This window comes from Cajanus cajan, chromosome 1 (genome assembly GCF_000230855.2).
Source record: "Cajanus cajan strain Asha chromosome 1, NIPB_CcT2T_4, whole genome shotgun sequence".
Classification (NCBI taxonomy): Eukaryota; Viridiplantae; Streptophyta; class Magnoliopsida; order Fabales; family Fabaceae; genus Cajanus; species Cajanus cajan.
This window is the reverse complement of record NC_138517.1, coordinates 1,741,697-1,813,785: the sequence shown is the minus strand read 5'-3', so window position 1 is coordinate 1,813,785 and position 72,089 is coordinate 1,741,697. Positions and strand designations below refer to the sequence as shown.

Sequence of the window (72,089 nt, the reverse complement as noted above, 5' to 3'; positions counted from 1 at the left end):
CCCAAAGATGACTTTCCATTGCCACATATAGATGTTCTAGTGGATAACACTGCCCGACATGCTTTCTTTTCGTTCATGGATGGATTTTCAGGATATAATCAAATAAGGCTGGCTCCTGAAGATATGGAGAAAACTACATTCATTACATCATGGGGAACATTTTGTTATAAAGTGATGCCCTTTGGATTGAAGAATGCTGGAGCAACCTATCAACGAGCTATGGTGACTTTGTTTCATGATATGATGCATAAAGAGATTGAAGTTTATGTCGATGATATGATTGCTAAGTCCAGGACGGAGGTAGAACATATCACAAATCTACAAAAGCTATTTGTGCGGCTAAGGAAGTATAAGCTCCGACTTAACCCTGCCAAATGTACTTTTGGTGTGAAGTCAGGAAAATTGTTGGGATTCGTGGTTAATGAAAATGGTATAGAGGTGGATCCTGACAAAGTGAGAGCAATTTTAGAAATGCCAGCTCCAAGTACTGAAAAAGAAGTTCGTGGTTTCTTGGGGAGGTTGAACTATATTGCCAGGTTCATATCTCAATTAACTGCAACCTGCAATCCGATTTTCAAGTTACTGCGCAAGAGTCAACCAGTGATATGGAATGAAGATTGTCAAAAAGCTTTTGAGAAGATGAAGCAGTATTTACAAAACCCTCCAGTTTTGGTACCTCCCACCTCGGGGAGACCTCTCATTTTGTATATCTCGGTACTTGAGGAATCTATGGGTTGTGCACTGGGGCAACATGATGCATCTGGAAGAAAAGAACAAGCAATCTATTACTTGAGCAAAAAGTTTACAGATTGTGAAAGAAGGTACTCTCTGGTAGAGCGAACCTGTTGTGCTTTGGCTTGGGTTACTCGACGTTTAAGACAATACATGTTAAGTCACACTACTTGGTTAGTGTCCAAGATGGATCCGATCAAGTATATATTTGAAAAGCCTGCTTTAACGGGTCGAATCGCTCGCTGGCAAATGTTATTATCAGAGTATGATATTGTGTATGTAACCCAAAAGGCTGTTAAAGGCAGTGCGTTGGCTGAGTATTTGGCTCATCAACCCATAGACGATTATCAATCAATACAATATGATTTTCCAGATGAAGATATCATGGCTTTGTTTGAGGAGGGAGAGTCCATAAATAGAAAGAAGTGGATGTTGTTATTTGATGGAGCTTCTAATGCACTGGGGCATGGAATTGGGGCAGTGTTGATCACTCCAGAGGACCGATTAATCCCTTTCACTGCAAGGTTGGGTTTTGATTGTACTAACAATGTGGCAGAGTATGAAGCATGTGCAATGGGGGTTCTAGCAGCTTTGGAGTTCAAGGCTAGAGTGTTAGAAGTTTATGGAGACTCAGCATTGGTTGTCCATCAACTCAGAGATGAGTGGGAAACTCGGGATTCTAAATTAATCCCATACCACTCATACATCAAAAATTTAATGGAACAATTTGAGGAAATAACTTTCCATCACATCCCTCGCGAGGAAAATCAACTGGCTGATGCCTTGGCTACATTATCTTCGATGTTCAAGATTAGTCAAGGAAAAGAGGTTCCACTGATAAGAATACATAATCAAGGTCAACCAGCATATTGTCAAGCAATAGAAGAAGAACCAGATGGAAAACCATGGTTTTATGACATCAAACGCTATCTAAAAGACAGAGAATACCCTCCTAGAGCTTCAGAAAATGACAAGAAAACTTTAAGGAGGTTGGCAATGAGTTTCTTCTTAAATGGAGAAGTACTTTATAAAAGAAATCATGACATGGTATTGCTTAGATGCGTTGATGCTAAAGAAGCTATGGAAATCATGGAAGAAATCCATGAAGGTTCATTTGGAACACATGCAAATGGACATGTAATGGCAAGAAAGATCCTAAGATCTGGCTATTATTGGTTGACCATGGAGGCTGATTGCTGTAGTCATGTGAGGAAGTGTCACAAGTGCCAAATTTATGCAGATAATATTCATGTTCCCCCAACATCTTTGAATGTATTGGCCGCTCCATGGCCCTTTTCAATGTGGGGAATAGACGTGATTGGTCCAATAGAACCAAAAGCATCCAATGGGCATCGATTCATTCTTGTTGCTATCGACTATTTCACTAAATGGGTTGAAGCAGCTTCTTATGCCAGTGTGACCAGAAATGTGGTGGTCAAATTCATCAAGAGAGATTTAATTTGTAGATACGGGTTGCCAAGTCGGATCATTACTGACAATGGGACCAATTTGAACAACAAAATGATGAAAGAGTTGTGTGAAAGTTTCAAGATTCAACATCACAATTCTTCACCATATCGCCCTAAGATGAATGGGGCAGTGGAAGCAGCAAACAAGAATATTAAAAAGATTATTCAAAAGATGGTGGTCACCTACAGGGATTGGCACGAAATGCTTTTTTTTGCCCTACATGGATATCGCACTTTCGTTCGCACCTCTACTGGGGCAACTCCATATTCGCTGGTTTATGGTATGGAAGCAGTACTTCCCATTGAGGTTGAGATACCTTCTCTAAGAGTATTGGCTGAAACCAAACTTGAGGAAGCGGAATGGGTTCAGGCTCGCTATGATCAGTTGAACCTCATTGAAGAGAAAAGATTGAATGCCTTATGTCATGGTCAATTATATCAAAAAAGGATCAAGAGAGCTTTTGACAAAAAGGTTCATCCGCGAGAGTTTCAAGAAGGAGATTTGGTATTAAAAAAGATATTGCCACCCCAAAGAGATCATAGAGGGAAATGGACCCCGAATTATGAAGGGCCCTATATGGTAAAAAAGGCTTTTTCAGGAGGAGCTTTGATTCTCACAAATATGGATGGAGAAGATCTGTTGAATCCGATAAACTCTGATGCAGTCAAGAAATACTATGCATAAAGGAGAGCACAAAATAATAACAAAAAGAAAAGGCTCGCTAGGCTGAAAACCTGAAAAGGCAGCTTAGGCAAAATTTAGAGTGACCTGATAGGCTGAAAACTCGAAAAGAGCGGCCTATGCAAAAGTTAAGGTCTAAAAAAAAAAAAAAAAAGAAATACCCATTAGACTGAAGGGGCAACTTTAACAAATGCAACTTTTCTAAAGAAAGGCGGAGAAGGAGGAAGTAGATATGACAACCAAAGTGCGAAGCCGGGGCAAACTGGAAGGCCAAGGCAATATTAAGATGCTCAACAAGCATTTCACACCTTTAGAGGCCAATTAATGGGGTTCTCAAAATTGTTGATGTGGGGAATTAGTGTTGCTTTCCCCAAAAATATGATATGTTACTCTCCCATTGTTTTGTTTATCTCCACTCTCATATACTTGTGCTTTCTTCCTTGAAGCAATAAAAGCCCATATTCCCCACCATTCGTCATTTTTGTGTGTTTATTTCATTATTATATGCTAAAAGTGCAACATGCGATGCAAGAAAAACCAATAAATAAAGTCAAAAATAGGCTAAAATATCTCAATTACGATGATTGATTCTAAGAGTCACAAAGAAATGAAAGATCCCTAGCTAACTTTATTGAGAAGATTACAAATGTTGACAATTTTGAATTGTACTATCAGACAAGATAGCTTATCTAGCGACGCAATAATTTGACAAAAGGTCAGTCTGAACACTCATGCTCGTGAGGGGGTCAAAGGTTGGAAAAATGATGCAAAAATAATAATAATAATAATAATAATAATAATAATAATAACGGGATGAAAGGTCAAAACTCATCTTGTTATTATTTTTCCATTAAAACCATTTCATTGCATGTCATGCATACATCATGAACCGATTGAATGTTTATTACAATTTCTAAATTTGAATTTTCCTATACTTACTTGGTTGTTGTCCCGATTCTTAATGTTTCGAGCTCCCGTGCTCACTCTTTAATTTTCAAGCTTCTATCAATCGTCTGAGTCCCCGTGCTCACTTTTTTTACTTTTCAAGCCTCTATGTCCACGCTTTTAATGTTTCAAGCTTCTATCAATCGTCTGAGTCCCCGTGCTCACTCTTTTACTTTTCAAGCCTCTATGTTCACTCTTTTAAAGTTCCAAGCCTCTATCAATATTTCGAGTCCCTGCACTCACTCTCAATCTTTCGAGCCCTTGTGCTCATTTTATCAATGCTTGGGCCCCCGTGTTCACTCTATCTTAAGTCCCTGTGCTCACTCTATCATTCTTTTGAGTATCTGTGCTCATTCTTTTAATTTTCAAGCCTCTACCAATCTTTTGAGTCTCTGTGCTCACTCTTTTAATCTTCAAGCCTCTATGCTCACTCTATCAATCTTTCGAGCCCCCGCGCTCACTCTTTTAATTTTCAAGCCTCTATCCATCTTTCGAGCCCCGTGCTCATTCTTTTAATTTTCAAGCCTCTATCAATCTTTTGAGCCCCCGTGCTCACTCTTTTAATTTTCAAGCTTCTATCAATCTTTCAAGCCCCTATGCTCACTCTTTTAATTTTCAAGCCTCTATGCTCACTCTATCAATCTTTTAAGCCTCGGTGGTCATTCTTTTAATGTTTCGAGCTCTGCGCTCACCTTCTTTTGTGATTCGAGCCCCCGTGATCTTAACTCCCAACAGTTTGGAACCATGAGTCTACTATTTTTGTTGCTTTTAGATCTTATATTCTCCAGTTCATGCTACAATATCGTGATTATCTTTTCTTTAATACATGCAACTTTTGTTTTAGACAAAATTGGAGTTTAAGTCTTTACTTATCTTTTACTACTATGATATGAAAACTCGTGTTACTCATATCATTTGGTAAAAGTTAAGTAAAGAGGGGCAACTGTAAACACCAATTTTTTTTATTTTTAAATAAAAAAACTCAGAAAATGCCAAATAGATGAAGCCAAAGTCTTGGTACTAGTAAGAAAGTCTTGGTTTTGGGACCCCATGCGGTAAAACAATTCTTAGAATTTCAAACTTAGCAAGCTGGTAGCAAAAAAAAAAAGGAGACAGATCAAAGGGAGCAGTTGGAGACTTCACGGAAGCTTTGAAAAAATTTTCGGTGCTTATAAACAATTGATAAAAGAGAGGAAAAAAATGAAAAAAAACAAAAGGGCAGTTGCCAAAAGCGAAAGGGGAAGAGCCATAAAAGGAGAAGGAAATGTCTAAACAAGGGGGAGACCGTCAATGAGGTGCAGCCTGGGAAACACCTTTGAGAAAATCATCTCTTGCACAGTGCACCTTCTTACAGGCAGGATTCACATCAAATCTGTAAGCAAGCAGCTATTTTAAAAACTTTGTGAGTATGATGTGATACATTTCAATGGTTTTGCAACCCCTGGTACTACGTTCACATTGTATAAAGATGTGTTATTGGCTTTTGTTTTTTTCCTACCATTATCAACTTTTCTTACAGCATGATTTGACATACTTTAGTGTGCTTTCACTATTTATTTCCTACACTACATTCACCATGTATATGTGTCATGAATTTTCGTTTTTTTCTTTTTAACATCAATAGCTTTAAACACGCAGTTTGCTATTTTATGTGACCCCTTATATCTTAGCTCTATTGCATTACGTAAAGGTTTAACCCCCTGAGGATGAACTTGCGTGAAATCACCGTTTGAGCTTGCATATATGAAATCTATATAAATGAAGTTTGTTAAAATAAGCGCATTGTTTATATTTTATTCTTCCTATTATTATAACAATATTAATTATATATTATTATAGGATGAACTATTAAAATTTAAATATCTTTAGTGATTAATAATAGAATGGTTAATATTCGAAATTTCAAATATGATTAATTTGACATAATATCTTTTTGATCTTAAATTCTTAGAACACAAGCCGTTACAGTTTGAAAGTTCTAAATCTTTTAGAATAAAACACTTGGTGAAAATGAAAGCTAACATTTGTAATTTAATCAATGTATAATAAACATATTTTAAAAGAAATTATTTGAATGTGACATTCTCTTGATTCTAAAGCTTAAAGGTGCAAGTTGTGACAATTTGTCACCTTAAAGCTCTTCTTATTTAAATTTTTAAAATATAATTTATATCAAAAAAATATTACCACAACATTCAATATAAAATATTCGAAGTATTTGTATCAAAAATTTTATCGGAGGAATGGTTAATTAGATGTGACATCTTTTTAACCTTAGAATTTAAAGTACAAGTTGTGACAGCTTATCTTTAAATTTTTTCTCCAAAAACAAAAATGTTCAACCAAGAAATTTTTTAACATCATAACATCTCTAGCAATAATTATAATTATAATTTTATTGAATTGACTTTGGTGTACACCTTGGTCAATTTTATTTTTTTAAGATGAATGAGCTGAGACAGTTCAAGAATCTTATATTTAACAAAAATAAAATTTAATTAAAAAATATCAACACACAAATATTTTCTACAAAGAACTACGTAACTCTGATTCTTCATTGCACATGAAGATACGTAGGAGCAAGAATTAAATCTTGTCGAGCCCAAAAAAAAATAAAATATATTTGATTATTTTAGTGAGATAAATATTTTTATAAATTATAAATAATTAGTTTAATTAATTAAAGGTAATCGTCTTAGGACGAACGTTGTGAGGTGCTAATACCTTCCTCACACGTAATTGACTCCCGAACTCAAAATTTGGTTTTCGTAGACTGTTTTTTATTTTATGGTTTTTCCAATGTTTTTCCGTAAAAAATAACATTGGTGGCGACTCCTCTTTTTCAATTTATTTTTCGCCGTCCCGTCGCGACCGAGGTTGCTACATCATTAAAAAATGATTAATTTTTGGCTTTTATAATATTAAATTTATATATTATTATTTTATTAATAAGACCAAAATTTTTACTAATTTTTTATTTAAGAAAGTCATTTTTTCATTTTTTTTTTTGTGATGTTAATTTTGACAATTTTCATTCAAAAAATAATTCATTATATAGATGGTATTGTAACATACTTCTTGTTAACATTAGTCATACATATATCAATTATATACTTTGATTAGTGACAGATGAAACGCTATAAAAGAAAATAGAAACGGCTTGGTTTTCAATTAATACTTAGATAAATTATAAAAAAAATAAAAATAAAAAAAAAGAATTTCTTAACTTTAAAAGTCCAGGCTTATATGAAATATATAAGAAGAAAAAATCTTAGGAATGACAATCAAAAGTAGAATCGATTGGTTTCCCCTTCCCATCTTTTATGTGCATTCCTTGTTCATTGTGAAAGCATATGTTTAATTTGCTCTCATATATGTGTGAAATATGTTTATGTCTTATAGAATAGAATCATATTCGATGCCTGGAATTATAAGCAAGTTCCGAAGGACAGTCGTGTCATTACCAAAATTCTCAACAATAGGGTGACTATGTAGTATGTATTCTTAATTTGTGCTATAAATCAAAACCTTGCATTAAAGACAAGTGAAAAGAGACGCAAGATTATGTGTTTACCGAACTAATTTATTTACATTAATTATCATATGTATCATCTGAAGTATATTTTTTAATGTCGCCAGAACATGATGACGAACAAGAATATATACGTGGCATAGTTCTATTAGCAGTTTGACAAATCGCATTATTTTAATTTTCATATGCTAAAAAGGAAAGGGCCAAGTTAGAGGGGACGAATTTGGTTTACGAGAAAGAATTATATAATTGAATCACCTGTTTCATGATTTGATTGAATTAATACGTTTTCCGTTAATAAATCATAGCTGAGTAGACTGCGTTTATCTTAATGCTTAGTGTCACGCGCAATAGAATAATTATCCCAGTGGAAAGTACTTTTATGGTGCAAACACAGTTCAAACTGGCCAAAAATTACTTTTGACTAACAATTGAAGGGTTATTGTTGAAAAGTTACTTATGAATTAAAAAAAAAAAAGTTACATTGATTTTTTAAATTAAAATCCTTTGATAAATTAACAGTTAAATTAATTAATTAATACATACCAACTGTGAATCAACAACTCAGACAATGTTGCTCGGGATTTCGGTGTAACTAAAGGTACGGAATTAAAGTCTTAGATGGACAGTTGAGTTAAATACTTGGGTTGTCACCGGTTGTGTACAAATTTAAACTTCTTAAATGACGTTTCAAATTACTTAAGTTATATATTAAAACGACACAACAAATTAACAATTACATTTTTCATATTCATGCATCAACATAAAATCACCTATTACAAATTTGTCTTTTAACTTCAATATTACAACTCAACATATTTATGCATCAACATAAAATCACTTAGTACGACTTAATCTTTTAACTTGAACATTATAATTCAACATAATAATAGTTTTCATAAGTACTGTTAATAATATATGTACCGTGGGGAGTCTTTTGTGGGCCGACCTAAGGATCGTGGACAAAATGCCAATCTGATATACTTTTTGTATTTTAGTACTTCGATCATTGAAAGCTATGTACCCTGATAGGACGTGATTTATTGGATGATAAAGAGGAACGTAGAATTCATGTTTATAACGCTACACCATTATATATAACAATAATTAGGTTTAGAAAGACAAGTTACTCTCATCGAATATTCTAAGTCAAGACTACTGCCAAGTTCTTTTAGCACGGTACCGTTAGAGATTCTTTAACAGCGATCTCCAATCGAAACAATATCCTTCATCAACAACACAAAATACTAATAGTCATTTATTTATAAAATAAACACTAGCATATTATTTTAAAAAAATAAAATAAAAATTGACCTATCTTGACATGTTGGTATGTTGTCGGATTGGCGTGACTGGCTAATAGATTGACGGGCTAATAAGTTGATTATCGAGCTAGTCTATTGATATCAACTTTTTTTTTACTTTTATATATAAGTGATTTTAGGTAAATTTGTCTTAAATAAGATTGTATTATATATGAAAGATATATGGTTATTTAAGAAAAATTGAGAAATAAATATAAAAGTAAAATAATTTGATTATATATATATATATATATATATATATATATATATATATATATATGAGTACTTATAATTAAAAATAGGGAATTATATTTAAGTAATTATAATATAATATTTATTAAAGTGAATATAGATGAATAATTTATTAAAATTAAACATTATTTGTGTAACGACTCGATAGACCCCTATATTTTACATCTCAATGTATAGACAACGAAAAACATAAATCTAATTATCTAGGATTAGCATGTAAAGAGTTCTTGAATATACATGCAATAATCAACTATAAACATAAAAGTCCCTTAGTGGAATCACATCAACATCTTGTACATAATATATATGTGTATATATATATATATATATATATATATACATATATATATACACACACACACACCCTAAACCTAAACACAATCATCCAAAACTATAAACATAAATATTAAGTTGTCAGCCAAACAATTATTAAATAAAGGTTGTCTCAAAATAGTCAACATAAACATCGTCATCTCTAGCATGACCCTCAAAATTTGGTATGCCCTCCAACCTAATTGTACCCTATTCTCATAATAAAATAATCATCACAATCCAATAACAATGAAATTGCAAAGATAAGCTTGAAATCAAAACATCAGTATATAACATAGAAGTAAAAATGTAACTATTTCAACAATATCATCATCTCAACACAACTACAGCTTAACGCCCAACTAAGCAACTCATATCAGCACATAACATAACTTAACAACATTTCAACTTAGATAACATTACAAACAACAACTCCATAACATGGAAACTTTTCAACTTACAACAAAGTTTATCAACTCATCAACTAACAACTAAACAACACAATATAACATGCATCATCATGTATTTTAACTAATAGATCTTTTACAACATACGGGGAATAGCCTAAGTGGCTTGACACTACCAAACTAAACTTTAATAGCCTAAACTTTTTGATTTGTTAGGTCAACAATAAATTTGGATATAAATCCACAACATAGCGTGATTTTTCAGATTTTGCCACTTAAATTAAGAAAGTCTAATACCCGTCATCAAGAATAGTATAACAGGTATAGATCTACAATGACACTGGAATGTATTAACTAAGTTGTTGTGTGTATAGTCTACTAACTATCCTCACGATACCATGCACTTTTCCGATAATCAATCAAGGATTTTACTCCTCAACTTTATTTTTTACTCAAAATAATAAGTAAGGACCTATATAAGAGATTCAACACTTCGTTCCAAGAGATAACACTACTTAAAGGGAGTTTTTTTAAGAACTAAACTCTTGAAGCACCACAACACATATCCACACAATGAGATATTTCAACTTTTTAAACAACACATCTCTACTAGTCCTAAGTTAACACAACACCCTGCATAATTCATTCTCAAAACAATTCTACACAACACATGCCTTTAACATATAATATAACATCTTACAACTTCACATCACAAGATATTTTCAACTTTAATGCAACTAAATTCTTCATCATACATCATCATAGATCAACATACTATAAACTAATTTCAATCATCATAAATATTCATTTAATCACCCACATAACAAGATAATTAAGACTTAGAAGATCACAAGATTTCAAAAGCATCAGACACTACAAGTTGGGAATAGAGTGCTCTGAGTGAGTGAAATTCGCTCCATGCACCTTCACTACTCGCTTTGAACGAACTCAAACACAAAGCACCCTAAAGAAGTTTTCAACTTGCTTAAGTGAGTGATATCTCACTCTAAGCCACCAAATTCACTCTAAGCGATCAAAAGTCGCTCTAAGTGATCAAAATTCGCTTTGAGCAAACCAAGTTAAAGAGTACCTCTGAAATGGTCACACCAACTTGCTTTGAGCAAGTGGGTTCTTACTTTATGCCATCGAAATTTGCTCTAAGCGATCAAAATTCACTCTAAGCAAGTCAAGTTAGAAAGTACCTCTAAAATGGCATCATTTTCCCACTTAAATGACCCTATGGGCGTCCTGAGTGAGTAAACCCATAAAACAACATGCATGATCAAGAGCAACTCATCAACTTGAGAAAACACTCAATCAATTCAAAATCCATACTTCTAGCATCATATATACAACATGAAACTCAAGTTTTAACACATATACAACATAAATATTCCATAATCATCACAAGAGACAACATGCCACCACTCAAGATAGTAAGATCATCAATTTCTTTTCATTTTATCAAGAATAACGAAAAACCAAGAACACCAATCTTTACTTCTTCATAATTCAGTCGTCAAAGCCACCATTAGGCAAATTAATGAAATAAATCAACACATGCAACAGAAGAGTAATCTTCAAGCTTCTCTTTGAGCTATTCTACATGACAACTCCTATACTTTGATTATCAATTCTACAAGATTTGAATCTCAACTCAGTTACACAATCTACACACTAGAGAAGGATCTAAAAGGTTCCTGTGGAGTCAAAAAGAGCAAAGGATCTTTCTAGCTACACAATGTATCTCTTTAACTTTCTTAATAAAATGATCTTATGAAGTTCAAATCTTAAGAAAATTTTATATATCTCCTCCTAAACCTGATCAACTTTGACATCAACTAAAAACAACTAAACTCATAATAAATATTTTTTAATCCTTAGAGTTTTACAACAATAAAACAATCAATCGCATAATCATTTGATTAATAAAATAATTAAACAATCCTAAAATTTAGTGTTACAATAAATAAATAAATAAATATATATATATATATATATATATATATATATATAATATTGATACACTATACCTTTTAGGATTTGAAAGGTATAAAAGGTTTTTGCATATTTTAAGTTAAAGTGAATTTACATAAGAGAATAAATTTTTAATATTTTTAATTAGTAAGACTTGAAATCAATGAATTATTTAAAGATAATTAAATTTATTATTATTTTTTATAAATAAAACATTATTAAGAAACAAAATACAAGGAGTATCAAACTTAATTAAATACAAGAGTCTTATGTGGTCATTTCCAAGGATAAATAATTACAAATTTTACAAGATCAACACGCTATTTAAAGCATCAAGTTATCTCTATCTTAGCGTTAATCCATGTTAATGATTTAATTTTAATGAAGTCTAAATATAATTTTAGTAAAAAAGAAATATTCTAAAATTAAAGGTGGCAAAGAATCGAACCAACTTAAAAATAGTTTGACATTCAATTTAATAATTAACTCGTTAAAATTGGTTCACGAACTAAATGAGTTGAACTTGAACTAAAAGTTGAGCTCGATAAATAAATGAGTCAAACTTGAATTACATGTAGTTCGATTTGTTTAATTTATGAATCGGCTTGACATATAAATATATAATTTATATAATCCTATTTTTTCTTAATTTTAACTTATTAAAATTTGAAAGAACTTTCAAAACTTAATTAGGTATAAGTCAATAATAAAAAAATAAGTTTACACCTTATTAGGATTTCAAGATTATGGATTGAGTTTTCTATTATTTTGTGTAAGGTAGAATAGTTTTTATTTAAGTAGATTTTGATTGTAATTATGTTTCTTTGGAATCATACCTTATAATATTTTAAAGCTAATAGAATAAATCATGTTTTGAATTTTTTTTAATAAATTAAAATTTTAAAATGTATAAGATTAAAAAAATGATTTTGGTTCATGTGATTTAAACTAACAAGTTGAACCTATAACACTATGAATTTCTATTAAGGTTTATTTAATTTTATTAAGTTAATGATTTGTGTGAACTGTTGTTTTACTACTTTAAAACTCTAAGAATTAATGAATTCTTATGAGTTTATTTGTTTAAGAATTGTTTTGAATTGAAGTCAAAGTTGACTAAGTTTAGGAGAATGTTTATAAAGTTTTCTTAAGATTTTAACTCCATAAGTTCATTTCTTAAGAAACTTAGAGGGAAGTTAGAGAAATAGACTCTAAAACCAAAGAAAACCGTTTTCCCTTCGAACTTCACGGAATCACTCTAATTCTTCCCCGAAGCTCAATTGTAGGAGTTGAGTGGAGATTCAAAGCTGGAAAGCTAACGTCACCGCGCGAGTTTGAGAGTTTCCAAGGTAATCATGCCTAATGCTTTTCAACCCACACTTGGTGTGACTAAGTCAAAGAGCTCTTATCTGACTCACATCCAAGGCTACCTATCCCACATGACATTAGTAAGGCAACCGACGATAACTTAAGGTTTATATTGTATATAGGCACACGCACATGCATAATACAAACACACATACACACACACACATATATATATATATATATATATATATATACACACACACACATGTTGTGTGTAAAATACACTTAAGACAACCGTATCTCATCATAGTAATAACAATGGACAGGGTCAAGATATTGAACTCAAAGGGTTAGGTTCAAACAATTACCAACTTAATTGTGGTTTCTAGCAGTTTAAATAGAAATTTGATTTGAAAGAAGATGAAAATTAAAGCAAAAAATAAAAATATTGAAATTCAAAGATTAAAAACTTTAGGACTGTGACTTATTGTCCTTAATTTTCTCTAAAGATAAAATAAGTAATATCGTCAATTATACTTTTGAAATTTTTGACAACCTTATGTTTCTAACAAGCCAACAATCTTTATTTGACGAAAAACCTAGTTGATTGTATGATTTATTCAAAAAATGAAGCATAAACACATAGAAGAAAACTAATAAATTAATTCAATTGGAAATTAAAAAATAACTTGACCATGCCAATTTTCAAATAATTCAATTATTTTAAGGTTTTGTTAATTGAAAGAGTTTGATCATGCAACTTTCAATTATTTAAGATAAGAATTAGTAATATTAAAATAATACGACAATTTAAAAGAAACAATTCATGAATTCAACATTGAAAATTCACGAGAAACAATTACATCACAATCCTAGAAAATGACAGAGAGAAAATGTAAAACTAATCCTAAAATATGAATAAAAATTGGATGATTACAATGTGTTCTATACACTCTTATATTTATAGGCAAAAATTAGGACGAACTCTTGAAGCATGACCATGCATATCAAAGAGCACGGTCGTGCTTAATATCTTGGGATTGGGTTTGTTTCAAGGAGCACACTTGGTGTTCTAAAGGAAGCGCACGATCATACATATTGGTAAGCACGGTCGTGCATAAGTCAAGTACGATCGTACATATCTTCAACTTTCATATTTTCTCCTTTTGATTCCTTAATTGCCCTTATTTCATTATGTTTTGAATTTTTCCTATTTATTGCACATTTAATAAAAAAAGTTAAATATTTTCAAAGATTTAACATTAATTAATTTTAGGCAAAACAACAATGAATATCAAGTTATTACGCAACATTTTGAGGGTTTAACAACATACACACACACATATATATGTGTGTGTGTATGTGTGTATGATCGTGTTGTAGTCCCACTAAGAGACATTTATGTTTTCAGTTGATTATTTTCTATACAAAGATGTTGTTACATATACATCTAGGTTTACATGGTAATCCTACGTAATTGGATTTATGTTTTTCGTTACTTAGTTGTTAAATTGTAAAGTGTAAACACTTGTAAGATTGTTACAGAGCCATGTTGTTAGCAAACTTGAACATGGTTGAGTTCAAGCAAAAATAAAAAAGTTCATGTCGAACGTAAATCAAATTTCAAGCTAAATTAAATATCATCAAGTCGACCCAAGCTGAACAAACTCAACTCATCTTAGCTTATTTTCAGCCTTATTTAAAACACATTTTGAATTGCACCAATTGGAAAGGGAAACATGTTGAGTAAATAACCAACATTTTTCCTTTCCAATTTAAGCCTCAATTTTTTTTTTTGGAGATTTTTAAATAAACAAAAGCTCATATCGGAAAACTTTCTTTTAGGGCGTGTAAGCCGATAAAAACTAACAAGATTTCTCTATTCCCTTAATTGGGAAGGAGAAAGTGTTACAGTAAAAAAAAAACCAACACTTTTCCCATCTCATTTAAGCCTCAAATCTTCTCATCTTTGAATATATGTATTTGCATACGCTAACTATTTTAGAATTAACCCTTTTGAAAGTGAAAGTTGTGTGGGTAAACAACGTAGTCATGGTTGAAGTAAAAGTTAGATGATACAAATGCTTAACTTTAAACTTTAGAATGTTAGATCGTTGACCAACACTAAAGTCAATTTAGCATTAACTTTTGCACTTTAGTGTTGTTTTTTGGTCAATGATAAATACAAAATTCTTGTAGTGACTTCTGTTTTAATTACACAAATTAACTTAAATTGAAGTCTATCCAAAATGACGCGCCAAGATAATAGCATGACTTTGAGATAGGGGTGTTGAAAATCAATAGCGACGACGAAGCTCCTGCAACAACAAGAGCAAGGGCAACGCTAGAGCTCCTACTGTCAATCTGTTTCTTTAATGATCATTCTAGGTTTTAGTTTCCGATTGAAGTTTCACTTGTTTCTTTTGACTTGTCTAGATCTCTTTCTTTAACCTTTGGGAGATCTTGATTTGCAAATCTAATTGATCTGCTATTCAAAGTGTATTCGTAGATCTGGAGAACTTGAAAAAATAAAAAAGAAAATAAGTGGAGTGAAAAAGAAAAATGTAGGTAAAATGTTGTCGAAAAAACAAAATCTGATACCAGAAATGGCTTTTCGGGAAGGGTATAATAAAGGGGCAAACCAAGAAAGAATATTAAAAAGATTAAAGAAAAAAAAAATTAACCATTAGACTAAAAATAAGATAATCTAACAACTTAAAAATCTCTTCCTATACAATAGACAACATGTCAAGTCTTTCACCTTTGAATCGTTTTATGTTTCATCTACAAAATTTGAAGAGAGTGATTTTTGATATATTATGAGATAATTAACATCTTTAAAGATGTAGATATAAGAAGTTAAATCATGTTTAAACTTTGTGTAATTCTCCAACTCTTTATAATGATATTTTAAAAGTATTTTCTCGTCATTGTTATGTGTACAAAGAAAAGAATTTTTTTCCAACATTAACTAATTGAATTAATAATGAATTAAGAAAACTGAGATAATTATATCGAACGATTTTTTTCATCAAAATAGGTTTAGTCCGACCCGCGCATTATATCCTCGTCATTATAATTTCTATAAATTAAAATAATCTAATCCGTGAACGCATTTACGTTATATAATTACAGGAATTTCCCTTAAAGACGAGCAGTTAACTAGCAACATACAACGATAAATACAAAAAGTTATGATGGAATTTTAAAATATGAAAATGAAAAAAAGTTTTAATGAAAGAAAAAAAAACTTTATTCATTTTGTCAGGACCATTTATTCAAACTTAATTAATATCATTATGTATAGACCCAAAAAAACAAAATTAATACCATTCTTTTAACGGTCAGTGTTTTATTTTTAAAACGTGACAAAACATTTATATATTGACGTGATTTGTATCCGGAACCGAAACTGTAGCTGCTAAACTTTGACTAAACATGAAGAGGAAAAAAAAAAAAAAAACTTGCGTTTGTTGACTTTTGCTGCCTTTTCAATTTTGTATTGAAAGCTATATATTAATTTTCTTTCGTCAAATTGTTTACGCAATTCAATGGCACAGTATATCCAATAGGGTTTGATCCATGTAATTTAATCACTTTTGTTGCCAAAACTGATATTTTTAGCCACAAATTTTAAGTTGAAAGTATCTTCCAGTCTTCTTTTTTAATGGCATATTAATTATGAATTAACATTAACGACAAAAAATATATATCATGAAATTTTCTTTTAACAAAAGATCTTTTAATCAGTTACTATAATTAGGCTACAATAGAAAGAAATGTGGGTAATTTAACTAGATGAAATATAATTTCCACTATTATACTTAAAAAAAATATTTGAACGTGAATGTAAAGAGAAAATACAATATTAACTGAGCTGAGGCCCCTGGTCCTAAATAAATAGGTTAGTTCAAACCAATTAATTGTCTTTTAAGTCACTAGTTATTAATACTAAGTGGATGCATCAATGAATGATAAAAACTAAAATAAATAAGCAGTGCCTTTTAGGTCAGCAATTCCATCAGCCCCCAAGAAGATTAGAAGAAGATGAAGAGTGAAAAGGTAAAGAAAGTAAAGAGAAAAGAAAGAGAATTGGAAGCAGATCCCCAAATAACGTAAAGCAACAAAATCCTATTTTCTCTTTAACTACAACACTTTGTAAATGTTTATAAATCTGTCATCCTCTTAAGCAACAAATCACATACTTTTGGTGGGGTTAGTGGGGTTTCTTGTAATTTGCATGGGTTCACATGTCTGGCTAACAAATTGGAGGATATTCCAACTTTCCACCACACAAACAACTCATTAAATATGACCCACAAACCATGCGTGAAACAGTTCAGTTAGATCATTTAGTACCTCTAACAATTAATTATAACCCCATTATTATTATAATCATATATTTGGTATCTCATGTTGTATACTAATTATTTTTTTATTGTTCGAGCTATCTCAATCTTTGTGTCTCCCTTCTTATTGATTAATATTATACCAACTGTATTAAATACTTTTAGATTTAGATCAAGATAAAATAAATTTGTGGATTCTAATTATTAACTCGATCAGGAAATTTATTATTTTTTAAAAGTGCAAAAATGAAAAGATCTTCGGGATTTGCAATCCATACATGATATGGTCTCAAATTATTGTTATTTTTGTTTTTAAATCATTCATTACTAAATTTGATTTATTACTTTCCCTTCCTAATAAGTTAGTTATATGGAATTTTACAGCTGGTGCTTTTCCTTTAGGGTACTATTAGCTGAGACAAATTGACCGAGAACTAGGAAACCACATGCAGAGTGGAACCTACTTAAGGCTTTGTTATCTTTTTATATTTTTTTTTCTTGGTACACAAAGCATTGTAATCTACTTTGATCAGTGTAATCAAAATAATCTTATATAAAAGTACCCTAAAAATACCCATCATGTAGAGAAGAATCAAAGAGAATTAAATTAATCACCTACATGCCACTTTAGAAGGCTATATATGCTGATTGTTGAGAGACTGAGAAGTGCCAACCTCATCATCATCCAAGGCATATATAGCGTAGCTCACACTAATCAATTTTATAATGGAAAGAAAGTTTGAGCAAACATCTAAAAAACAATACAAATTATATTCAATGAGAACTATATTATATGGACAATGAATTCAAAAAAAAATTGCAGCCAACCTTGTGGCGCGTGGCTACATAGTCTTCCAATACAGCTTATTTAACATTTTAAAAGAGAGACAATCGCTTTCAGAGATAGTCTCCAAAGTCCGTATAAAAAATGGGCAAAAAATAATAAAAAATGTAATCATTATTGTCTAAAAAAAATGAAGTTAAAGGGTAGAGAAAGGAGAGATAAGGAGCATAGAATCTAGGCGTATATATATAACTTAACATTGAAATCTATACACAATCTGATCCAGCGATGCAATTATTCCTGGTTTGCTAGAAGCTTAAAAGAGAGTATAGGAGATCTCTGATTTCCCAGCCAGAAATTAAGTGGAAGCAGTTCTTCCGGGATTTGCCAAAAAGCCACCACAACACCAAAATAGTTATCTCTCTCTTCACTTGACATCACAAAACAAGAGAAGAGAAAGAGGTATGGATAGTTATTTTGGAGAGCCAAACATGGGAAATGAAAGAGTAAGTGGTTCTTCTTCAAGAAAAGGGAAGAAGAACAATCAAGACAAGCCAAAGCAACCCCAAAGAGGATTAGGTGTTGCTCAATTGGAGAAAATCAGATTACATGGTCAAATGGCTTGTAGTGGCTATCATCCTCCTCTGCACTCTCCTTACCCATCTAACTTCAACAATGTAAGACCCTCTTTTTTCTCTCAAAAACTAGCAATATTCATGTCTTGGATTTTGGATTTCATATTGGGGGTTTGTTAATTCCTGATCAACATGCAGGAAGATCCAAGGGTGCAAACACCCTATTCATCAGTACCATCATCATCATCATCATCTTTTTCTTACTCATCTTCATCTACATCATATTCAGCCTCATATGGCTTCCAACCCAACATTGTGGTATGTGTAGTTTTGGCTTTTCTTCCACCGATCCCAATTGATTTTACACTTCTACAGGCATACAATAATTTTGTTTGTATCATGTGTTTAACTTATTCGTTTTCATTTTTTTGTGATGAGTCAACATGTTCCACAAATATATTTTCACAGTTGTCAGTAACTATGACTGAAAACAATATAAACAAGGGGGCTGAACTTGTCCCCAAAGCAATTCAAAGGGGTTTATTTTTCTATCCCTTTTTTATGGGAAATGATTGACATGATATTTATCTTGTTATATATTGGAAAGTTTATACATATAGCATAACCCTAGAAATCTCTTTGAATATGAATTGATTTTCTCCTATATATGTGTTTGGCTGAATTTGGAAGTGCAAGTAGTGCTAATTAACCCTAGGAGAAAAGGGATGGATGGGGTGTTCTGCTAATTGAAAAGTATGAGTTATCAAAAGTGATTAAAAGAGCCAATAATGTCATCCAAATCATCTTTGTCGTTACAGTTTTGCTAATTGATTCTCACATCTAATGTTGCAAAAACGTTCAAGTGATAATTCTTCTGTTTCATAACATGTCCATGCGAGTGTAGTAATATATATATGGCAAGATATTGAATTTGGATCGTGGATCGATCTTGAAATTGGACAACACTGTTTGCTTGTGCAGATGTCCCTACCCGAATATGAAAGAACAAACATTAGATATGGAGATTCTCAGCCAACTAATACTGCAAGGTACTTAAATCTTCCAGCCCTATTAGATCCTTTCTCAATAATATGAGCAAAGAGCAATGTGTTTAAACATGTTGGATTTTTGTTCTTCTCATTTTGTTCTATAGTTATTTGCCATGACGAATTTCTGGGCTTATATTTCTGTTTAATTCTTTGTTGCAAACCAGATGGGAACATGCCAATTCCACTGCTCATACTAGACCTTTACTTAACCTATATGTAAGGAATCTTTTTCAACTTGCATACTTCTCATTTGATATTCTACACATAAAACATATATTTAGACCCAATAATTAATACATCTGAAAATTCAAAATGACCTTCATTATGTTGGTTATAGGACTCACAACACATAGATACCAAGATGCATAGAAGTGGTTCAGCGGGCGCAAGCAGTCAGAACTCTGAATCAAGTGACACTCAAGAACCAGATTTGGAGCTAAGATTATCTCTTTGATCTGCCACTAGAAAGAGTGGCAATTCTAGTAATTGTAATGCTTTTATTTACAATTATGAATTGCAAAAGCACATGAACAAGCCAATGTGTTTGTTTTAAAGTTTCTTCAGCAGATCATACTCTTGTATCATGGAAGATAGATTGACTCCTCTTTGCATAAAAGCAATGTGCAAGCTTCTCTTTTATTAACGTAAATCATCAAAGAAGCTAAAGAGATGTTATTGATATATATGATCTCTAACTCTTATAAACATTTTTGAAGACTTTTCTACTTTAAAAAAAAAGTTCAAAAAAGTCTTCTAAACTTATATTCAAATATGTCTTTAATTTTATTAGGTTTCTATTAGTTAATATATATGCAGAATCTTTCATGAATTCAATAATCTTCTTCTTTGATATGCTAAGAGGCAAAGTTCCATTTATGTGACAAATGGTACCGAAAGCTGGGAAGGGGTTGATCATGAATATACGGAACTGAGATAATATATATATATATATATATATATATATATATATATATATGAGTGTGTACTTCATTTTTATTTATTCGGCCTATATTAAAAAGAATGCATGTTAGGAAGGTCATCCAAAATCATTTTTGTTTCATTTTTTGTGTTTGAACCTCGTACTGTAGCTTTAAACCAAAATTAACCACTTAAGATGATAAGATTCTTTCACAAGCATTTTGTTTTGTCACACAGACAAACACATGTGAGTTTTCCTGTAACTGAAATTAACTTTCACTACGAAATCTAAGGTTGTATCTCCCTACAAAAATGTTCTCCTGCAGACACAAACTCTTGTTAACACTTGGGCACAGCTCCTTCTGAGTGAGTTACATAAGGTGTAATGAACATAAGACCTTTGCCAAGAGTAACCATCTTAGGAAATTACTGTACAACTAACTCAACGGGGATTTCAGGCATTTTTCTTTCATTTTTTTTTTTTTAAATTACAGGCATATATAACGCATACTCAGTCATTAATTAAGAAGCTTATGTGGTGCAAGGCATAAGGGCATAAAAATGGATGTGCAAGAATTTTAATCTAGTCAAAATATCTCCCACTCAAAATTAATTAACACGAAAACTAAGCTAAATATATTTTTCTTATTTTCTTTTTAAATGAGGATACAAAACGTTAAGTTTGAATCTAGCCAATACCTTCAGTTACTCCACGCTATCTAGCTCACCTCTAATTACTTAAATTAATTCTAAGCATGACGTTATGAGTTTTAATTATTATTTCAATTTGATTGATTCATCCGCACGCAGCTAGATGCATATATATAGAATTTTCGGTAGAACAAATGATACACGAATGTAAGAAAGTAAAAAAAAAAAAAGAAAAACTGAAAGCAGCGGAAGATAATCTCGTAGTCTAACAGATCCGGAGCTGTATACTTAACCAAAAAATGATGTTAATCATTCTTCAGAAAATCATAATGTCTATTTAAGCAGATGTCTAATAATTGAGTATCAAAATTCACCAGAGGCACCTATTTCTTGTTTACAACATGAAATTTGAAGCACGTACTGTACATGACATGGAGTTTCTGCCTTAATTAAGATTTACCTCCCATCCAACAAAAATGAAAAATACTGTGTAATGTTTAGTAAGGAAATTGTGTATTTGTGTTGTTGAATAATGATGTTTTTATTTTAATTTGATGAACTGATAATGATATTGTTTTAGCAATAATTAAGTACAGTTAATAACTATTTGTAATTAATTAAATTCTGTCAAAGATTCTCATTAATCGCACATCAAAAGTCTTCTCCAAGCAGCCAGTGAGAAATTCGTTTCTCACGTGTGAAAATGATCACAAAGATTAGGCAATCAAAGTAGAAAAATGTGTATCTCAAGCAAGGAATGACACGTTCAGAAAGGAAGTTAATCAACGGTTAATTGTTGAAGGTTTTTGACAAATAGGGAAGCTTTGGTACATGTACATCATGCCTATCTAATTCTGGTTACTTTTTTTTGATCTGCCAGTTTGTGACTTTAATTATAAGCAGCTTTAGCTGCTATATATAGTGTCCTGTGTGACCCTCTTTTTGATAAAATTTTGACCGAAACATTCAAACATAAGATTAAAAAGCAAATAATGGAGAAGCTACTATATATTAATTTACCTTATTAATTCAGACATTATACTTTACACTCTGTAGTTACTAGTTACATGATTTAGCTAGCTTTGGTGATAGCCGTATACCATGAGAAAGTGGATTTTAAAGAAATCCTTGAAGACTATATTGCTTATAGAGAGAAACATATCAATGATTCTTAAACCAATAGATCGAGTCGTTCAAGTAACGGAGAATGGAGGTAGCATACAGATAATTCTAAAATTGAATTACCATGTTGTGATCGTAATTTTGATAGATAAAGAATATTAATATTTCTTAAAATTAAAGTTGGTTGCTTTTGCAATATTTCCGTAATCAGGTAATATATATGTACAGAGTGTTAAAGGTATCAATGAAACAACTTCTAGAGGCAAATGATGGAAAAACAGCTGTATTAATGTCAATCACTGAAAAGAATAAACCAGACAAAATAGTTAATAGAGATCACTCCAAGTGGATGCTATTAGAGCAAACATGAATAATCCCAAAGGCTATATCTTCCAATTGATGGGTGCTAACTCTATTTTGATTCTATGCATATGTCACCCATATTTTTCAAAGAATCTTACGTTCAATTTTGCTTTCACATCAGATATACTTTTTGAAAAGATAATGGAAGGAAATATATAAGCCAAAAATATCGACATTAATTCCAATAAAAGTGCGTTGAAATTTCAGAAGAATTCCATCTGTAATGTTAGAAGTTCATAACCCGAGTCTTCACTTTGTAGAAGGTTTTATTTAATCATCATCTTTAACTCAAGTGTTAACTTTTTAGAATAGTGGATTAAGCTTAACTCAATCCTACAAAACTGGCTTGTAAGATGAGGGTTGCTAAATGGTGGGTGACCCTTTTAATAATCTAGGATTAGCAGGACTTAGGTTTTTTCCAATACACCCCTTCACTTCCAACACTATTGGGCTTGGTATGTGGATAAATGGTAGATGACCCATTTTTAAGAATCTAGGATAGATCTGATACTATCTTAGAATAGTGGATTAAGCTTAACTCAACCCTACAAAACCGGTTTGTAAGGTGAGGGTTGTTTTCCACTTCTATACTATTCAGTTGCCTAATCTCTATTCGATGTGGGACTTGAGTTTTTTCCAATATAACTTCGCAGCTTTTTTCTCTCTAATATCTGGTCCAATACTAAAATTAAATTAAAAAAAAAATGAATTGTTAATTAATCTTTTAAGAGAATTCAATTCACTTCACATGCAATATTTTTTTTATATATAAAACATAAATACCATTCACTTAAAACAATCATACTAGTCAGATAAAACTATTATAAAAATAATTAAATTTTCTCTTTGAAATATTTAATGTAGTTATATAGTTAATATTCAAACCTAAGACCACATGTAATATACTATTAAGTGTTTTCATGCATTATATACACATATTTTTTTAATTTAAACGAGAAATATAAATAGTTTATATTTAAGAAAAAAGTAAATTGTAAAAAGAATTAAAATTTTAATTTAATTTAGAGTGTAAATGGTAAATATTTCAAACAAAAAATAAATTAAAATTTTAAATAGTAACTAAAATTAAAGTTTGAGAGTTTAATTTGAAATCATAAAATAAAAATAAATTTTAATATAAATGGGAAATATAATTATAAAAGGAAATTTTTCAATAATTATTAATTTAACAATTTCTAAAATAAAAAACATTAAATAATAATTAGGTCATGTATCACGAAGAAAAAAGAGTATGACAAAAGACATCTTAGTATTCAAAGTAATATATATATATATATATATATATATATATATATATATATATATATAATATAAACTTCTACAAAATTATACTTTTTATCTCCAACAAAAAAAAAAAATATCACCACAAGAAACATAGTTTTCAGACTCAGTCAGAACATCAGCACTACTAACATTTGTTAATTAAGTTGATAATATGTCAATGCAATTGTTCAAAACGCATGGTTTATTGTGGAATAAAAGGTTAGCATTTACCAATAACATGCTACATTTTAAATTTAGTGTTGGCTCAACTTGATGTTTACGTTAGTGTCAATCAAAACGACTCTAACAACACAATAAATGCAAAAGGTATCATCAACCATAGCTAACCATTGGCAAGTCTAAATCAAATGCTACTATAACCATCTTTTTTCCCCTTTTTTTCCTCCTTTGTCTCCTTCATTTTTTGTCATATTTCCTTCTTCTTCTTCTTTTTTACTTTTTTTTTTTTTTTTCATTTTTTCCTCCTTTGTCTCCTTCATTTTTTAATATTCTCATTATATAACTCTTATCGTCATCGTCCCCTTTATTCTTAGAGTACTCATTGTCGCATTACACAAATATATTTTCCCTTTCATTGTTTATGTCGTTTTTAGTGAGGAATGTCTTTCACCATTGTCATAGAAATCATTATTGGTGTCATTATTTGGTTATTATTATTATTATCTTCACTTTAACTTCCTTTGATAGTGACATTGTAACATCTTACACACACCAAAATGAAAAATAGTTATTAAGTATATAGGTGAGACTATACGATTGAAAATGACTTAAAAAAATTAATTAGTATCACTTATATCAATAATATGTGTCTATTTTTCAGTAATTTGTCACTTAAAAATTTTATATTCAAGTGTACTTAACTTTAAGTAATTTAAGAATGAGTGATATTTTGAAAAGTTTTTCATAAAGTGTGTAAATCATGATAAAATATGCTGAAAAATCTTGTATTAATTTATAAGAATAGTCGTGCATCTTAAAAGCAAACAATCCTCTTAAAAAGGGTTATCCACAAAGGATATTAACCAGTAAAAAATTCTAATCAATAAGAATTGAATGAAGTGCCAAATTTGAGGAGCATTATAAATATGAAACATAATCTTTTTTCTCTAATTTTTACTATTGTTCTCTAATTTTTTGTATTGTTATGTGATTATGATATTAGCTTTTTACCTCAAAGTATTAAGCTTTTTGATATTGTAGCGCAAGTTCTTGTTAGAAGTGGACCAAATAGTGATGAGAAATGGGGATTGATCTTGAAAATGTTTGAGAAATAAATTTTGAATAATTTCTTTTAGTAAAGGTTACTTTAATAAGAACATAGTCACTTTCATAAATTAGTTTAATTAATCTCAAATATGTAAAATGTAAATGGGTTGGAGAGCTTTCTTGAACTATGGTTATTCAGTTGTGAGCCTTGCATTTTATGTGATCTGGCTTAAGATTTTGGATTGAATACCGAGACAACCTATGCTTCCTTGGAGCAACGTGTTTGTTCTATCAAGAAGCACGAGAAATTCTAGAGCGTCAATGGAGCTCTTGTAATCGTAATCGATTCCCTATATCTAAATTATGACTGGACAATCATTCATAAGATATGGATGAGGTTTGACCAAATGTTAGCATTTTATTTATTTATTTATTATATTTTTCATTGTATTTTGATGTATATGATGTATAACATAATGTTTGATGAATGGAAGTCATGTTCACAAATATAAATTAGTTTTTGATTGCCCTTAAGATATTGTGTTGATCAGCTCTAATGTTTTTGTGTGGTCTTCACTACGACATTCTATCTTTATCTTTATCTTGTTCTTATACCACATATCATCATCATAGTCCAAATCACAAGAAAATACATAAGGGTTAAGTTAGGAAAGTGAAATTATATATATAATTTTGTGATATATTTAATTTTACACAGAGAAAGATAAGGTGTGAGAACAATTATCAAATAAATACAATTAATTAAATAAAATACAAAATTGTCTATAATCAACGTTAAAATTAAATTTTCATTGTTATAATAAAATTTGAATTATTTAAGTAGTGACTAGTCAGGATAAATGAATATAATAATATCAACCACAAAAGGATATTTTTCCTTAAGTACTTACTCATTTGAATCCTCAAGGTTAAACTTCTAACTACAAATTAATTCAAACTTTATTTCTTATAGCCATAGAATAACTTTTATCTTTATAATGTATAATAAAATAACAGCAAGATAAACTTATGATATTTTAACAAAATTATATCATAGTTAAATTTAACATAAAAATAATCAAGTTAAATGAATTGAGTATTTAATTTTCTTTCATTATTTAGAATTTAATAAAAATATAGATTACGTAAATGGAATATATTAAAGAGTACTAATCAAGTAAATCATAGTGATAATCATTATAAAATAATTAAACAATATAAACTAGGAACACCTTATTAATTATTAAGAATAAAATATATCATAGATTAATTAAGTAAACAAGTGAGGTTAGAGACACCTCACTAAGTAAATATACACAAAATATAATATAACATAAATAAATAAACATAGTTGCGTATAAAATTTTAAAAAATGAAGTTCTCTTCCCTCTTATCTTAATATTTGAAATAGTATCACCCAAGTTTGTTCCTTCTCTTGTTTTGTTGTACCACGTAAATCCGTTCTCGTTCACATAAATCTGTCTCTCCACCCTAAAGTCTTGGTGTCCTCCCCTTTTTCATTTGATTCCTTCAAGTAAGGCCTATTTATAAGCACTAATGTAATGATTACATTTGCTAGATTTTTACTACATTATTTGTTATATTTTTACTACAATCTTAACTAGATTTTAGTTTAGTTAGTTTCTCGTTAGTAATAGATATATATGAATCTTGGTAGCAGATATCTTCTCAATTGAATTTTACTAAGTACAATCTTATCAATTGAATTTTACTGAGTACAATCTTTTATCTTACACTATCTTAAGTGTTTTATGGATTATGCATTTTTGGAGTGCAGGTTATTCTTATCTAACTGCAGTTTTTTTTAAGCCACTAAACTATTATACTTTATATTTATGTATTATATAAATTATAATATATTTAATGTAATTATAATAATTAAAATATTTCTAATGTAATTGAATATACTATATATATATATATATATATATATACCAGGAATATAAAATTTTATAAGGTATCAGTATTTATATATTTATCAAAATGTGGTAACTAAAATTTAAGAATTTTATTTTATATTATATTATTTTATTTTATTATTTATTTATTTTTTAAAATAAGATAATAATAATAAAATTTGGAATAAATATTATATGCTTCTATTTTATTTTACAAAAAAATGGTAATAAAAATTATAATGTGTTATAATTATATAAAATATTGTACTTATTCTTTATTTATTTATTTATTTTCAAATTAAAAATTTATACTACTATTTTAAAGAGAGTATAATAATAATAAAATTGAGAATATTGTATCTGAAATTTAAGACATTACAACTTTCACATATACATATTTAATTAATATTGGTAAAAGTGAAATACTTTCAACAATTTATCACAGGTAAAACTTACAATGACATTATTATATGATACACATAATGAATAGATAGGTTTTACATTATATATATAATATATGTATAATTAATGTAAAATATTTTTTATATTGGTTAAAAAGAAACTAATATAAAAAATTCTTAAAATTTTAAAATGTCATGTGTTATTTTTTACAATTATTTATCGACATTATAAGAAATGTTATATATAATGACATATAAAAAATGTTACTATAAATATTATGTAAGTATAAATATATTTTACATATATATAATTTTAATATTAATTTCAAATAAAATTTAATAATATATTTTATGTATTACTATAATTTATATTTATATTTTTTTAACAATATATCAATATACATTATCTATATTAATATATAAAGGGAATACTTTTTTTAGTAACTACCTTGATCTCTATATTTTGTTGATAATTATATCCTTTCATTTTTTTTTTGTAAAGATTGAAAAAATTACAAAAATGGTCGTAATGAGGATTGAATCTAGGTTATCATACTTCTAACTACCCCAACCTCTCCCCACCCAACTCTTTCATTTTAAAAAATTAGAAAAAATAATATTTTTATCAAAATCAAAGCTCTAAAATTAATTGACTAATTATAACATTAAATCAACATATATTTATTACTTAATTTTTATTTTATTTTATTTTTTAATAGAGACATGAAGTACTTCAACCTTATTAATATATATATATATAAAAATAACTAATATTATATCACTAATAAGTCTCGCTACATTGAAAAAATAATAAAAATTTGATGCGATTGATATAAAATGTCTTTCGTGATACAACCTATTGTCACTATTAATTTTTCTTCTAACGATAATTTACGTTGAATAAACTAATAACCCTATTGATTCATTAATTTCCCATTCGAATTGACCCGTCCATTTCAACTTTTTCATTTCAAGTTTCGACGTCAAAGCACAAGGACTCAAATTGTTATAGGATACATGAAAATTGAAGGATTTTAGTACATCAAATTATGTGAATAAATAAAATTTAAAAAATAATTTCAAAATAATATAAATTTTAGATTAAAAATTTATCATAAGATAAATTAATCAAAAAGATTAATTTTAAAAAATAATTAAAAGGTCAATTTTTATAACAAATTTTGTTTATATGTAACAAAATTAAAAAATTAAAAAAAAATTATAATAATATTATAAAAACATTAAAATAAAAAAAAATAAATAATACAACTAAAATAAACTAATTTATACTATAAATTCAAAAAAATTATCACAAAAAAAAACTAAAATATATTAACAAAATATTAATATTAAACTTTTTTATAATAGATATTACATTAAGATATAAATTAAAAATATATAAAAATAATATAAAGATATAAAAAATTTTATAAAAAAAATTATTAAAAATATTAAATTAAAATAAAAATAAAACAAGTAAATACAATAAAAAAATTAAAAATAAAATAACTGTTTCGTACCCCACAATTATAGTGGATACTAGTGGATATAGTAAAATTTCTCTTATAACAAAGTCTCACACAATTATCATAGAAATAATAATTAATGTCACTGTGAAATATGAATTGAAACAGTTTTTAAAGATAAGAAAGGCATTGTGTGTCATCCTTTTGTTTCTTCTTTTCTGTTTTTACCTGCGACTATCTTAAAGCTACACTCTCACAAACGATAATCACATTCTATCTTTTTCTTTTCTTTTATTTACATCTTTTTCCATCTCCATCTTGTCATATATTTATTTGCCAAATAGTGATGACATTAATTGAAAAGAAGCGAATCCATTCTTTCTGTCTACAACATTATAACTATGGGGGGTAAATTGTTTATTATCACTTACTTTATGATATATTTTGGCTGGGAAAACAGAAAATAGAAGAAAAAAATTAAATAATGATGTATTTTTATTTAAGGTTAAAATAATTTTTTATCCTATTTTTAATTTTAATTTCTTAAATCTAAAAATTTTATTTTATTTTCCTAAAATATCTTTGTTAGACCTAATTAATTTTTTTCCTTCAATTCATCATATTAATTTTGTTAATTTAATTATACAATATAAACTGTAAGAGATGCCGCATTATTAAAATTAATATAATTAGTATGAAAAATTGACAAAATAATTAATTTAGTTAATTAAAACATTTTAAGCGGCCAAAATAGAACCTTTTAAACCTTTAAGAGAACTAAAACTAAAGTAAAAGAATTAAAATAGGAGAACAAAATTTTAATTTAGCCTTTATTTAATTAAAAAAATACTAAAAAACTAATCAAATTCTTCTTTCTTTTTAATTTGTTTTTTCTTTTTTCATCCTAGCAATCGTAGTACGGTTAATTAGTCCTCCCGTACGCGTAATGATATAGATGTTATTGTTATACAATAAATTATGCTCGAGTAACCATTGAAAGTGTTACTGAATTAATTAATGTCCTCAATTTGCAAAGTAGCTGATGATAAAATATCCTCTATTCTTCTCAAGCTTAAGTGGATTAAAAGAATTATTTATTTTCTTTCTTAAAAATATATTTAGCTTATAAAAAAAAATTTAAAAATAAATAAAACAGCTACCATAAGCTTGCTAGCTCTAACATATGCACAAGGAATCAAACCAAGATATCTTCAAATCATCAATTCTAGTAGTTGATAATTAATTATGGCATAAACTAATTAAAGCCATCTTGTATAATATCCAACCAAGATATCTTCAACCAATAGTATTCAGAAAAATAGATACACCTTTTTTTTATTGCCAGCCAGGATATCTTCGACCAATAACCATTTTAAAAAATTATATAATAACACATATTTTATAATAATAATTATTAAAAATTATTTTTACCTACATCATACATATAATATAGGCTAAAAACCTAATTTGGTCCCTTATAATTTTATTTTGTTTCAATTTAGTCCTTTATTAATTTTTTTTCTCAATTTGGTCCCAAACTAATTAATTGGTTTCAATTTAGTCCCAAATTAATTAATTGGTTTCAATGTGGGACTTTCCGTCCAAATTGCTTTAACGGTGTTAACTTTTGGCCACGTGGACGCCACGTAGATGCATACGTGGATGCTACGTGGATGAGAGTTTTTTTTAAAACACCTGGACCCAGAACGGCCCGTTCTGAAACCGGAACGGGCCGTTCTGGGTGCACTTTTGGTGTGTTAATTTTGCATCCGGAACGGCCCGTTCCAGATGCAAAATTAACACACCAAAAATGTATGTATAAGTTATAATAATATATAATATATATGTATAAGTTATAATAACATATAATATATATTACTAAATTTTATTTTAAAATTAATATTCAAATCACGTATAATTATATTTTTAATAAATTTGTATCTACATCTATTATATTTATAATAACATTTTTTTATATTATTATATGTAATTTTTTTATTAATGTTTATAGACTAATTTTTTTAAAGTGTAAAAACTATTGAACTATTTTTTTATTTTGTTACAAAGTTTTTTCCATTGATATAATTAAACAAATTGAACTTAATGAACTCAATTATTTATCTACAACATTTCAGCTTATCGATAAACCACATGTAGACCTGTCACTAAGGAAAAACAACTCTTTTAAAAAGAAAAGGAAATGACAAATATATTGGCAACTTGATTGGAAAGATGTGGTCTGTTGGTTGGTAACATTTGCTTCCGGACGAAAAACTACTGTTTAATTTGATGGTCATGTTTGGGTCATGTTTGCCTTAAAATTAAAGTGAATTCGAATACGGTCACATGTTTTTTTGTCTCAAATGTAAAAGTTAATCTAAAGAAGATACTACTGTTACCGTTACATGTGGAGAAAAAAAAAATCCCATTTTTTGATAAAATATTTTAAAACACGTTTTTAGAGGCAAAGTGAATTTATTATTCAATATTAATTAATGAGAATGAGTAATCATCCTAGTTAATGACTGGTGGAAGTTTAACCAATAATCTTAAATTTTAATTTGAATATTTAATTATATTAAATGTTTAGAAGAAGAATTTTTTTCACTCATAATAATTATACACGACTTGGATAGAACTTTTTCCGATATATAGAAGATAAGTACATGTGGTATAAAAAAATCCCATGTCATGTAGTTAGTGTAGGATAATCCAAACATTTACTACTGTACAAAGAAAATATGAAGTCTATTTTAGGTTTGTATTTTAAAATAAATATAACATATGACATCAAAAATTAGAACATTATGCATGACAATATAGTAAAAATCTCATCTTTTGGAAACGAGTCATTTCTATATTGAAATAAGTTGTTAGTGATACATCTTTCAAATTAATTTTTTATTTAGTTATTGTAAGAAGTTTATGTTGAAACTTGAAATGCTTGAATAATGACCATTTAGTACTAATCTTCATCTTTTCAAAAAATAAAATAAAATAAAATGGATATATAGCTTTTTGTCTTCTTCATATTTTCATAAAATTGAAATTTTAATTTAAACTAATCAAACCCAAAAGTTTTCTAATTTTTTTTACTAAATGAAAAATTTGTTTGACTTTTATTAATTAATAATATTAGGTAAGCAAACTTTTTTTTCCAATAACTATTAGTGTTTCAGATCTAATCGAAGTAACATTTTTTTAAAACGTTAGCTTATTATAACTTCTTATATTTTATTTTTTTCTTTAATCATTTTTTCATAGAGATGTTATCTTATTTGGTTTTTAAAAGATGGTAGAGGCTGTCAATAGGTCCTTAAAAGATTTTTTGTAGTATCTAGATTTCTAAATTTTACCTTCGTTTTGCAAGTTAGTTATTATGTTATACACAGTTATTAATTTTATTAATTTCTTGAATAGTCAATAATTAAGTGTCAGGTTGACACTAATTTTTTCTCTTAGTTATTTGTTCTCTCTTTTAATCATCTAATATAGATCATAATGCAATATTTTGGTATTTTTTAATTAGCAATGGACACTTTGTCATGTTTAAATATTCTAGTTATGAGTGTCCTAGTTAAAATGAAAGGTTTTTTTGGATTTCGTATGATTTTTTGTAATTAGATCTTTTTTATCATGGTCATCTTTAATTTATTCGTCTGTTATGGCTATAGGTTATAATTATAAACTCTAAATTATTGAATTTAGGATTTAGCAAAATTAGTGATTATTATAAAAAAAAATGTTGAATAAGGATGCCTCAATTGAATATGAACGTTTCTACTATATTTAATGAATCACAAAACTTCTTTCGTAAAAGTGGGGGAAAACTTTGTAGTAATGGAAGTGAGTGAGAAGAATTAAGTAATTCAAAGGTTAATTAAGTTGTTTTTAAATTAAATTAAAAAATAAAAGTTAAATCTTACTTTGTCACAAGTCTAAATTTACTTAGTGTGTAATTGGTGTATATATGCTAATTGGAAGAGAGAATGCATGTCAATGCGATAATTAGCTATTGACTAGTTATGAGACTAATAAAGTTAGTAACTGAATATAATGGAATATGATTAACTTGCCTAACAAAATTAAAATTTAGGGACCTATATATCACAAAATAACATTTCAAGGACCTATCACCACCTTTATCATCTTTTATAGACTAAATTAGGTTTATTTTATAATTTTTTATATTACATTATCTATTTTAACCGTTAAAGTATTTTTATTATTTATTCCATTACTTAATATATTTTAACCATATTACGCTTATTTAAGTGTAGGATATTTTTTTAAAAAAATTTGATGAGAAACATTTTAAATATAATAGTAATTGAAAAATATAACAATTGAAACTAAAGAAAGTAATTAAAATAATTTATCTATAAATAAAAAATTTCAAGAGTTTAAAATTAATTAAAAAAATTAAAATTACAAATACCCTAATAAATTTTTTTTATTAATAAACTAAAATTATTTTTTATATAAAATATTCACTATAATTATTTAATGATAATATAATAATTGTCTCTATTTTTATTATATAATAAAAATAATTGATGGCTACTTATTAGCCACTAAAAATACACTTACACCACTAAAATTTACTAATTGCAATAATTATTTAATGGTAATAAACTAATTATCCCTATTTTATTATCTAATAAAAATATTAATGACTAATAAATAATAACCATTACAAATATATTTATAAGAGTAATTGTTGAAAATGGTTAGTAAAAAGTATATAAGAGTAACTTTTAATTCATTTTATTAGAAAAAATTAAGTCTCATATGAAGTAGAGATATGATAATTAAGAGTATATAAGTAGAGGGCAAGCTTCACCTTACAAACTGATTTTATAGGATTAAATTAGGGGAACTGCTACGGTACCCATGAAAACTGAAGAGTTTTGGTACATCACATTATCTGAAAAAATAAATTTTAAAAAATAAGTACAAAACAAAAGAAATTTTAGATTAAAAATTTATATAAAATAAATCAATCAAAAAAACTAATAATTCAAAACAAAATAATCAAAAGGTCAATTTTCATAAAAAATTTTATTTATATCTTACCAAATTAAAAAATTAAAAACAAAAAATTATAATAATATTATAAAAACATTAAAAAAAATATAACTGAAAAACTAATTTATACTATAAATTTTAAAAAGTTATCACCAAAGAAAAATTAAAACATATTAACAAAATATTAATATTAAACTTTTTAATTATAATAGATGCTATATTAAGATATAAATTAAAAAAATATAAAAATAATATAAAGATACAGATAAATTATTAAAAATATTAAATAAAAATAAAAATAAAACAAGTAATTATAAAAAAAATATAAAAAAAATGACTGTTCCGGTACCCCCCACAATTATAGTAGGTACCGTAGAATTTCTCTTAAATTAGACTCATAACTCATTATTCTAAGATGGTTTCATATTACCTACCATTTATTCATGTACCATATTCAATAGTGCTAGGCTTGAAAGATGTATTAAAAAAAATTCAAATTTTACATCGATTAAAAATAAGACAATTAAAGAATGTATAAATAAAGGATAATCCTCACTTTATAAAGTCTCGTATCGACTAGAGATAAAATAATTAAAAATATATAAGTTAGAAATCATTTCTTAAATTTTTAATAACAATAGTAAAATATATTAAATGTCAATAAGAAAATTTTCACAAAAAATCATATATTTTTTTAACCATTATAAGAGTCTTTACCAACATACAAAATAATTACTAATAAATATTTTACCGACATTGCATATAGTGACTAATATAAAAATGCTGATAAAATATTTTGTAGTCATTTTTATTACTATTAAAAATAATATTAACTATCATTAAAAATTCATTTTATTATAGTGATTATCTAAAAGTGTTATTTACTGTGGTTTTATATTTATCGGCAAGTTGAATAGATAATATTACTAAACATTTATAATTTATTAAGCTAGCTTAATAATTTTTAGTTACTAGTTGACATTTTAACTATTTTTACCGAATGTGGCCATAAAATATCCACATTTTGAAAATTCTCCGCATGCAAAATCAAACGCACTATAAATAAATGAAATGAATTTTTTTTTTCAATGTGACTTTATCTAAGCGTGCAATGATAAATAGTTTATACATTAAAAGAGTATATTTCATTAGTGCATGAACATTATAAATCTCTTATATAAAGTTTAGTTTTTATAGATAAAAAAGTGGCATATCTATATTTATAATGTACAACAATTTCCTACTAGTTATATATGTTAACGAATGTTCAATGATATTAATAAAAAAAATTAATATATAAAAGTTTTGACTAAAAGTCATAGTAAAAATATATTAGTTAATAGTAGTAACAATTTTTCATAAAACTTTTTAACTAGTGTCTTAAATTCACTAGCAAGCATTTTCTCCTAAAATTATTTAGTTCATGAAAATTAATTATCTAAAAGTGGATATACTTTGTTAGGAAAAATCTGAAAGGTTTCCCTAAAGAGAAAAGTGCTACTTGCCGTTTATTATAATGGCTAAAATGCATTTGCTATTTTGGCAAATGCTTAAACAATCAATGGTCACATGGAGTCCAAGACTAAGGTTCATTAGACAGAAGCATAGGCTAAGGAATCATGAACATATATAAACTAGACACACCCAAGATCTTTCAAGTACGTTGGGTATGGTCCCTCCTCTTTAAGGTTTCTCATCAAACACCTTTATCCAAAAAACAATTAATGGCACCTTTGCATCACAAAGTTGTTTTGTTTCTCACTTTGTTGTTCCTTGCCGCGGATGCCCAACCAAGGTTTCACAGGACAATTCCTTTCCCTGCTTCAGCAGTTGAAGAGGCGAAAGTTGTTTTACAGCATATGAAAGGCAAGCCTGATTTTGAAACAGATTATATGGGGAACTGGGATTTGATCAATCCGAACTCTGGTGTATCTGCCATGCATGTCAATTTGATGCCAACTAACAAGGTCATTGTCTATGATACCAATGTTTACCGTACTTCTAGACTCCAGTATCCAAATGGGATGCCCTGTGTTACATTCTTTGATCAGAACCTTAAAAAAGATGTACCAGATTGTTTTGCTCATGCAATGGAATACGACATTGAGACAAACCAAGTTAGAGCACTCACGGTTAGTGCTATCTTTATTTCCTCTTTCCATACATTACAATCCTATATATTTAGGAATATATGCCCCCCTTCATTAGGGCAGTTATTTAGTGGTATATATACTAAATAAAAATTAAAGAGGAATTTTAGTGACACAATTTTTTAATACTTTCTGGGTTTTATGTCTTTTTTAAATTAATTTAAGATGAAATTTATAATTTTTAATAAGTTTTAATCGATAATAAAGAGAGGTTTAGAAAAACACCGTCAATAATATTCTTCTTATAGTTATAGCATGGAAAAAGATTGATTTTTTATTTGTATTATGTATTATATGTATCATATTCTTCTTATAATATTCTATTTTTGTTAGAGAAGATAGTTTATACAAATGAAAGAAAACCTAATGTTTAACCACGAGGAAACATTTTTTTTTGTGTGTGTGCAACACTTTCAAATTAAAGGCTACAAAATGTAAAGAGTTGATTAAATGCATTGCCTAATGTGAACTTTTAATTTGGTGTAGGTAAAGACAGATCCATGGTGCTCATGTGGAGGACTTTCACCTGACGGTACACTAATCGTTGCTGGTGGCTTCGCAGACGGAGGGAAAACCTCTAGATACTATGGTGGTCCACCTAATTGCCAAAACTGTGATTGGAGGGAATACCCCAATAAATTTCTAGAGGAAAGATGGTAAGTACATGCATGTGCTCATTAATCAAGAATTAATTAGTTTCTTGTGTATGATAAATAAAGCATACATATACATATGGTGAAATAATCAAAACTGATGAGTTAGTGTATTGATTAGGCATTCTATATTTTTACATTGTGAAAATGATTTATTTAACAGAAATTCATATCTGAATCCAATCGTGTGTGACAACACATTAGATTAGCTGACAATCACAATAAATGATTAGTCTCAGAAGATATCGGTGACAAAACAAAAAAACAATGCATTATTGATTTGTTGTTTGAATGATGTATGCTAGGTATGCAACTCAAATAATTCTTCCCAACGGAGAGTTCATTGTGATAGGAGGGCGCAGAGCTTTCAGCTATGAGTTTTTTCCAAAGGAATCGGCACCTAGTTCGAGATCATACTTTTTCCCATTCCTCTACGAGACCTCAGACATTGACGAGAACAACCTTTACCCTTTTGTCCACCTTATCACTGACGGCAACCTCTTCGTCTTTGCCAACAACCGTTCCCTCCTCCTAAACCCTAACACCAACAAAGTGATTCGCACATACCCTATCCTCCCAGGGGGTTCTCGAAACTACCCGGCTTCGGGCATGTCAGCGATCCTCCCCATAAAACTCCAAGGCACTGAGCTCAATAGCACATCCATTAAGATTGAGGTCATTGTATGTGGTGGCAACACTTATGACGGTTTCCACCAAGCCGAGACTAAAAAGATCTTCTTGCCAGCTCTCAAAGACTGCGGTAGAATGGTGGTGACGGATCCTAACGCTCAGTGGGTCACTGAAGAGATGCCTTCAGGGAGATGCATGGGGGATTGTCTTGTCCTCCCTAATGGACAACTCTTGTTCATCAATGGTGCACAGAAGGGCACAGCTGCATGGTGGGATGCTGATGACCCTAACTTCACACCAGTGTTGTATTGGCCAGAAAAACCTAATGGCCAAAGGTTTAAGGTGTTGACGCCTTCAACAATAGCTAGAATGTACCACTCAAGCTCAGCAGTGCTTCCTAGTGGCAAAATTTGGGTCGGTGGTAGCAACCCCCATGATACTTACAAGGACGTCGACAAGTTCCCTACTGAGACTAGGGTTGAGGCCTTCTCCCCTCCTTACTTGGACCCAGCTATGGACAAAGTTCGACCCCAAATTGTTGAGGAATCTTCCGAGAAGAATTTGACGTATGGAGTCAACTTTGAAACTCAATTCAAAATTCAAGATATGAATCAGAGTTTGACCAAGCGTGACATTAAGGTCACCTTGTATTTTCCACCTTTCACTACTCATGGCTACTCCATGAATCAGAGGCTCTTGGTTCTCACCGCTTTAACTCTTACAACATCCCAAGGGATTTACACAGTTACGTCCAAGGCACCGCCATTTCGCGAGGTGGCTCCACCTGGACATTACTTGCTCTTTGTTGTTCACCGTAGGATACCTGGCAAAGCAATGTGGGTCCATATTGAATAGGTTGTGTATTCTACGCTTATTACTAGCCCAATTTCAAGGTTACATGTACAGATTCTTTTTAAAGCTTTTATTTTTTATTTTTATTATTCTTATTATAGGAATTCCTCATTTTGGATGTACCTTACCAAAACTGGAGGAAAATATGGTGGTGTTATTAACGCACTATTTTTTGTCATATACAAAAAAACTATTTTAGTCCATGTACAAAATAATTAGTTTGCCAATTCCACATGTCACATCATGTAAAAGGAGAGTCATTCAAGTAAGGAACATGATTTAACTTTATAATTATTCGTCTTTCAATATTCCTCATTATTAACTTGATTGTTAAATTAGAATTAATTTAATTTGCATTTAATTATCTTGTTTTGAACTAGTTTAACTAAATAATAATAATAATAATATTATTATTATTATTATTATTATTGTTGTTGGCATTTATCCTTTGACGATATTAGAGTTCTTCTTGAAGAAGAATTTAGGCAAAACAATAAGGAAAATAAGTTGAAAAGTTCAAAAAGCAGGTAAAGGCTTTAACAATGATGAGATACCAAAGGATGAATGCAACTCTAGTGGAAGACAAAATATATCATGGTACATCACAATTTCGAATAAATCTCAAATGTTACAATTATAACATTAGATGATAGTCAGGAAGCATTTATTAGGGATAAGTTATTTTATATGTGAGAATCATGATTTATCATAATTATAAATTTTGAGAATTATAATTTTTAAAAATGATTAAAATTCATTTGATTGTTAATAAAGATTTCTAAGAATATTAATATAGATTTTATGAGAAATAAATATTCTCACATCACAATATTACTTTTTTACCTATATAAATATTTTTTTATAACAGTATCCTTTAAAAAAATTAAGTTTCTTCTTTCTTGTAGGTTTAACCATGCCATAATTTAACATAAAAAAATATTATATTTAGCTTAAATTAACAAATCAATAATTTACATATGATTAAACTATACGGAAAATCACAATAAATCAAAGTATAAAATAGTTTTCATGGTTTATCATGATAATAAAATAATTTAAATTAACATTAAAATTAAAATATAAGTAAACTAGAAAATAAAATAAAATAAAATAAAAATATATATAGCATTATTTTGCTTAAATAATTTGTTAAATTTATAAGTTAAAAATCATAATAAAAAATTAGCAATGCAATTTTATAATTTATAAATTTTAAATGATTATAACATATCATATTTTATGAAAATTATATAATTATATAATTTTTATTATTAGATTAACGAGAAAAATCATAAAAAAGTAAATTTTAATTCCTACCCAATAACAATAAAATATTTTGTAATAAAAAAATATAATAAAATAATTTATTAAAACTTTATACATGAAACATTGTACTGATTTTCTTTTCTTTTTTTTCTTAAAAATATAATTAAAAATGATAAAAAAAACATGTCTAGTGAATTATTTAATTTAATTTATATTTTAATTAATTAAAAAATTAATGTGTTTTTATGTTTGTTGTTGAAGTGAGAATGGATTAAAAATATAATAATTAAGTGTTTTGTTTTAAAAAGGAATACTACGATCTTTTATATATATAAAATTTTCTCTCCTAACTTGGAAAAGTTGAATTTCATCCTATGAAAATATTTTTTGTGAAAAAATTGAATAAAAATAGTTATCAAAAAATTATATTTTCATAATTCTTTTAAATAATTATCAAACATGTAAAACTAAAATCTATGATTTAAAATTTTTAAGAAAATAAAAATATTTCACGTATTAAACACCTCCGAAAGATTGTTGGAAGAAAGAACTATTATTCATTCTAGCCTCTAATAACTATAACACTTCAATTTTTTTTTCTAAATACAATTGCTAAAAGGTTTCAATTAATTATTCATTTTGGTCTCTAATAATATGGATGTAAGGTGGACCCACATGGAACATTATATGACACCTTGATTTTTTTTCTAAATACAGTTACTAAAAGGTTTCAATTAATTATTCATTTTAGTCTCTAATAATAATATGGATGTAAGGTGGACACACATGGAACATTATATAACACCTCGATTTTTTCTAAATACAATTAATAAAAGGTTTTAATTAATTAAAGGAATTTTCTTAAAAATAATGAAATCAATTTATTTACTTATATATGTATTTTAAATAATTATCTAATTAAGTGAATATGAAAAATATATGATTTAGGTTATACACTATTTTTTTAATCTTAAAAGAAGATAAGGTTAAGAGCAAACTTATAAATTAGGATCGTTAGCATATTAGGATTACACTTATTATTTTAATGCTTTCGCTTGGTCCTTTATATTATGAAAAAATTGAGGAGCTGTTGAGAGATTTGGAAGGCAACCACTTAGAGGGTTGTGCTTGTTTGCAATTGCTTATCAAGGTAAAAATAAGTGAGTAGTCTCACTCTAGAATGTGAGATATCTGCAAGGTGGTAAGGTTGGCTTTCAACCTCGTTGATTGTTCTTGTATGTGATTTATTAACAAGAGTAGGACTTTAAAAAGTGTTCATAATCGATTGAAATTAGTAAATTAAGTTTTATATATGTATTATGTGATTCTCGTGTTTTTGTAATAGTGAAATTTCTTATATGATATATGGTGCATGAAAGACAGTTGGGCGTGGGAGTGATAGAGAGTATAGGTTATTCTCTATGTCACCTACATCGGGCATGGGATAGTCCACACTAGGCTTTGGAGCTCCATAGGCTCCCTTGATACATCTTCTATAAGTGTTAGTGTAGTCATGTTGAGCATGTTTTGTAAATAGCAACATGTGTTCTTTGCTTAACTTATGTTGGGCATAGGATGTCTCACACTGAATGCTACCTTGTAAATGTTCAATTGTTGATTTTCTATATTTTATGGTGTGCTTTAGGATATGTTAAAAACTAAATAAGCTATGCTAAATAACTAATTATAGGATGTTATGTATTATGGAATTTGCATATAATTTAATGGTAATTATAACCTTGTGTTTATCTTGGTGGCTGTTCATATAATTTATAATGTGCTATTAGGGTTGTTTAGAGGTGTGACTGCCTAGGCCCATGTTTAAGAAGGGGCCAAATTTTTTTTTTTTTAAAAGTATAATAGTATTGTAATTTTATATTAATATAGAATAAATTATTATATTTATATTTAAACATAAAAAAGTGATATGATTATAAAATTTTGTTATCTTCATTGTTAGTTTTTTCTCTCTATGTATTACATTCATAAAAAGGTAAAATATATTTTTGATCCTTACACTAGTGCAAAAATTGGATTTAAAATCGGAGTTTTAAGATCGGTTACAAGGTAACCGATCTTAAAAGTGACGCGGTGGCAATTTTGTAAATAATATGAACACTTTTAAGATCGGTTCAAATTTAACCGATCTTAAAAGTACTTTTAAGATCGGTTATTTTATGACCGATCTTAAAAGATATACATTTAAAATCGGTTCAAATATAACCGATTTTAAAAAATATTTTTAAAATCAGTTACATTTTAACTGATTTTAAATCATGTCTTTTTTACTACTTTTAAGATCGGTTATAAAGGAACTGATTTTGTATCCAACATACAAAATCGGTTCCAGGATAACCGATCTTAAATATCCTATGTTCCCTTTCCTTCATTCGTGCTCAGGGTTTCTACCCATTCACGATGGCTTTCACTAAAACCTTGCAAATTGTGAAACCCTAAAGCAATCAATCTCAACAATGGTAGTCTCTCCAATGGCGCAAGATCTCCTCAACTCCTTCTCCCTCCCCAAAACCCTGAAGCTCAAAACCAAGCAGCAAGAGCTCCTAATCCGCGTCGCCACGCTCTCCCTCATCTACCTCCTTGCCTTCGTCACGCGCCTCTTCAGCGTCCTCCGCTACGAGTCCATGATCCACGAGTTCGACCCCTACTTCAACTACTGCACCACGCTTCTTTTTTCACGCGCCATGGCTTCTCCGAGTTCTGGAACTGGTTCGACTCCGAGTCCTGGAACCCCTCGGCCGCATCGTCGGCGGCACCCTCTACCCCGGCCTCATGCTCACTGCCGTCGCCATTCACTCCCTCCTCCGCCTCCTCCGTCTCGCTGTCCACATCCGCAAGGTCTGCGTCCTCACCGCCCCCTTCTTCGCCTCCAACACCACCCTCGTCGCTTACTTCTTCGCCAAGGAGGTTTGGGACTCCTGCGCCAGCCTCGTCGCCGCCGCGCTCATCGCTTATTTCTACATGGTGCCGCTTTATGTGTTGGAGCTGCTGGTCACGGGGAGGTACTCGTTGAGGCTCTATGTGGCGTATAACTGCATGTATGTGTTGGGGATGTTGTTGGCTATGCAGATTAGGTTTGTGGGGTTCCAGCATGTGTAGTCCGGGGAGCACATGGCGGCAATGGGCGTCTTTTTCTTGCTGCAGGTTCGATTCTGGTTTTAAATCTGTGGGAATTTAATTAGGATGGAATTTAGATGCAGTTCTTTAGGTGGCTTTCATGAGGTTTTAGAAAGGATAAAACTTGCATGAAGTATCAAAGATGTTGTTGGTGTTGTTCTCCCATCTGAATTGGAGTTTAACCTAAGTAATACGTATATTAAATATGCATTTCTTCAGTCGTTTTCTGTTTATTTTGCTAACTGCCCACGAGATACTGGTGTTTATCATGACATTTTATTTTTTCAGTATGATTGGTTTTGCCCACTAACTATTTGATGCAGGTTCTAAACAAGGAGGGCGACAAATTGTGATTCATGGGGCCCATTCATTTTTATTATTGAAATGTTCACAACAAATTCTTTTGACATACCCACTTGCGTTCGTTCTCAGTAGTTTGTTAGACCACATACATGACACAAATTGATAGGTAAGCTCTTGGTTAGAATTGTTAGTGTTTTACTGTTTGGTTCTTGTGTGGTTTTAGGAAGCTGGATGCCTTTGATTTTCTGGCTGAATTCGGGGGTTAAGAGTGTTTTACTGTTTTCTCTTTAAAAATATATGTAGTGGACAATGACAATTCTTTGTCCTATTCGTTGGCTTCTGACTTGCAACAATTGAAAACATGCATCTATGATGTATCTTCATTAGTAAGGATTAAGGTAATAATTAATAAGGGTTAACTTTGTTAGGATTGCGCATGACTTCATTGCAGGATAAGATATAAAAAAATATGTGAGTTTCTATCCAAAATGAGTTGTACTGTTTTAGGGTGTATTATTAAGATTTTAAAAGATAACTATATTCATAATAAAGTCAAGTAGTATTTAAGAAAAACCTTTAAATAATATAAATAAGTTTTATTTTGTGGTATTTCATCAGCACGGTCAAGGTTTTTTTTATAAAGGATGTTAAAATTTGATAGGATTCAATTGTGATTTAATACTACTTATATTATAAAATTATATTAAATTATGCTTTAGTTTCGCATGATATTCAATTTGCAATTTTGGTTTGCCAAATTTTAATTCTGCAATTTTAATTTCTTAATTTTATAAGATTCATAATTTTGATCTTTTTGTTAAATATTCATTCATTAATTGTTAAAAATTTTAAGTTGATCATGCATCGTTAAATTTCTGGTTTTCATTTTTGTTTCATTTTACTACTACTGGGCTAAATATTCATTCACAGGTAATTTTATTATTTTTAAGTTAAATATTAAAATATTATTTATAATGTACTCTAGTCCAGACATTTATGCTTTCTCATTTCTAAAATACTATTTGCAGGCAGATTCAGGGACATGTTCAACAAATGGATCTGAATCTTTCATCTTGTGGAGATGATATGCTTCAATTTCGCAGATGCCTTGTTGCTTCCTTTTTCCTTAATGCAGTTGTAAAGCAACCAGAGGGGACATACAAGTATCTAATTCAACCTAGAAATTCTTGTGTTGATCCGTCTCTATAGCTTGCTTTCTTTTCCCTCTGTTATAAGCTCAAATTCCACTATTAGTTTTGAATTTCTTTATTGGTATTTTGACTCACTAAGTGGAATCCTTACCTGCATATATAATTTTATCGTATAATTCTTTGCTATAAAAAGAGACTCTTATTTCTTAGTTACATGACAGGGCTTTGGCAAGTGGTCAGGTGGTGCAGATCCACCCTTCTTCTGTATTATTCCGGCAAAAACCAGAGTGCGTGATATATAATGAATTGGTCCAAACTAATAACAAGTATGTCCGAAATTTAACCAGAGTTGATTGCCTATGGTTAACCGAGCTGGCTCCTCAATATTATGCCATGCAGAATTAAATTCGTGACGGTGCCACTAAACAGGTGATTAACATTACCATTATTTTAATATCTTATTTTGTTTATACATGATCTTGTTCGGCTGGTTTAAATACTTCTATTATGTGCAAATTGATGGTTTACATCCCCCATTCACGTAATCCCCTATTACTGACTTCATAATTGTTCTTAATGCAAATGAAAATTGTATCTTACCTATTTGTGGGTAAGGGTCTAAGGGATGGGAAAAATTGTGTTTTTCTTTTATTAATTGAAAGATAGTGTATATGTTGGGATCAAGAAATAAACACCAAATTTTGAATAAAAGTATTGAGCTGTATCTGGTGAAACTTCCCTTTTCTATATAAAAAATTTCCAATTAGTGTTATTTTTATTTTTATTTTTATTTTTTGAAGGGAGTAAGAGGTATAATAAGGTACTTGGGTAGGTTGTGTTATTATTTTTGTTGAATAGAAAACTGGTAAGGTTTTGTTCTATGGCTAAATACATTCTGAAGAATTTTAATATATTCAGTTATTCTCTTTCATCTTATAACATACTTCTAATTGGGTTTTCTCTCGCAATCTGCAGGACATTCAAGAGACTCACACAGGGAAAATAGTTGTTGTATTTGGCGTTGATTGTGCATCAGGTTATACTTGTGTTTGCTTGAACCTATGCATTTCTTGAATTTTATATTGTGCAAAAGGGTCCTGGATTGGCAGAAAAGGCTTACACAAGTTTAGGCTGGGAGTTGCGTTGATTGATGTAATCTTGGTTTTTTTTATTATGATTGTTATATATTACATATCCTGTATTTTGCCAACACTTATAATTCTATTGCAAGTGATTAATGCAAGATGAATTTCATTTTACCTAACTGTCAGCTCTGATTATGTATTTTAGAATTCTAATTTATGCCATTGAATTTCCGATAGTATTGCTGTCACATTGATTGTTTCTTCTATGATTTGTGAAACTTTTGGTTTTTATTGTGCTTGCTTTGAGTATTTTGAGATTTGACTTAAGGTTTCTTAATTTCACTCTTTTTTGGGTTTAAAATCTAGAAGGATTTCAGATAAGATATTCATGTTAATGATGAACTATTGATTTAGAGTGTATATGATAATAATATATCAGTGTTTAAACTCAGTTGCTTGCATACAAATTTAATTTGTGATAGATTTATGAACTCAGTTGCTTGCATACAAATTTAATTTGAGATAGATAATATTAATTTTTTTTTTATTTCAATTGACTTTTAAAATCGGTTGTTACATAACCGATTTTAAAAGTCTTGACTTTTAAGATCGGTTAAAATCATAATCGATCTTAAAAGTCAAGACTTTTAAAATCGGTTATATAACAACCGATTTTAAAAGTCAAGACTTTTAAGGTCGGTTATAAATCAACCGATCTTAAAAGTCTACTTTTAAAATCGGTTGATAACCGATCTTAAAAGTCTACCTTTTCAAAATCGGCTCTTTTAAGATCGGTTCCATAACCGATTTTAAAAGTCCAAAATAACCGATTTTAAAAGCCTTTTTTCCACTAGTGTTATAATTTTTTTCTAGGTTTGGTTTTAGTCTCTAAAATATATTATCTTATTTTGATCATTCTAATTTGAAAATGCACTAATTTTGATCTCCAAAATTATTTATATAATAAACAATAATAGAAATAAATTGAATGAAAAATATAATATCCCTTTACAAGATTTGTTAATGTTTTTTTAATAGAATAAAATATGTCATTTTTAATTAAAGATATAATACATCATTTCAACTCTAAACTTTTTAGAATTCTTTAATTAGACTCCTAAACTAAAAATAATTATAATTGAGTTTTAACTTTTTATATTTGTGTGATGTAGTCCATAGGGTTAGAATCTTGTTTACAAATCATGAAATATGTCATAATATTTTTTATATTGTACATAAACAATCATATGAAATTACTTTTCTATGTATCATCATCCATGCACAAACATATCAAATTAATATTTTATGTATAATTATCCATATACAACACGTTTTAATTTGTCCGTAAAAATCATGTTTTAATTTGTCCGTAAAAATCATCACAATCTCCTTAATCATTAAAATTTTAAAACAATAAAAAAAGTTAATAGGTAAAGAATAAAATCTTCTATAGATGAATGATGACAAAAAACTATTATATAATATGATTGTCTGATAATATAAATAATATTTTATCAAAATTTACAAATAATAAACAAATATTTAACCTTAAGGACTAAATTATAAAAATGTATAAAAAAAACATGAAATACTTGATCACAACTTTTTTAGTTTAGGGGCTTAATTAGAATTTTCCAAAAGAGTTTAAGGATTAAATGATATATTAAACATTAATTAAATCACACACACACACACACATATATATATATATATATATATATATATATATATATATATATAGGTTCATATTTATGATTTTGCATTAGGGTCCATGAAAGGTTAAGACCGACTCTATGTGTGGATCATGTGATGTGAAAGTCTAAGTCAAGGCTTAGCCGAAAAAAATATCTAGGTATGATTGCCTAGTTGAGATGTGATTTGCATGTGACTTGCGGAGAAAAAAAAGACATTAGAAAGAGATGGTTGAATAATGTCAATAAAAAATTCACTTTTTTAAAACAATTAAGTAGTATCAAGATCTTAAGAGTGGAGACAAAGAGTTAAGGGAAAGGAAAAGGAACACATGGTATTTTTATACTAGTTGAATTCGTCTCAACTATTGAGACTACATCCAATTCTTGATCAAGTTTCACTATCTTTTACAAAAATATAAGTAATCTTTCACAAGTCACTCTCCTAACTTCACCTAAGTATTTTTTGACTTGTCCCTTCAAGCAACTATCCAAGTATTCTTTAAACAATAGAGCATTTCTAAGTTTTAACAATTGAATATTCTTTACAACAAAATTTTTCAGACTTCAATAACCAAATATTTTTTACAACAAAGTCTCTTTAATTAAACTTCAAGTAGTATTACAAAGTTAAAGTTGGTAAATCACTTTTTATTTCATATTTCTTTCAAGACGTGATATAGTCAAATTAAGTACAAAATTTTTACAAAAACAATGAATGAGGTTTTTACGATTGTTGTTCTTTTTTTTTTTTGTCTTCAAACTTCTTTATATAAATACTTCATGAAGATGACCATTGCAAATACTTGAGCATCTGTCACAAGACTGTTTTGTCTATCTTCGTCTTCTTTTCTTGTAAAGATAAGTGTTCATTGGCACATTAAATACATTTAAGAATTATCACTTTTTATCTGATCAATGAGACCACTTATCACCTTTCTGAGACTTCGCATACTTTGAGAGATTTGCTTGCCAATTTTCTCTTATCAAAAACATATCTTCATTCCTTTTTGAAGTGCAAATATTAAATAAAAATTTATTTAGTTATGAAATATCATAGACAAAGATGATTAGGTTATCAAACGTCATAAATGATATATATTAAAAGCATTATTCATCTTATACAAACGAAGTGATGTTTAAAATACTACACATTATCATAATCTATCGTCTATTTTAATTCATCTTATGGTATGACCTGAAAAATATTTATTCGATAAAAATATTTAAGTTTGTTAACATTAAACTAATATCCTAAGGAATATCCAAGACCCTTTTTTTTTATTGAACATGACTTGTATAACATAATTTTAATAATGTAAATAACGAATATGCATTAGGTCTTGTATGACAAACACCACTAGAAAATTGCAAAATAGCGACCGAAATTAGCAACAGAAATTTATCAGTCGCTATTAAGCGACTGATTTAGTGACCGATTATGAATAGTCAAAATAGCGACTGATTTAGCGACCAAAATAAGTCGTCGCTAGAAAATGGGTCGCTATTTCGATCACTAGCTACATAAATTGTAAAAATCGTTGCGACCGAATTTAATTCGGTCGCTAAATAAGAAATTTTGATTTTTTTAACTATAGAATTGAATTCGGTCGCTAAATATTAGTTAAAATTAGCGACAAAATTTATTTTTATCGCTAAATATTAGTTAAAATTAGCGACGAAATTAAATTCGGTCGCTAAATATTAGTTAAAATTAGCGACGGAATTGAATTCGGTGCTAAATATTAGTTAAATTTAGTGACGGAATTGAATTCAGTCGCTAAATAAGAAATTTTGATTTTTTAGCGACAGAATTGTATTCGGTCGTTAAATATTAGTTAAAATTAGCGAAGGAATTGAATTCGGTAGCTAAATAAGAAATTTTGATTTTTTTAGCGACAGAATTCAATTTGGTCGCTAAATATTAGTTAAAAATAGCGAGAGAATTGAATTCTGTTGCTAAATATTAGTTAAAATTAGCGACAAAATTTAATTCGGTCGTTAAAGATTAATTAAAATTAGCGACGAAATTGAATTCGATCGCTAAATATTAGTTAAAATTAGCGACAGAATTCTATTTAATCGGTAAATAAAACTTAAAAAAGTTTACAAATTGCTTAAAAGTGATGATAGTATTGTTGATGAGTATCAAATCCCATTTTCTTTTTTTGTAAGAGCAAGACATGAATTCATAATAAAAAAATATTTATATGCACTCCTACATAATTAATACCAATAGTTATTTATGTGAAAAAATATTTAGAGGTTTTTTTTTAGATTGGATTTTTAGGCATTTTTTTAATTAGAGTATAAGAATTTTTTAAAATTTATTATTTATTTTGATCCATATTTATAATATATATTTCTAACTTATGATAAATTTATTGTCAAATAATTTTTTATTTAAATTTTATTGATAGAAGAGATGTGATATCTTAAGGAAAAAAAGAACTATAACATCCTCTCTCTTTCTAATAGGAAGAGTACAAATGTATTTTCTTAACTATTAGTATTTCTTTATTGTTGTGTGATAAAATTGATTATTTTAAATTATTTTAAATTATTTAACTAGAATCTTATTAATAATTTACAATATGATTTTGATATTTTTGTATAACTAATATTTGGTTTTAAACTTGATATGAAAATATTATGATATAACTAGATAAGATTTTAAATTAGTATTTTATTAATGATTGATAATTAAAAAATAAAAAAATGATAAATACATTTTTTAAATTTTATATCTTAGATTTAAGATGAATAAATATATTAAGTTAATTAATAATTTATATAAAATGTTAAAATTTAATTTATAAAAATAATATTTTAAAAGAGAAGGGTTATAATAACATCAGTGTAACTTTTACTAAGTATTACATCGCTCAATAACTTTATATTAAATGTGAATTTTATAAATTCAATCGTTAGATTGAAAGTTTTTTACTCTTAGATCATATATACAAAATTTTATATGAATTCATGATTTGGTACTTCATTCTTGTAAAACAAAATTGATGTAATATATACATTTCAAATAAAATATGAGCACTTTGATTACTTTCAAGTTGTTGTTCAATTTTAACAAAACTTGATATAAACATATAAAGTGATATGAACTTTCAATCTAACAGTTGGATTTACAAATTTCACATTTAATATAAAGTTATTGAGCAGTGTAATACTTGGTAAAAGTTATACCAGTGTTATTATAACCCTTCTCATTTTAAAATATATAAATTATTACTTAAACTTTTTAAATTTATAATAAATAATTTAAATTGTATCATAAAATTAATTTTAAATAGAAATAAGTAGATTGTTAATTATAAAAGTAAGTATATATATAAATAAAGATTAATTAAATATAATATAATAATAATTATTAGTAATATAATTATTATATATATTATTATATATTTATAACGGTCCGGATACACCAAAATGACAAGGATCCAAAGATAGTATAAGTATGAGATTGGATAGTTGAAAATAACTTAAATGAATTAATTTGTACTACTTATACTAACAACATGCATCTGCTTTTCGGTAACTTATCCTTAAATGAATTAATTTATACTACTTATACTAACAACATGCATTTGCTTTTCGATAGCTTATCCTTAAATGAATTAATTTGTACTACTTATACTAACAACATGCATCTGCTTTTCGGTAGCTTATCTCATCAGAACTTCACAGTTAAACGTGCTTGACTTGGAGTAATATAGGGATGGGTGACCTTTTGAGAAATTTCTAGAAATTGTGTAATTAAGGACAAAATATGCTAAAAAGTTAAGTATTGTGAAATAAAATCCTTAAGAGGCCAAATATGAGTAGTTCGTAGCGACCAAATTTGCGACATCTATAAAATTTAATAAAATAAAAAATAAATATTTAGCGACCGATTTATCCAGTCACTAATTTGGTCTCATACACTTCAGCGACCAAAATCATTGCAACCATTTTGCGACTGAAAATTTTTCTATCGCTAAAAAGCTTAGAGACCAGGGTTTTAGCGACTGACTAAATTTGGTCGCCAATTCTGTCGCTAAGGTATTTATCGACTGATTTTAACAATTTAGCGACCGATTTTGGTGGTTGCTAAATTACATATTTTTTGTAGTGATGTACATAACTTGTTTTTGTGATAGGTACGATATAAAAAATGTTGCTAGAGAAGGTTCCCTTATGTAAAAGCTTGAGAATTCATGATCTTAATGATAGTCAAGTTTGGGAGCCCTAGTTTCATCCGCTTATGTGCATGGGGTGTAACTTGGCCAACACTGCTATAGCTCTCGATGTACCCTAGTGTATCTCCTCCTAATATAGAATGCTGTAATATTATGAGATGACATGCTACTCTATGTGTGACTTCAGACAAGGATTTAAACATTTTACTATAACACCATATGCATATAGTATAGTGAAGTTGCTAACACCATGTAAAAGTTAATTAGTTTAAATATGTTTTTATAATTTATGCAAATAAATATATTTTTGCTTTTAGTTTCTACAGTTCTTTTTGTTTTTGTTTGTAAAGTTTCTAATTAAACATCGACACTTTTAGTCCTTATCATTATATAAAATAATGTTTGGTTTCCACAACAATTACATTTTCAAGTGTCATATCACTAAGTGATAATTTCTTTAAAGGCCATGTCATCAAATAATCATATCATCAATTATCATATCATCAATTATCATGTCATAAAAAAAACACATCATCCAATGTCACACCATTAAAAATATAATGTCATCATTTTATTTTATTTTAATTATTTTTTTAAAATTACACTTTAAACTAAAATAAAACAGTACAAGACTACAAACAAACAAAAAATGATTATAAGAATTAAAAAAAAAGTGACATATTTTCATAAACGAAAAAAAAATTTGTCATAAATTAAATATTTATTCTCATATTCTTTCCTTCTCATCTAGGGATACTTGATACCCTCGCACACTTACTCAAAGCTTATGCGAATTTCTACCATGAAAAGATTGACCTGTGACGCAACAATTTTTTTTAGAATGTTGGGTCAAGATGCATTAACTTTCTTTCATTTAAACCACCATAAAGCTAATGGTTTAACCTTTATGGCACAACATTTAGTGAATTTCCATCATAGAGATGACCCCTAGTGTCTTCCTCAAACTGCCATTGCACCATCACTTATATATGACTAGCAGTAGCACCCAAAAAAATTAATCGTATCCCCAATGCTAGATTTCACTTCATCATAACGCATAAACAACACCATGACCTAATTACTCACGGTAGCCAGAGTGAAACCCAAACATCACCCACCAAACACACTTCACATAGCCATGTTGCTAGGCCACACACACCATAAGCTACTTGTCAAGAGAATTTGTAAGCTAGTAATTAAGGATGGTGTTTAACTCGTTGCACATGTTGACGTCAGTGTAGGAGAAGCAAGTAGTGGTGGCAGCGACAAGTAGAAATTTTCCTAAAACTTTCGTAAGAGATTTGTTATTTACAAGAAAAAAGTGCAGAAGGTGTAGCTAGGACATGTTCACAACTTGGCATTGGTTGATTTCCTAAATGTTAATAGGAAGGGATGGAGCATAGGAGAAGGGAAAGGATATAGGACATCACTACTAGGAAAATATCATTTTCTTACGAATTTTCTTAAAAAAAATATTTGCAGAAATTTCTTGCAAATTTTCTTGCAATAATAATTTCACAAAATTTTTTTACGAATTTATTTGTAAAAAATAATTTGTAGATATTTTATACAAATTTTTTTATGAAAAATAATCTACAAGAAATTTTTGCAAATTTTGCTACAATTTTAATGATCATAGAATTTTTTTTTCCATGGTAAAAATTTGCAGAAAATATTGTACGAATTTTATTTTGTTTCGTATAGATTCTTACAAAAATAAATTCGCAAGTAATGTTTACTAAATGATAGAAAAATTTCGCAGGTAACTTTTCATGCGGATTTTCCTTCCAATTTTAATATGTAAGAAAAATAAAAAAATATTTAAATTTATAAGTTTAATATTTTAAAAAAACTTCAAGTCCCACATCGATTGAAAATAAAACAATTAAAGAGTATATAAGTTGGGGCAACACTTATTGTCCAAGTTGATTTGTATGGTTGAGTGTTAGACTTATAATTTCTGTAGAATTTTTTGCAAAAAAAATCGCAAGAAACTTTCTTGCGAATTTTTTTCGTAAGAAAATTTCTTGCAAATTTTAAAATTCGCAAAAACATATTATCTACGAAAGTATTACTTGAAGATAAAATTTTGCAGAAAAATTCGCAGGAATAATATTTGCTGCGAATTTTAATACAAAATTCACATAAAAAGTCACATATAGTAAGAGAAATTCTAGTAGTGGATGAAAAAAAGGGAGTATAGTGAGAATGAGATGAATGTACGAGGGAATGTTTTAATATTTAAGTCTTTATTTCATTTTTAAAATTTAATTGAACACTTAAATATATTTTTCCTCTATGTAAATTTTTTTTTTCTTCTGTTTTTAATCCATGTAAATTATTTTGTTTTTGTTTTTGTTTGTAGTACTTGTAAATATGTTTCCTTTTTTGCTTTTAGTTCTAGTAAATTATTTTATTTGTCTATAGTCGTTGTAATGTTTTTTTTTTGGTAAATTGTGCTTTTAATTTTCTTATGATATTTAATTTATAATTTTTGTTTCTTAATCTTTAATTATTTAATTTTAATCTCTCAATTTTATAAAATTTATAATTTTAATTTTATTAATAAATTTTATTTATTAACTATTAAAATTATGATGTTGATTATGAATTTATATATAGAGTAAATGACTAGATAATTAATATTTAATAATATTTAGATTAAATTATATATTAAATTTTTATTTTTATCCTAATTTTATTATTCTTTTATGAGATAAAAATAAAAATTAAAAGTATATTTTAGTTTAAATATCATTAAACATTAATTATTATGTCATTTAGATCATTTTTAATGCTATTACTTCAAGAGATAATGAACAACCATTTAGTATTGAGATAAAAATTGTAAAGTTTATAGAATTAGAGTAAATTTATAAAATTACAAGTCAGAGAAACAAAATCGCAGATTAAATATTATAGGGATAAAAAGTGAAATTTAACTTTTATTTTAATATTTAATTTAAGAAAAAAGTTAGAAGTGAAATCACAGTATAATATTTTTTGATAATGTGACAATTAATGAGATGAATTTTTTTAATAATGTGGCATTTTTATGACAAAACACTAGACATGGCAATAGGCAGAACAAAGGTGAGTTTTGCTTTTAATTCCCATATTTGTCCTCGTAAAAGGCCAGCGAGTTCTGATTTAGATAAACTCATAGGGAAATCTTAGTGCTTTTTTTTATAATTTTAATTTAGTTCAAAAATTTTAAATAAATTATATTTTAAGTTATTAATTATATATAATTCAAATAATATATAAAAGTAATAAAATAAAGAGAGTGGAAATAAGTGAAATTATTTGATTAAAAAGAAATAAAAGAGTAAAAAATTAAAAGTAGTGGGTCTCATCTTTTTATTTCTTTCTCTCCTTTTATATATATATATATATATATATATATATTATTTCTTATATATTTTTCTTTAATTAAACAACTAAATTTCTACTCTATTTTTTTTTTACTTATTTTTATTCATTTTTTTATTTTCCTTCACTCTATTTTTCATATATTATTTTTCTTTATCAGAAACACTAAAATTGAGTTGAGATCAAGCGAGTATTCACATTTGTATGTTAAATTGCCATGCTTATGTGACACTTGGTGATGTTATCATTTATACTACAAGAAATATCTATAACTTATATTATATTTTTGTGTGGATAAAAATATTTTTTAGTGACACGTATTGTGTCTGTTGGGATTCAAGCAAAGTTCCACGTCGTTCAAATAAGAGGATGGACATAAGGTTTATATATACACAGTTTGTCTCCATTGGTTGAGAGGCTTTTTGAGTGGTATCCAAAAGCAAAACTGTGAGGGCTTGGGCCCAAAGTGGACAATATCTTACTAACATGGAGACATGTGTATATGTGTAGTAATCTCCAATGTTCAACAGTGTCTTTATAAAATATCTATCATATATATGATAATTTGTTTTTATAGTATTATTATAAGTGACACTTGATAACAAGAATATTAATGGCAGCTAGTTAGCGAAATCAAAATCAGTATTTTTGTGATGGATATTGATGACAAGCACAAGAAAAGTCAATGTTATTGAAAAATTCAGGGACCACAAATAAACAAACAAAATTGTAGGGTACATAGGCTAAAAGCTTATTTAAGATGAATTGATTTGCAAATAATGTTTATATAAGACTAAAATAGGAAAATTATTCTTGTGTATATATAAACCAAAATGAAAAGATGATGTTAAACAAAAATTAATTTTTTTATATAAGTTAACATTTGCATTACCTACCCATTGACTAGAGTTGCAACAAGATCACATAAATAGAAAGATAAAAAAAAATAGTCCAAAAAAATAATATTTTTTTCTCAATCAGGCATGCACGACCTCATAAGGATTCCCTCGTTTCTTTGTGATCAATCAAGTTCAACAATGGTAGCTAGATAGTCCTATTGCAACTAGTCCTAGTCACGACATTCTCTACTCTTTCTCCGCGTTCCAGCTATGTCTGATTTTGTTCCCAACAATACTCTTCGTACATCCTACCATGTAAACATCAAATAATCATCGGTTTTCATTGCTTTGAATAGTTCTGATTACCAAACTCATATGCAGCGTTTTGATTACTGTTTATTCAAGTGGCTAATTTTTTTATTTTTATTTTTTTTATATCTACGTGGTTGATACGAAGTATGATGGAAATTTTTTATATGATTGATCCTCATAAAAAAAATCTAATTAATCATATTTAATGAAGTCTCCATTTTTAATTACTTTTTATAAACAAGACTTGAATTCTAGAACTTGTGAAGAAATATAAGTAATACTTTTTTAGTTTTTAGGAAGATAAAAAAATAGTCTTTCAAATATGACCTTTATTATTATCAGTTTTTATTTATGATGAATGTATAAAGAATTTAAAAACCAAATAAAGAAAAGACGGACATTATGTTGATTGGATTCATATCACGTCTTTTTATTCTGTTCCAATTGTCTCACCAATAAAAAAATTGATACATTATTTAAAATTTTCATCTATATTTTTATCTCTTTTTACATTGGTCATTTTTTTTTATCTCTAGTTTAGGGAAAAAAAGGAAAGTTAATAATCACACTTAAAATGATTACATTATTTTAGCTTGAAATCTCGTAAAAAAAATGTTCATTCTTTTTGTATACAACTTACCAAACATATTTTTTTTATAAGACTCCAAACTTCAATCGATCTATTTTTTTTCTCACTCAAATTAGGTTGTGTCCTAGTTATTTTCTATCTTTTAATATCTAATTACAAATATAGCAACTACTTACTCCACGATCATGGTAGGTTGTATGTACTTATGAACAAAAACTCCTCCACACAAATCAATAAAGTGGCTAATCAAAATTTTATCAAGACATAAAAAATACGAAACAGTGTATTTTTACATGAACAATTGATAAGAATACTAATTTTTTTCTTGTTAATTAATTTGATCTATCTAAACTATTATTGTAATATTATTAGAAAGATCAACAATAATTTGAAATTAAGTCAAAGAAATTATCATGAATTCGATGTATTTTAGATAAAACAAAATCTTCCTAATCTAAGATAAAACTAACGAAAAATAGATTAATGTAAAAAAATGATAAAAATTAATACAGATAAATATTTTAATGTGTCAATTTTCTATTGGTAAAATATTAATTGAGACATAATGATGAGATGGATGATTTGACTCCATGTTAGTTTTTATATTTATATTTGACTAAACAAAGATGAAAATTAGGAAAGATAAGTATTTTTGTCAAACTCAGTTATGATAGCTGGCGTTAATTCATTTGACCCTCTTTTCTGAAAAATAATTTAAGAAAATCAAATCCTAGAGAGGTCAATACTCGGGAGCCAGTTAAATTTTTCAAATATTTCGAGCAGAATGTCACATTGCTACGACTATATATAGAGACATCACGAACCAGGAGATAAAGCATTCAAGTTTTCAATCAATCCATAGAACACCAAATTGAGGTAGAAGTTATTCATGGGTGTTAACATGGCAAAATTTGAAAAGTTGTTGGTAGCTTTGTTCCTCTTTGCTGTTGCACCTTGCATAGTCTTTGTGGATGCCACCTTTTCCAAAAGCATGTACATCACTTGGGGTTCTCAACATGCATCAATGCAGGGTGAAGACCTCCAACTTGTGTTGGATCAAACCTCAGGTGAAAAATCCATGTTTAATTTGCATCCAATTTAGATTATCTCAAAAGATGTTTGTCTTAGGCAATAGTAAACATTTGCATTTTGCTTATCAAAAAAAAAAAAAACATTTGCATTTATGATCAAGAAAATAATATAAAGTTCAAAGGCTCAAAGCATGTTGCAGCTTATTTTTCATGCGTTGGAAACTTGGAATTGAATATTATTCTTAGAAAGGAATGGAAATAATGATCTAATAATCCAATTAATACAAGTGCATGTATTCATTTAGTAGTTATAGGCAAAATTTGTAACCAATATAAATAATATGTTGATTGATTGCATTAAAGAAAATGTAAAGGATTCCTCCATATTCTCACATTAACTAGAAATATTTGGCTTTGCATTGGAATTTCAGGATCCGCAACTCAGACAAAGAAAGCATTCTTATTTGGAAGTATTGAATCACGAATCAAGCTGATACCTGGTAATTCTGCGGGAGTAGTTACTGCTTATTATGTAAGTTCATTGGAGCTAATAATTAAACTTTTTTTTTTTTTTCTGTAATAAGAACGCGCAGAAGAATTTCATATCAACTAACATCATCAAAATTAGCACAAGTGGTTGAATATTTAAGTTCCTTAATCAAGGGACTCAATTCAATCCTTGACTTGTGTATAATGTTGTGATTAAAAATATCACTTTATCTTTATAAAAGTCTATTTGATGAGAAGAAATTATACTTATTTATTAAACCAAAGAGATATTGTGTTAGAGAGAATATATAGATTTTACAAAAGTACTAATGCTTCATAACGAAATGTGTGCAGCTATCCTCTACAGGAAGCCAACATGATGAGATAGATTTTGAGTTCTTGGGCAACATTTCAGGACAACCATACATTGTCCATACAAACATATATACACAAGGAAATGGAAGCAGGGAGCAACAATTTTACCTCTGGTTTGACCCAACTACTGATTTTCACAATTACACCATTCACTGGAACCCTACTGAAGTTGTGTAAGTTGATAAAATATTAAACTCTACAAGCACAAAGTGAATTCCTCATTCACTTTTCTTTGTTCCATCCATAACAAATAATCAGTTAACAGTTATACTTGTTATGAACACACTCCTTGTCATTAATTGAAATTTGTTAGAAATCATAAAATTTGATAAATCTCACTTCTTATTTAATGAATCTATCATAATTTTATAATTTTTTATTAAATTTTAACTAATAGTAAAGAATATGACAAGAGTGTGTTCCATCATACTTATACCTTTTGATTGTACATGATCTAATTATTGATTTGTTACCATAGGTGGTATATTGATAGTATACCAATTAGGGTGTTCCGAAACTATGAAAATGAGGGCATTGCATACCCAAACAAGCAAGGAATGAGGGTTTATACCAGCCTGTGGAATGCAGATGATTGGGCCACTAGAGGTGGGCTTGTAAAGACCAATTGGAGTGGTGCACCATTCATAGCCAAATTGAATCATTTTAGACCAAGGGCTTGCAAGTGGAATGGAGCAGTGAGCATCAACCAGTGTGCCTTAAATATCCCTTCCAATTGGTGGACTTCTCCCACATACAAGCAATTGAGTTATGCCCAGTTTGGCCAGTTGAATTGGGTCAGAAACAATTACTTGATCTATGATTATTGCAGAGATACCAAAAGATTCAATGGACACATGCCCCCTGAATGTTTCAAATCACAATTCTAAACATGAAGAAAGCTGAAACGTGTTTTTTTTCTTTTCATTTATTGCTTTTGTCTCATTTGTTTGTGTTCCAATCTCTGTGATTTCATTCTTGTTAACCAATTGAGTTGAATAATATATACTGGTTTTGTGTATTGTAATTCTGTTTCATCATCATTACATGCTCATGAGTTCTTAGTCATACGGTAATACCAATATATGAGAATACAAGGGTGAGAGTAAGATAATAAATGACAAAAGTTTGGATGACAATTTTATTTTTGGTATTATTTTTACCAGACTATGTCAGTAGTCCTAACCTATATTTAGCAAAACTCATATGAGTTCACTGATAATAAATATCGTGTCTCTTCAAAACTGATTTAATGTCCTGTATATTATGCATTAACTCGAATGAGAGCAATCTTCCTTGTTTTAATATGTCTAAAGGGCCTCATATTACTTAAGAATCAAATAATTGATCATTTATAATCACCATGCATATTTACACACCTTAATCCTCATGACAATAAAGAGTTCCCTGAATCAAAGCCTAGGATTCTACTTCCATAGTCTTCACAAAGGACCAGAATACATTCAAGCCCCTACTTGAAACACTTATGTTTGGTTCCACATCCTAAATGTGTTTTTTCATATTCATTAAAAAGATATTAGTTATAGTTTTCCACCAAAAAAGTGATTCTAATGAGTTTTCAAACAGGCCATTAAATTGTAACATTTGAATGAAATGAAATTTAATAGGATTTGTAAATCCTCAAAACACATTAAAGAATATAATTCAAATGTAGTAAATCACGTATACGATAAAAAAAAAAAAAAAAAAAGTTCTTATAAGCCAAATACACAATCTAACCAAGCTTCCATGACATGACTAAAATGAAAGAGAGGAATCCGAAGGAAAACTAGAACAGTAGACAGATAAAGTTGCATACTATTTGCAACAAATAATTCTTGCACTGAATTCTATAACCAAGGACGGAGCCAAGGGGGGACCTACGGGTGCCACGGCCCCCCCAACAATTTTAATTTTTTTTTATATACATATATATTACTATATGGCACCCCCTATTTTTAATATAAACTCATATGTATAATTAAATGAATAACCCAAATTTATTTTTTTATTCAATTTTTGGACTTCTGGTACGGCCTGCTATGTGGTATCACTTTGGAATTTTTTTTTTTTTAAAAAAATGTAGCGCCTCATTTGATCATTCCAATTCTCGGCCCCCCAGTATTGAAATCCTGGCTCCGTCCCTGGATATAACTAATTAACGATGTTGGAGTTTTGTTCCTTGGATAGGAAAAAAATTTATAAAAATATGTCGTCTGTTTTAAGCAGAAGACAACAAAGTGCATATTTCTTTGGATAGGAAAGAAATCCATAATCTTTCTTTTATTTCTATCACCGTTATTTAATGCATTTTTGGGTACAAATTATTTTCAAATAATAATAGTATTTAAAAAAAAACTTTAGAAAAACTCAATGAACTAAAGAATTATTTTCTTATAAAATAAGTTAGATCAATCCTATTTATCATTTGATCTGGAATTGTTAATTAAAAATTATTGATTTTTTAATGATTATTTTAAAATTTGCACCTAAAGTAATGTATAATTAATTAACAATGTAATTTTTTTTTACACTTTTAGCGAATAGCATTAAACTAAAATTTTAACATTACAACTTACATGACATTTTTGTAAATTTCATATTTTTCCCATTTCAAAAAAATGCTAGTATTTCTTGTCTTCTAAATTGTCCATAATGTCATGAATCACACTTTCTATGATACTTCATTCTTTGAGTTCTTTTTCCCAGCGCTGAGTAAATTACATTAAAGAGTTTTTTTTTTTTTTTACATGCATGTTTTTCCGTACGTTCATCATAATTTTAAACTATTATTGAAATATAAACTAAATAATTCATCAACACCTCATTATGGAACTGTATTATTCATCCTCCTCCAACGACAACATTCATTCCACACCATCACCAACTTTTTACATTCAAAGAACAAATGTGAAGCATTCTCAACTACCACATTGCATTCATCAAATATCTCCCAAGTCCTGACCATATTCAATAACATTTCGTTTCAACAAATTGTTCAAGTTTGGTAGTCTATTTAACCCGCTTCCCATGCCAGCATTTGCACTTTTGGTGGTATCCTTTAACCCATATCTTTCTATAAAAAATCATCCTCTGGTTCCATGTGAGCATGCCTTATTATTATCTCATATATGCAGTTTTTACTGTGTAGTTTCCTTATTATTATCTACTTCTGTTTCTTTCAGAGCAACACCTCCCAAAAGCTCTTTCAACTCCCCCAAATTGTAATCTCCCATTGAAATAACTCCCTATGCCACCTCCATTCCTATTCCCATTGCTGAACAGCTAAGTCTCCCAACACCATGCACCCTTTTGTTTTGAGATACAATCTATGTATTGTATCTCAAACAATACAATCTATGTATTGTTTTGAGATACAATCTAAGTCTCCTTGCTGAACAGCTAAGTCTCCCACCTCCATTACTTTAGTGCTCGAACAATAATGTACCATTTGCAAACTGCTAGGCTTAATCTTTGTCTTCCCACTGAAAACCCCTTCAAAGAGCCACTTTTTCTCCCCTCACAAACCATTTAAACTTGAAACAATATAAAACTAATAATTAAAAAAAAAAAAGAAAAAAAAAGACAACGGATCTCTTTATCTAAGCCAACTTCTCATATGAATTGAATGGTTCTATCACCATTAGATAATAGAAGACACATGCAAAGGTTGAAATCATAAAATAAAATAATATGAAAACACCAATAGAGTGCGAGTTGTCATCAAAATTTATGTTTTTAAGATCCCTGGCCACCTTGCATCCAACAATACATCAGGACAAATACATGCATTCTAGATTATTATTGTTTAATGAAGGATTTTTTGGTTGTGTCGTGGATTCATTACTAACATATCACCTGCTGCACCTTCTACAAAATAAGTTGGAATCAAAATGCATACTTTCAATTTTTTTTTTCTCTTAATTTACCTTCCTAGGTGTTATTATCAATGAATAATTTAATCAGAAATGCTAAGAGCTATTCAATTATAATATTTGCTCTTTAATCAAGATTGTCTGTATCACTGTTTGAAGAATTTGATGACGATGAGAATAGAAAATAAAATAGCAGTTAGTTTTCTGTGTAGATTATAAGAAAAATGGAATAACTATGTAAGAATAATTGACTAAATTTTGTGTGGTTCATGTTAAAATCGGCCAAAAAAATGGTTTATAAAAATAAAAACTAATAAGTGAGTGAGACTGAAAATAAATAAATAGTTAATATTTAGTATTTAGTAGTTGTTCAACCCCAATTTCATGATATTGTTTACAAAAGTGATAAATTTTAATTAATTGAGTTAAAATTAATTTTTTTTATTTATATGAAAAAGACATAAAATTTATGGATCATTAGAAACATAGTTAAAGTTGAAGTTTTTTTACAAAGGGATAAAATTTAACTTCAATTAGACCCAGGAATGTCAAAAAAAAAAAATTTGTGTCAATGAATATTTTCTGTTAAAATATTCTATGAATAAAAAATAGATATAATAAATGAATATCTACGAGTAACTAGTATCATAATATTTATATTTATGTTGCTAATATTCAATTACATAATTACATATCAAATTTGTTTAAATTTGAGAGGAAAGTATTTTAATAATTTAATTAAAATTTTAAATTAAAGAATCTTAATTAATATAAGATTATGTAAAATATTTGAATAATTTAAGTTTTAACTTTAAATTATTATTTTTTTTATAAAAAATTAATAGAATAAATAAAAGTTATTATTGAAAGATTTAAAAAAAAATAATATTCACATATTTTCATGAATATTAAAAAAATACGTAAATATTCACTTAAAAGATACCTGCACAAATATTATGATGAAAATAGATATAGAACCAAACTAAAATTTATTATATATATATATATATATATATATATATATATATTCATAAAATAACTAAATTTATGAAATTTAAATAATCTTATTTTCTTATCTTTATTTACAACATTATATAATTTTATGTATATTTCAAATAAAAAATTATATTTTTAACTATTCATGAGATTGTAACTAAATATACTTCATCTGCTTAAATATTTTTATATAATTTTATAGAATTTACATAATTAATTAATTTTTTTATCATGATATTTGTATGTATAATGTATCAAATTTTGTTCCATGAATAATTTTTTATTAAAAAAATTATCTGATTACCTTTATTTATTATTAAAAAGGATCGAAGTATTTTATATCTCTAATAATTATAGATAAATAAATATTAAACATTATAAAAAATTATAAAAAAAAAAAACTTACTAAAAAATGAAGGATAAAATAATAATTATAAATATAGATATTTTGTATATATAAATCTCAAATTTGAGAACTTAACTGACGTACAACTTACAAGTTGTTGGTATAATTATTTATATTTAATTATTTATGACAATATAAAAAATTTAGTTTTATAAATAAGTAAATTTTGAAACGGCATTGGAATTTGGAATACACGATTACCTGGAAATGGAAATGGAGTGAAAGGACAAAAGTACCCTGTGTGCGTATTTGTTTGTTCTCTCCTCAGCCAGTGATTTCGGTGTTGTTGCTGTGAGATCGTTCGTGTTCTTGTAGCGCAGTTGATAGGGTTAAGGCCATGGAGCGCATCATCGGCACCAAGTACAAGCTAGGTCGCAAGATCGGAAGCGGATCCTTCGGTGAAATTTATCTCGGTCTCTCTCTCAATTTTTCTTCACAACTCTCATTTCCAAATTATTATTATTGCTGTTAATGCTAATGCTATTATGTTCTGATTACGATTCAATTCAATCCAATTCTGCAGCGACGCATATGGATACCTTTGAGATCGTCGCCGTCAAGATTGTATGCTGCTTTCTGCTCCTACGATTTTTTTTTTTAATTAGTGCAATTTCAGCTTCAATTGATTATTGTGTGGTTGTGGTTTCGCTTCGTTATAATCAGTCATTCTCGCGGATTCGGATTCTTAAACCCTTCATTTTTATTTTTTTTTTAATTTTTGTTTTCGTCGGTTTGATGGTGCAGGAGAACGGTAAAACGAAGCACCCGCAATTGCTTTACGAGGCCAAGCTCTACAATATTCTACAAGGAGGAAGTATGCCTTGTTATTTTTCTTAATGACTTGAAGGAATTTGTCTTAGTTTTTAATTAATTGTTGGTATTGTGTGTGCATGTATGTGTGTGTGTGAGTGAGTGAATGAGTTGGTGTGTGGAGGTTGAGGGTGTTACTGTTAGGAAGTTGGTGAAGCAGTTTGAAAATTTTGATTTTTTTTTTAATCCAGGTGGCATCCCGAGCATAAAATGGTGTGGTGTAGACGGGGAGGAAAATGTGCTTGTTATGGATTTGCTGGGACCTAGTCTTGAGGATCTCTTTGTCTATTGTGGAAGAAAGTTCTCCCTCAAAACCGTGTTGATGTTGGCCGATCAAATGGTAATTATTATTGTTATTGGACATATGGGTTATTGAGTTGTCTGCAAATTGTTTATGGGTTCAGCTCAAAGGACTGCAAAATCCTCCTCGTTATGGCCCTTTTTGTTGTGCTTTCTCAGCCTTGTTCTGTTATTTAGGCTTGGGGAAAAATTGCCGTTAGCATCAGTGTGTTATAAATCTTGTTATGTGTTATTTTGTGCAGATGAGTAGGATAGAATATGTGCATTCTAAAGGATTTCTACACAGGGATATAAAACCTGACAACTTCCTCATGGGGCTTGGTCGGAAGGCAAACCAGGTGACTATCCTGTTGTTATGGTTTCGCTTCATTTGGAGTTGACATGCACTGTCATACCTTCAGTTATTTGTTGGCATCAAATTAAATATACATGTAATCATGGCGTACTTGACAGGTTTACATAATTGATTTTGGGCTTGCAAAACGATATAGGGACTCCACAACTAATCGCCACATTCCTTACAGGTTTCTAACTTTCTATTATATTTATAATTTTTCATTGAATTATTTCTCTCTCTACCGTTTTCTATTATAATATATTTTTTAAGAGTATTTCTTTCTTTGTTTTGTTCTTCTCATACTTGGTAAAAATGCCAGAATTAATACTATTAAGTTGTACTGCACAGAGAGAACAAAAACTTAACAGGGACTGCACGCTATGCAAGTTGCAATACTCATCTTGGGATTGGTAAGTCAGAAGAAGTTATTTAAGCTCTTCTCTCTAAATTAAATGCAATTTTTCTCTATGTTCAATTTCTATTTTATTTGTAGAGCAAAGTCGACGGGATGATTTGGAGTCACTTGGGTATGTGCTTCTCTATTTCCTCAGAGGAAGGTATGCCATTCTTCTCTAAATGTTTTGCTTTCATGGGATTTTTTGCAAGTATCCATTGTGAGCTATATAATGAAATGTGCTAACTTTTAAATGACTGAATATTTGTGTTTAGCCTTCCTTGGCAAAACCTAAAGGCAGCAACAAAGAAGCAAAAGTATGATAAAATATGTGAGAAGAAAGTATCAACTCCTATTGAGGCAAGTGTTTGGACATTACTTTGATGATTGATGTTAAAGTATTTTTTTCACAATTCTTATTTGTTTGTTATTTTTACAGGTTTTATGCAAGTCTCATCCTGTAGAGTTTGCTTCATACTTTCATTACTGTCATTCTCTGACCTTTGATCAGCGACCTGATTATGGATTCTTGAAGCGCTTATTTCGGGACCTATTTGCTCGAGAAGGTGACTATTTTAATGTTTTCTTGAATAATATGGAATCAAATAATTTGCAGGATTGTGTTTTTATTCCTTTGGAATAGCATACTTGGATATGGAAGTTATTGCTATTATAACTGAATGTTGGGATACAACATGTCTGATTAAGTATATCAAAAGAAAGGAAGTGAATTTCTTAAAAGAAAAAGAAAAAGGCAAATGTGTAATTTACCCCTTTTGTCAGCATCTTTAGAAGATAGTTTATACAATAGCTGCAGGACAGTGGAACTAGACATAACTCTGCAATCTTTATATTCTACACACGCATACTTGGTTTGATGCACTGAACAACACTAGCCATGTTCAAAGTTCAAACCATGAAGAAATATATGATGTCAAGTGGACCTCTTGTTTTCATTGACACACTCTTTTATTATGCATAATTCATGTTCAAATGTGATGTTAGCAATATTTGTCTTTGTTTTTATATCTACATTTATGCAATTTTTCTTATTGGTATGTACAGGTTATGACTTTGATTATGTATTTGATTGGACTATTTTAAAGTACCAGCAGGCACAAAAGAATAGAGTTCAGCCTCGCATATCAGTAAGTATATTGGCTTTACATTTATAGAGGTTTGAGTCTTCCCATGCTTGTAATACTAATTTTTTTCATATTGCAGACGGCCCCCGGAGCAAGCAACAGTCCTGCAATACCAATGGATGTGGACAACCATCAGGGTTGGTGCATCTGAAATTAGTTACATAATTTTTTGTGATTCTTCATAAAACATGTGTCTTGTTCTTTATTACTTATTGGCAGGTTTTAATGTTTATTCAGGGGATATCTCAGCAGAACGCACTAAATCAGGCAATGTTACTGGTTCTGGTGTTAAAATTCAGTTTAAATCACCCGTTGGTAAAAATTTGGGTTCTGAAAAGCCTCTTGACAAGAATGTAAGTCATCCTTAAGCAAATACTTATGAATTATTGCTATGATTGTCTTGCCATGCTGAATCACAATTCTTAGGTTGCATGCTATTATGATTTAAAACTATGAAATAGATCAATGTTTAGCATTTATCAAGCATGATTTAATTAATTTATTCATTTAATTGTAGATTTTTGGTGAAGCAAATATACCCTCTACCTCATACTCTTTTGCTGACAACTTAAAAAGGAATTCCTTGAAGCCTGCCTTGTCCACTGAAGCCCCTGGACATGGGCAGGGAAGTAATAAAATTGGCCCTTCAAGTAGCTGGATTTCATCTCTGCAGCGCATGTCTTCTGCCAAATGAATGTCCAATATGGTAATTTTCTGGTTCATAATAAATATTCTGCAGTGACTAGCGAGTTTTATTGTCTCTATTCCTATTTTTGACTTTATATTATACTGTGTATCCAGGTTTGATTCTGATCAAGAAGATTCCTGTATACATTCGGGAAGCTGCAAATTCATTTGATTTGCTTGCTTCAACTTTACATTTTTGGTCAAGAATTCTAAAAGTGATATATCCATGGAGGCTGCATATGTGCTGCAAGGTTGATAAATTTCAAAGCTCATCTTCTGTTGCTTTTCTTCCTAAGGTGACTGCAAACGATTGTTTGATATAAATTACAGACTACCCACAGGCTTGGCTGCTTGCTGTAGATAGATTTCAAATGTGACACACAGCAATCTTGTGTATCCATGTTTTTATGTAAAATTAATGTGTGAATGTAGCCTGTTTCCCCTTTTTGTTACTTGCTGATAATTATCATTGGGCCATATAATATATGGTGACAGAGTTTCTTTTAAATTGATTGATGATATCATGAATTGTAGGCATACTTTCAGTTGGTTCTGTTGAGATATATTTCATTTTAGTTTCTGGCTTTTGTTGGATTTATTTCTACCTGGTTATGCTATTTTCCCTTCCTAAATAGTTTACAGTGCAGTGCAGTTATGTATATCATGTTTTGAAGCTTCCATGAATGAAATTTCTTTGAATGTGGGAAAATCTAGACTGAAGAGTTTTTTCTCGTTAATATTTTATCAATTGTTTTGGTGTTATGACTTCTTTCATCGCTATCTGGTCATTTGCCTCTGATGATGGTAAGTTGATATTCCTGTTAATGTTATCATGTTTTCAGAGAATATAACTATATCAAATCAGAGGCAGAATATTGGCGGAATGATCCCTGAATTAATGGTTTCTTAAGAGACATCAAAGGTAGTTTTCGGTGGCATCTATTTAATGCTTCCAAGCATATGATTTTTGGTATTATATAAGATGAGGTCATTTAATTATGTATTCCTGTATCTCATCTTTTTTTTTTTTTCATTTTGATTTAAATGTTACTCAAGGACTACCATTTTATGTTTTAAAAAAATGTTTTTCAAGGAAAAAATTTCGGTGTCCTGCCAATGTCAAATTTTGAATTTTATATAATTACTCATGGTTAGAACAATCTAAGAGTTTTCAAAATTTTCAATACACGGGTGTTGCTCAAGAAACACTCCTTTACTTATGGTAGCTCAAATTTGATGGTCAGCTAGATTAACTTGTATTGTCATTCTTGGAGGAAAGAAAATTGGTTTTATTTCAGTGTAGTTCAAGGTTTGGATATGAGCAGCTCAATTATCGGTTCACACTTCCTCTTTTGCAGGATTTCTTTTCTCAACCTATAGTCTCAAGGATGAAATATGACTGACAGTTATATTTATATGGATGACATTATCAACTGGAACATACCTCTCGATACAGGTTGGATTGCCATAGCACTTTGGGAATACTTCAGCTTTGTGACAAGCTTGAAATAAGAATTGCTTTTAATATGGATGTTGGTTAGCAATGATCTTTGAAGATCTATGATTTATGTGATTCTAACCAACATTTCTGTGAAGTTGACTATTCATTATTTCAGTTGATGGTCATGATCTGTGATCGATGATTTTGTTGCTGATGATAAGTAGGTCTTTCAAAGGAAAAAATATATAATAGAAAACACTGCACATGAAGGAAGCTCACTTTCATATATTTGAAACTATTTGGTACTTCCATGGTCCATATCCTTTCCATGTGTACAAGTTTAGTTCAATAAGATTGGCATCACATTTTTTTTACTAACATTATCTCCATTTGCATTATTTAAAAATTTTTGAAGACATTTTGTAAGTTAACATTTTACATTATCATAGGATAAAAAAAAATTAAATTCAAATTCAAAATTGTTTTGTATGAATGAAAAAAAAAATTATTTAAAACATAGAATGAGACTCTAGATTCCAAGTTATCCTACAATGTTTGATGTTGGTGCCTCAAAACACGTATGAGGCCAATGAAAATTTGATTGAAGAATTGTAGCTAGTTAATTTGATTGCTTATCATTGACATACCAGTAAAAATGTGAAGAATAAGGTATGAAGATAATAATGAACAATATTCATGGTTACATTTTATGATTTTGATGTTTTAAATACATCCAAGATATGCAAAATTATATTTAATGGTTTGGTGTTTTAAACAAATCCAACCAATTAGGTGAATAAAAATTTTGCTTGAAAACAAGGGAAGCAGCATAATTACAACTTTATTCTGCATTAGATGAATGAATACACAGTACACGAGTGGCATCTTATTAACTAAGATATGTAATTTTATACAATTTAATAAAGTGTGATGATTATTTATTTATTGTCTATTTATATAATAAAAAGATATTATACAATCTAATAATATTGGTAAAACATAATTCATTGCTGTAATTTAAAAGTTTTCACTTATCAAATTTTGTGATTTAGTTATCAATTTTATTTTGTATGTTAAAATTCTTTTTTAGAAAAAAAAAACTTTTATGATGACCTATTTCTATAAAATTATTATGCTGGTTCAATTAAAAAAAACTTGATATATATATATTAACCTTCCTTTAGTAAGTTGAATAATATTGTAGATATGTGACAATGAAATAGTTTTTCTCCTTTCGTTTATACTCATTTTAAAAGAATGAAACTTGTCGTGATTAGATTATAAATTAGTACAGAAATTAATCGCTTAGGTTGAATGTTCAAAAACATAACTTTATTCTAATTATTTGTTGTTGATTATTTTTATTGGTTCCTTAATTTTTTTTATTTTATATACTTTATATGTAAAAAAGTTTTAAAAAAATATTTAATTTATTTTCTAATGTTATGTGTAAGTTATTGTTTACAGTAATTTATTTTATTTATTTTATTTTATACGGGAGGGATTTATTGTTTACAGTAATTGTCCTAGTTATAATATTTTGAATCATTATTTTTTAAAATTAATATTTTTTTAATTTCTTTTGTTATCATAGTACTAAGTATCTCAAATTTTTTTATGGATGACTAGTGTCCATTAAAGTGTAACATTTTGTGTTAGATCTAATTCATTTAAAGTGAGGAGATTTTACTTAAAAAAAAGAGTGTTATAATAACTGTTATTAAAAAATTAATAATAGATATTATAATTAATTATTTTATATTATTTTATAATCTGTTTTAGTTAATTTTTTAATTAACAGTTATTATTGTACCTTATTCATCACATGCATAATATAGATAGTAAATAATTAAAATTATCATAAATAAAAATTTAATTAAAATCACATTAATATTTAAATAATTAAATTGGTTAAAATAAATAAATAAATATTTATTTTAAAATAAGATATTTCTATAAATATCTTAAATAAAAAAGATTCAATTCTGTGTGCACATATGTGCATCATAACAATTGATTATTCTAAATAGGAAAGTAAACAAACTATAAAATAGTTGAGATATAATAAAATTATTTAAAACTAAGAACTTAGGTAAGAGTTGATTAAATGAGAAGTAAGATTTACTAAAATTTATAATTTTTATTAAATTTTAACTAACAATAATATGTTCAAAAGAGTATATGAAATATGTTGTTAACATTTATCTTTTAAAACTAACTAATAACTTATAATAAAGTATTAATTAACAACTCTTCAAACCTTTATATTATATAAATTTAAAATTATTAAAAATAGTTCGATTTGATTGACTAAACTTAAAAAAAAAATTGCCTTAAAAATAAATAAATTAACTTCTCCTAATCATGGACCAAATGGCCCAGATGAACCAGTTATTTGAGGGTCCAAAATTTATCATATTTATTTAGTTTAATATTCTTGTTTGTAAAAATAAAACAAAAATAGTAAAAATAAAATAAAATAGACTAACTTAATCTAATCTAATGCACTAATTAGAAAATTAGTGGCTCGCTGCGAATTCAGATTAGATCGAGCTAACATATTTGACCCTAATTTTTATAAAACACCATTATTAATAGAATTGGAAATATAAAAGGTTTTGAAAATAATAATGTTCTACATGTACAACCGGTGTTCAAAAGAATCAAATCATGGTGCCCACTATTTTTGAAATACATGTACAAGAATAAAATATACAATTTATTTGAAACGTTCTAAACATAGGCTCACATAATACCAAACACAATAAGGAAAATATTTCATTGAGCATCAATCATGACTCTATGCAATCTAGATACAACATTGTTATTTTAGGAATCACTCTTTTATACATCTACGAGTTCATAACATTGCAATGGCATCCCATTGTCTTCCATCCCTTTCCGTATATTGAACCTTATATTTGAAAAATCCATTTTTTTATTATCAAAATCCCTTCATGTAATAATTTTTAATTAAAAAAATAACCTAAAATCATTCATATTCCAACAAACATTTTGGTTACCTTAAAATCCCAGAATTTCTAAGAAGTTACAATGCTAATAATTCATTATTAAAGATAACATTAACTTATCCTAAAATCTTTAATTTTTAAGTAAAATATTTAATCATTGGAAGTTTAGAACAAAGATTGTTGTACTCACCTCAAATAAACAAAAGCTAAGCAACATTCTTCTTTATTAAGGGGATTTTCTTTTCCTTCTTTCTCTTTTGTTTTGAGTGTGGCTTAGATATTTTATTTGTGAGAATCATACATCTATGTATTGTGGTGCGATAGTTGATTTAATCATTCAATTCTCATTTGAATAAAAATGAGATACGTTGAATTCAATTTTCAAGTTGTTTTGATCATTAAATTTTCATTTGAATAAAAATATATGTTTCATGTTTTTTACTTTGAATTCAACTGTGGATTCAATTCATATGTTGTACTTATAATACTGAGATTAATCAAATCTTAAATGTCTTTCTAGCAATAAAAATAGGTTAAAAATATATGGTATTAAGTAT

General features: G+C 28.6%; 4 protein-coding genes and 1 long non-coding RNA gene across 10 annotated transcripts; all 5 read left to right on the top strand.

The window, feature by feature from the left end:
- Positions 1-18,278: 18,278 nt before the first annotated feature.
- Positions 18,279-21,482, top strand: LOC109799851 (protein SPEAR3). The gene is made up of 5 exons (XM_020360489.3): positions 18,279-18,730; positions 18,827-18,946; positions 19,610-19,677; positions 19,842-19,893; positions 20,015-21,482. The coding sequence occupies exons 1-5, from the start codon at positions 18,518-18,520 to the stop codon at positions 20,129-20,131; spliced, it is 570 nt and encodes a 189-aa protein (XP_020216078.1). The 5' UTR covers positions 18,279-18,517; the 3' UTR covers positions 20,132-21,482.
- Positions 21,483-35,702: 14,220 nt separating this feature from the next.
- On the top strand, positions 35,703-38,635 carry LOC109799845 (aldehyde oxidase GLOX1). The gene is made up of 3 exons (XM_020360483.3): positions 35,703-36,188; positions 36,693-36,862; positions 37,165-38,635. The coding sequence occupies exons 1-3, from the start codon at positions 35,781-35,783 to the stop codon at positions 38,342-38,344; spliced, it is 1,758 nt and encodes a 585-aa protein (XP_020216072.1). The 5' UTR covers positions 35,703-35,780; the 3' UTR covers positions 38,345-38,635.
- A 5,301-nt stretch (positions 38,636-43,936) lies between these two features.
- LOC145953860 (uncharacterized) lies at positions 43,937-45,517 on the top strand. The gene is made up of 2 exons (XR_014431094.1): positions 43,937-44,625; positions 45,172-45,517. It is a non-coding gene; the product is annotated as an uncharacterized LOC145953860 (long non-coding RNA).
- An 11,586-nt stretch (positions 45,518-57,103) lies between these two features.
- Positions 57,104-59,196, top strand: XTH26 (xyloglucan endotransglucosylase/hydrolase 26). The gene is made up of 4 exons (XM_020362595.3): positions 57,104-57,344; positions 57,740-57,840; positions 58,152-58,345; positions 58,651-59,196. Exons 1-4 carry the CDS (start codon positions 57,167-57,169, stop codon positions 59,057-59,059), a joined length of 882 nt encoding a protein of 293 aa, XP_020218184.2. The 5' UTR covers positions 57,104-57,166; the 3' UTR covers positions 59,060-59,196.
- A 4,444-nt stretch (positions 59,197-63,640) lies between these two features.
- Positions 63,641-68,938, top strand: LOC109800282 (casein kinase 1-like protein 3). Of its 6 annotated transcripts, none has more exons than XR_002239945.3 (17): positions 63,641-63,859; positions 63,970-64,010; positions 64,191-64,260; positions 64,448-64,596; positions 64,799-64,894; positions 65,010-65,080; positions 65,242-65,303; positions 65,387-65,450; positions 65,563-65,647; positions 65,727-65,853; positions 66,353-66,435; positions 66,512-66,569; positions 66,652-66,785; positions 66,950-67,138; positions 67,234-67,370; positions 67,962-68,041; positions 68,478-68,938. XR_002239945.3 is itself a non-coding variant. In XM_020361064.3 (15 exons), exons 1-14 carry the CDS (start codon positions 63,784-63,786, stop codon positions 67,124-67,126), a joined length of 1,293 nt encoding a protein of 430 aa, XP_020216653.2. In that variant the 5' UTR covers positions 63,641-63,783; the 3' UTR covers positions 67,127-67,138; positions 67,234-67,717. The 6 variants fall into 6 exon arrangements, 2 of the variants coding, with proteins under 2 accessions (XP_020216653.2, XP_020216655.2); XR_002239942.3 differs by having other exon boundaries at positions 67,234-67,415; XR_002239946.3 differs by lacking the exon at positions 67,962-68,041.
- The last annotated feature ends 3,151 nt before the right edge of the window (positions 68,939-72,089 follow it).

Bases quoted from the DNA above. Each gene is read 5' to 3' on its own strand.
- LOC109799851 (XM_020360489.3), top strand. From the start codon at position 18,518: ATGGATAGTTATTTTGGAGAGCCAAACATGGGAAATGAAAGAGTAAGT. The intron at 18,731-18,826 runs GTAAGACCCTCT...ATCAACATGCAG, and splicing joins ACCCATCTAACTTCAACAAT to GAAGATCCAAGGGTGCAAAC. The intron at 19,678-19,841 runs GTACTTAAATCT...GTTGCAAACCAG, and splicing joins CAGCCAACTAATACTGCAAG to ATGGGAACATGCCAATTCCA.
- LOC109799845 (XM_020360483.3), top strand. From the start codon at position 35,781: ATGGCACCTTTGCATCACAAAGTTGTTTTGTTTCTCACTTTGTTGTTC. The intron at 36,189-36,692 runs GTTAGTGCTATC...AATTTGGTGTAG, and splicing joins ACCAAGTTAGAGCACTCACG to GTAAAGACAGATCCATGGTG. The intron at 36,863-37,164 runs GTAAGTACATGC...GATGTATGCTAG, and splicing joins AAATTTCTAGAGGAAAGATG to GTATGCAACTCAAATAATTC.
- XTH26 (XM_020362595.3), top strand. From the start codon at position 57,167: ATGGGTGTTAACATGGCAAAATTTGAAAAGTTGTTGGTAGCTTTGTTC. The intron at 57,345-57,739 runs GTGAAAAATCCA...TTGGAATTTCAG, and splicing joins TGTGTTGGATCAAACCTCAG to GATCCGCAACTCAGACAAAG. The intron at 57,841-58,151 runs GTAAGTTCATTG...AAATGTGTGCAG, and splicing joins GAGTAGTTACTGCTTATTAT to CTATCCTCTACAGGAAGCCA.
- LOC109800282 (XM_020361064.3), top strand. From the start codon at position 63,784: ATGGAGCGCATCATCGGCACCAAGTACAAGCTAGGTCGCAAGATCGGA. The intron at 64,597-64,798 runs GTAATTATTATT...TATTTTGTGCAG, and splicing joins TGATGTTGGCCGATCAAATG to ATGAGTAGGATAGAATATGT. The intron at 65,648-65,726 runs GCAAGTGTTTGG...TTATTTTTACAG, and splicing joins AAGTATCAACTCCTATTGAG to GTTTTATGCAAGTCTCATCC.